The sequence below is a fragment of the Benincasa hispida genome, chromosome 9, assembly GCF_009727055.1.
Source record: "Benincasa hispida cultivar B227 chromosome 9, ASM972705v1, whole genome shotgun sequence".
In the NCBI taxonomy this organism is placed as follows: Eukaryota; Viridiplantae; Streptophyta; class Magnoliopsida; order Cucurbitales; family Cucurbitaceae; genus Benincasa; species Benincasa hispida.
Genome location: NC_052357.1, coordinates 12570847 through 12642935, shown reverse-complemented (window position 1 = coordinate 12642935; position 72089 = coordinate 12570847). Strand labels below are relative to the sequence as shown.

At 34.3% G+C, this 72089-nt stretch overlaps 1 protein-coding gene and 1 pseudogene across 5 annotated transcripts; one reads left to right on the top strand and one right to left on the bottom strand.

Moving 5' to 3' along the window:
* The first annotated feature begins 10783 nt into the window (after window positions 1-10783).
* LOC120087176 lies at window positions 10784-12847 on the top strand (annotated as a pseudogene).
* A 7587-nt stretch (window positions 12848-20434) lies between these two features.
* Window positions 20435-41875, bottom strand: LOC120085921 (callose synthase 1-like). Of its 5 annotated transcripts, none has more exons than XM_039042233.1 (43): window positions 41721-41874; window positions 40909-41118; window positions 40608-40708; window positions 40186-40304; window positions 40005-40098; window positions 39488-39598; window positions 39262-39378; window positions 38826-38918; window positions 38652-38743; window positions 38310-38436; window positions 37530-37667; window positions 37351-37427; window positions 37173-37266; window positions 36445-36567; window positions 36236-36353; window positions 34613-34947; window positions 34465-34517; window positions 34318-34378; window positions 33013-33094; window positions 32864-32913; window positions 32680-32766; window positions 32071-32208; window positions 31885-31979; window positions 31708-31792; window positions 31463-31629; window positions 31250-31373; window positions 31073-31170; window positions 30881-30998; window positions 30527-30678; window positions 30131-30240; window positions 29932-30057; window positions 29760-29828; window positions 26353-26515; window positions 26122-26281; window positions 25288-25407; window positions 25092-25210; window positions 24895-24978; window positions 23286-23398; window positions 22952-23181; window positions 22076-22870; window positions 21921-21971; window positions 21100-21285; window positions 20743-20997 (listed from the first exon to the last, which is right to left on the bottom strand). In XM_039042233.1, exons 2-43 carry the CDS (start codon window positions 41090-41092, stop codon window positions 20743-20745), a joined length of 5814 nt encoding a protein of 1937 aa, XP_038898161.1. In that variant the 5' UTR covers window positions 41093-41118; window positions 41721-41874. The 5 variants fall into 5 exon arrangements, with proteins under 5 accessions (XP_038898163.1, XP_038898161.1, XP_038898162.1 ...); XM_039042234.1 differs by lacking the exon at window positions 41721-41874 and adding an exon at window positions 41483-41714; XM_039042235.1 differs by lacking the exon at window positions 41721-41874 and having other exon boundaries at window positions 20435-20997; window positions 40909-41092.
* Window positions 41876-72089: the final 30214 nt, after the last annotated feature.

Genomic DNA, 72089 nt, shown 5'->3' with positions numbered 1-72089 from the left:
TCCATTGTGGAATCCACAATACATCCTTGCTTAATGTTGCGCCATACTATATAGTTCCTCTATTCATAGTGAACATTGATCCTGATTTGGATTTCCTAGAATCCTTATCAGTCTAAAAATCAGAGTCAATGTATCCTGTAAGGATCAAATCCTTAGTATCATACACAAGTATATAGTTTCTCGTTCTCCTAAGATACATGAGAATAACTTTAACTGTTGTCTAGTGATCAAATCCTGGACTGCATAGATATATGTTGACCACTCCCACTGCATGGTAGATGTCGGGCCTAGTACACAACATGACATACATAAAGCTACCTACCGTAAATGCATAAGGAATCTGTCTCATTTTCTTAACTTTTTGAGGTATCTTAGGACACTGTTCCTTAGACAATATAATTCTGTGCCTAAAAGGTGGTACACCTTTCTTGGAATTCTACATTGAATATTTAACAAGCATTTTGTCTATATACAGTACTTGAGACAAGGCTAGAGATTTGTTCTTACGATCCCTAATGATTTGGATCCCTAGAAAAAATTGTGTTTCAAAATATTTCATTTGGAATTGAGCAGCCAACTATTCGTTAATTTTGGTAAGAAAACCTACATTATTCCCAATGAGTAGGATATCATCCATATATAACACCAAGAATACTACTGAACCATTAATGATCTTCTTGTAAATACAAGGTTCATCGACATTCTGATTGAAGCCATAGGTTTTGACTGCAACGTCAAACCTTATATTTCAAGATTGAGATGCTTGTTTCACTTTATAGATGGACTGATTTAGCTTGCAAACCTTTTGCTTTTGGCCTTGTTCATTGAATCCTTCTGGCTGACACATGTAGATTATCTCCTCAAGATTACTATCCAAAAAGGAAGTTTTGACATCCATTGGCTATATTTCATAGTCATGATATGTGGCAATGGACAAGAGAATTTGGATAAATTTTATCATAGTAACATGCGAGACGGTTTCTTCATAGTCCACCCCCTTAATCTGGGTATAACTTTTTGCTACTAATCTAGCCTTAAAGGTTTGCACCTTTCCATCTACACCTCTTTTCCTCTTATAGATCCATTTACAACCTACAGGTTTTACCCTATTAGGTTGATCTACAAGCTCCCAGGCAGAATTGGAGTACATAGACTCCATTTCTTGATTCATGACTTTAATCCATTCATCCTTGTCCAAATCAATCATTTCATGTTTGTAGGTCAACAGATTCTCAATGTTATCATCTTGTATGATACTCTAAGTTTCAGTTAAACCCAAATAGAAAATGGGTTGGATTCTAATCTTCCACTACGTCAATGCTCCCCCAACTATTGAGTAGGATGTGCTTGACTCGATGAAGGAACATCAACAACTCTTCTTGAAGTGTTTCATTCTCCTGCAACTCTTGTTAAAGTGTTTCCTTCTTCAACACTTTTGTTGAAATTTCAGTAGTTTTTTTGTGAGTTCATGTAATATGATTTTACTTCTTGATTTATGACTTCTAATGTGGTATTCCTCCAAGAAAGTTGCATTTGTCGATACAAACACTTTATTCTATTTTGGATCGTAAAAGAGGTCACCTTTCATTTCTATGAAGTAGCCTACAAAGAGGCACAATTTGAACGTTGTTCCAACTTCTTCGGATTTACCACAAACACAAGTGCTAGACATCTCCAAATTCCAATATGCTGTAAACTACTTTTACGACCTCTTCATAATTAAAAAGGTGTTTTAGATACACTCTTTGATGAAACTTGGTTCAAAAGGTATCTTGCAGTCTCCACTGCATAACTCCAGAACGAGATTGGTAGAGAAGCATAACTCATCATGGACCGAACCATGTCTAACTGGTTATGTTTCTCCTTTCTGATACATCGTTTTGTTGAGGTGTATGACAGTAAGAATTGAGATGTGATTCTATGTTCTATCATATACTTCTAGAATCCTATATCCATGTGTTGGGGTTGATGCCCTAAATCTCGTAGGATTCTGTAGTTTATAATTGTAATGTACAAACATCTTATTTAATAAAATATATGATGTTTTATTTCAATTTTTAGTTGCATTAACTACGAACCAATAAACTAACATCCAAGTTTATCTTGTAGGTTAAATATATATGTAGAGACGTATGGGTGGATCATGTTTAAGTGATAACTTAAATGGTCTATAGTAGATGGATACCTTATCTTGGTGACACTATGAGTATGACCTACTTTGTAGATGTTACAATTGTTGTAAAATGCTACAAATAATCTGATCCTGATCATTCACGTGGAGACATGTGAGCAGGGATATTCTATACAAAGGAGTTTGTATGAGACCAGACCACGAAATGTTTAGTCTCATTATATAATGTTGTTCATAATAGAGACTTACATTTCACCAAGATGACCATAAGTAACATGAACTGAATCCTAAGTGAGTTGTGAACTCTTGCTTATGAAGGTAGTCCTTTGATTTGTATGAGTGAGAATAGCCAGATTGCCAACTCAACATGCCTACCATTTTGAAGATGCGTCTAATTGGGGAGCTGTGAACACAACTACACAAGAAGGAATTCACTCCTTCCCTAACGTTGGGGTAAGTAAATCAATTTCTCCTTTAAGGGCTGATTTCGAGGCCTGAGCAATGTGGCGCCACACTCTCTCCTGGCCCGAGAAGGGTTTAGTCATAGTTGGACTATGATTTATTGTTCATTAGAGGGATTAATAGTACTTAAGGAGTTAGATGTAACTATAAGGGCAAAAGCATAATTTTGGCCTAGCTGTACTTACGAGCATTTTGTGAAGGGTCATCGTACTGCTGATTGGTATCCAGTGGATACAAAAATATATCTGTAGTGCAAAGAGTGCAGCTGATGGTCTTTAGTGGAGTGTCCGTCAGTCAACGGATGGTGAATATTTTAATCAAAAGAGTTTAATTAATTATTCATGTACTGTTGGAGCTTCAAGTTATAGGTCCATGAGGTCCCTTCGGTAGCTCAATGGGAATTAATAAGAATAAGTTTTTTTAATTAATTTGAATTGTTCAAATTAGTTGAGGGAATGAATTATATGTGATATAATTAAGTTAATATAATTATATGAGTTATAATTACTATAATGTATTTGATATATTATAATATTAAGTATTAAATTAAATTAATTAATTGTTTTTTATAATTATTTTTTTGGTGTGAGTTGTAACTCCCTTCCTTATTTCTTTCCATCACGTTAGTGAAACTGCAATTGGGAGTTGATCTTCTTCCTTCATCATCCAGAGAAAAACACATAGGGGTTTTGGGTGTTGTCTCCTCTCATGTTCTCTCAAATTTTCTAGATTCCCTCACTAAAATAGCCAGAGCCCACAAAATTTTGTGTTCTCATCCCAGAGAATATCGTGGTAGGGATTGTGGTGGTGCCCAATTGGAGTTCGAAGAATCAATTAAGAACCGATCTTCAAAGGTAAGGGTTTAGAACCCAATTTTCTTTTTCTGTTTTTCGTTTTCAAGTATGCTGCAATTTCTAAATTAAATCCATAATTATTTTATGTTCTTTTCTGTAAATTTTGAGTTCTTTGAATTTAGAAAATTGGGACGATCCCCACTTCCGCTCAAGGACCCTTCATAGGGCTCTTTCACCATGTACTCTCCATTTCGATTTGATCGAAGTATTTTTATCCTTTAACCTAATAAATTTTCAACTTCAGCCTTATATTCCTTGAACTTTTCAATTGTATCAGATTTATGTTGCATTAGGTAACCATACAAATATCTAGAATAATCCTCAATAAAAGTGATGAAGTATTCAAAACCTCCCTTTGCTTTAACATTCATTGGACCACAAAGATCTAAATGTATAAGCTCCAAGGGTTCTTTGGCTTTATAACCTTTCCTAGTAAAATATCGTTTTGTCATTTTTTTTCTTTTAGACAAGATTCACATACTGGTAAAGAACTTTCTTCAAACTCGTTTAAAAGTCCATTCTTAACCAATCTCTCAATCCTATTGAAATTAATATGACCTAGTCTTAGATGCCAAAGATGAGCGTTTTCTTTTGGAGAAACTTTTCTTCTTTTGCTTTGTGTAGTTGCAGTGTTGAACATTTCAACATTATAAAGCATTTTAGATACTAACGACTTTAGTACATATAAGTTATTTTCATTTGTTGTGGAACATATATCAACACCATTTTTTGAGATAAAGCTTTATCACAAATAAACGATATATTATAATACTGCTCCAACAAACATGAAATTGAAATTAAGTTCCTTTAGAAATTAGGAACAAAGTAAACATTGTCTAACAATATGAACTTAGAGTCAAAAAATAACCTAATGCTCCCTACTGCAACTGTCGAGACGACCTCGCCTGTTCCTACTCGAAGAATCATCTCCCCAGCCTCAAGCTGTTTCCAAGAACTATTTTCTTGTGAAGAGGTATAAATATGATTAATGGCTCCTGAATCAAGTATCCAGGCATTATTATCATGCTCCACTAAACACCTTTCTAGAACAAATAAATCATATTTACCTTCCTTTTCCTTCTTCTTTTCAGCCAAGTAAGTTGGGTAGTTTTGTTTCCAGTGCCCATCTTGATTGCAATGGAAACAAGTTTCCTTTGCAGCTTTGACCTTCTTACCCTTCTGGGTAGTAGCAAGTGGATTAGCTTTGTTCTTTCCCTTACCATCTTTTTACTTCTTCCACTTATTAGGGTTTGAGAAAGAAGGCACAGACTTAGTCCCAGAGGTTGAACCCTTATGAAATTTTTTTGCGGAACGGCGACGTTTGCCTCCCCAATTTGTCCTTTGACTTTCTTCAAAGACTCATAACTCTACAGTTTATTTAGAAATGTGGTAAGATTGTATTCAATCTTGTTCATAACCGCGTTGCTGGGAACTGGAGGTAACTCTTTGGAAGAATTTTCAGAATAAAGCTAATTTGGTTGGCCTCATCTATGACAACCTCATTCATCTCGGCCACGTTGAAGTTAACCATCATATTAAGGACATGCTCCCTAATGGATAATTCCTTGTTGGTGTAGACGTTAAAGTTGTTCTTTAGAGCATCATGCCTAAGATTTGTGGTTGGTTGGCCAAAAATCCTACGCAGTGACTCTATGATCTCTCGAGCAAAGACCACGGGCTTGTGCTTTTTGGCCAAAACTGAAGGTTATGGAAGAAACATTAGCAAGGTTAACAGTGGATCGGATAGGCCAAATGAAGAAAGGGTTCATGAACAGTCGGACGAAACTTGAGGTAATTTTTATAACATTATTATGACGTTCTAGATTAGACTAAGTGTTGTAGTGACATTACTATCCTACAGTAATTATTTATGTTAGTTTGTGATGAATTATGATTAATGGGAATGGAAATTGAGTAGTAGGTGGTTGTTACTAGTTTTCTGAAATGGTTCTCGTGTTCATTTTCTTTCTTTATTTTTTTGAAGTCTGTGATATATTACTTCAGATATCCTAACCAAAATTCCAATTCTTTTGGTTAGTTTGTGGAAAAAAGTGAATATGAAAAAAAAAATTGTGGTATATACCAAATAAAGCATGTGATGGTTTATAAGTTACTTAGGATTGATCATTTGACACTTTATTTTAAAAAAGATGTATGTTGTTCTCTTTGAAGCTTAGTATTTTGTAAGCTTATTTGAAAAGCATATGACAAATCTCTTTTAAAGTCCCATTATATAAGATACAATAATGTTTAACTTTTATATTTTCTATATAGGATTTCCAAACTACTTCTAAAATAATGTTTTTGTTAAAGACATACACATTTGCTGTGCTTTTGCATATTCATAAGTTTTGACAAGTTATTCAAGGTTTGATAGGTTAGTTGTTTACTTCTATTTTTATTTTGGAAAATTGATGGATGTTCACTTTGACAAATGGTATTTAGAATCTAGACTTATTATTATTATTTTTTTTTTTGTAAAGATATGACAGATTAATTAAATATCTTTGATTTTATATTGTTTTGTATTGAAGTGTTGATATTAGGTTTGCTTAAATTATACTTTAGGCTTTTTTTAAAAAAATAACAAATAACTTTTAGCAACATTTATGTGATGTCAAAAATAGAAACAATTTAGTAACTTGGCAAATGTTCAATTTCTGTGTGTTGGATATTTAATGACAACACAAATGCCAGTTAAGGATTAGAATTTGTTATTCTAATGACATTTTTTGTGACGAAAGATACGTCACTAAAGCTCCTAATTAATGACAAGCAAATAGCCGTCATTGAATAATATAAACTTTAGTTGCGCATCGATACGCCAGTAAACATTATTTTCAGTGACGCGTTTACATTATTAAAAACGAAATTTTAGTGACGTGTTGTCATGCCATTAAAAGCTAAGAAGATGCAGAATTATAGAGTTCTGAGCGACAAAATAATCACACCACTAAAATCTACCATGACATTTTTTCTGTGTCGCTGAAAGTTTAATTTCTTATAGCGAATCAATTTTTATAAGGAGAGATCTTTCATAGAAAAAGTATATATTTACCCTTCATGCAATAAACATATGTTTAAAAAGGGAAGTTGAATGCTAAAATCGGCACTATCCAAAAACCATTCATTCCCAAATCGTAGAAAATGCACAAAATCCGGAAAATGCAAAACATTATGCAGAAAATGTAGAGAATAACAAACATCTAAGACCATCTAAAGAAATTCACATAAATGTAGTGAAAACGATCTAAAATGCATTAAGTTAAAAATATTATGAATATTATAATAGAAAATAGATGCTTATTGCTTAGTATCCCAAAGGTCATGTGTCACCATTTATGTTGTTCATATGTCAGATAGTTATTCATGCTTAGTATTAAGGTAAGTCCACATTCTACTTACCACTTTGTCTATAAAGAGTGACATTTGGTGGATTTTAAGAACACGCCTACATTGGTGAGAATTCAATTCTACCAATTTCCATATTATCCAATTTCATGATTTTGGTTATTTTATGTTTTAGTTATTTTATTTTATAATTTTATTTATTTATTATTATTATATAAAAATATTATTATATTANTGGTTATTTTATGTTTTAGTTATTTTATTTTATAATTTTATTTATTTATTATTATTATATAAAAATATTATTATATTATATTTTTCATATCCGTATTCCTGTTGTGCTCTGAAATTTTCATAACACGTTATCAGTACAAGCTCCTAAAGGTATGTCGATTTTTTCCTCTTCGTTATAATTGATAAATTTAATATTATTTTGCATATTCAATATCCATTAAATTTCTAACATAAGTATAATATTTTATGATAGTGTTGCCATGACAAATCTCACAAAATTAGAATTTTTCGCTCTTGATATTAATGACAATAATTATTTGTCATGGGTATTTGATGCCGAAATCCACCTGGATGCTATGAATCTTGGGGAGACTACTAAAGAAGGAAATATGACATCCAATCAGGACAAAACAAAAGCTATAATTTTCCTTTGTCATCATATCCATGAGGGATTAAAAATAAAGTATCTTATAATAAAAGATCCCCGTATCTTATGAAAAAAATTAAAAGAGAGGTATGATAATCAAAAAACAATTAGTCTTCCTAAACCTCGTTATGATTGAATGCACTTGAGGCTACAAGATTTTAAATCAGTAAGTGATTACAACTCTGCATTAGTTAAAATCAGTTCAAAATTACTGATGCTGATATGTTAGAGAAGACATTTTTTTACATTTCATGTCTCGAATGTGCTCCTACAACAGCAATATCGAGAGAAAGGTTTTAAACAATATTCTGAATTAATTTCATGTCTTCTCGTGGCCGAGCAAAATAACGAGTTATTGATGAAAAATCATGAAGCGAATGCTGTGAATTTTAATAATAATCTTGGTCGAGGTCGTGACCGTGGCAGATGAAGAAATAATTATTATTTTTGTGGTGGTCGTTCTAGTCATTTAAATTTCAAAACAACCACACAAAATGATGATCACAAAGGAAAAGCTCCATCAGAAAAAGTTCAAAGAGTGTTAAAAATAAATGCTTCCAATGCGGAATGACTGAGCATTGGTCACGTACCTATCGTACGTCAAAACACTTAGTTGACCTCTATCAAGCCTCCCTGAAAGAAAAAGAGAAAAATGTGGAAGCAAATTTTGTATACCAGGATAATGACATATTTGACCCACCCTATATGAAAAATTTGAATGTGACGGACTTCTTTGAATCTCGTGAAGAGAAGATTGGCACAGTTGGTGGCACATCAAGTGTTTCTTTTGACTTTGAGAATATCTAGACTTAATGTTGTTTTCTTTTATCAATCTTCATGTTTTTTTTTAGTATCTTTTGGATATTTTAAGTTTTATTTTTCTTATTGTAATTATTTTCTTTCAATGAAGAAACATGGATCATTTTCATATTTTGGGTGTTTCAAAAATGAGCAAAGAAGATTTATGTCTGGCAAACAGTGCAACTATACGTACAATATTTACAAATAAAAAAATACTTTTCCAAATTGACAATACTAAAAGTAAAAGTAAATACAATATCAGGTTCTGCAAACTGATCGAAGGTTTTGGAAAAGCAAATATTATTTTGCCCAGAGGAACAAAATTTACAATTGACAATGTATTGTTCTCCAGTCAATCAAAGAGAAATCTTCTAAGTTTTAAAGATATACGTGACAATGGCTATCATATTGAGATGGATAGTAAGAATAATGTGGAATATCTATATATCATATCCATTATCTCAAATGAAAAATTATATTAGAAGAGTTGCCTGCTTTATCTTCTGGATTGTATTATACTCATATACGCATAATTGAAACATATGCAACAATGAACCTGAAGTTCATGAATCCAGACATATTTACAATTTGGCATGACCGATTGGGTCATCCTAGGATCTATAATGATATGGAAAATTATTGAAAATTCAAATGGACACCCATTGAAGAACTAGAAGATTCTTCAATCTAATGAATTATCATGTGATGCTTGCTCTCAAGGAAAATTGATAATTAGACCATCATCATCTAAAGTGGGGACTAAATCACCCACATTTTTAGAACGAATTCATGGTGATATATGTAGACCCGTTAACCCACCAAGTGAACCATTTAGATATTTTATGGTATTAATAGATGCATCCAACAGATGGTCACACATATGCTTATTATCCAGTCAAAATCTTGCATTTGCAAGATTACTTGCTCAAATAATTAAGTTAAGAGCACAATTTTCTGATTATACAATTAAAATTATTCGTCTTGATAATGCTGGTGAATTTACATCCCAAGCTTTTGATAATTATTGTATGTCAATTGGAACAAGTGTTGAATATCCTGTGGCTCATGTTCATATACAAAATGGTTTAGCATAATCATTTATAAAACGTTTACAATTAATTGCAAGACCATTACTTATGAGAGCTATGCTTCCTTCATCTGTATGGGGACATGCTATTTTGCGTGTAGCGTCACTTGTATGCATTAGGCCAGTAGCTTATCATAAGTACTCGCCATTACAATTAGCTTATGGTCATGAGCTAAATATTTCCTATCTGAGAATTTTTGGATGTGTAGTATATGTTCCAATTGCTCCACCACAACACACTAAGATGGATCCTCAAAGGAGGTTAGGAATATATGTTGAATATGATTCTCCATCAATTATTAAATATCTTGAGCCCCTGATAGGTAATGTATTTACTACACGATTTGCTGATTGTCATTTTAATGAGACAAAATTTCCAACATTAGGGGAGGAATTAAGAAGTTGGAAAAAGAAATTACATGAAATGCATCGTTATTGTCTCATTTAGATCCCTGTACAGATCAATGTGAACTTGAAGTTAAGAAAATAATTCATTTGTAAAATTTAGAAAATCAATTACCAGATGCATTTATAGATGCAAAGAAAGTAACTAAGTCATATATATCAGCTACAAATGTTCTATAAAAAATTGATATCCCAACACAACAAGTTGTCACTAATGAGTTTGGAACATGCCAGAAGCGTGGTAGACTAGAGGGTTCCAAAGATAAAAATCCTCGAAAACGAAGATAATTAATAGTGAAAAAGACTTGGTTGAGGATGTACACTACAAGAAATCTGGGCTTTGATGTCGGTTAGGAAAAACTAAAATGGATGTACAATGTCGGTTTCTTAAAAAAAAAAAACACGGATCTTTAATGTCGGTTTTAAACCGACATTGTAGGTTTACCTATAATGTCAGTTTAAAACCGACATTGTAGGTCTACCTATAATGTCAGTTTAAAATCGACATTGTAGGTCAATTTTTTTTTGTTTCCCTCTCTCCCATTTTCATTTCCCGCCTTTCCCAATTATCAATAATAAAATAAAAAAATTAATATATATATATTGTGTAAAAGAAAAAAAAAAATGACCCTCGAATTAAATCCCCAATCTTCTTCTTCTTCTCCGATCCATCCAAGCCCTTCCCACGTTGCCTTCCTCAACTGCACATTCCCTGGCCAAGACCCTTTCTCTGATCGCCTCACCGTCCATCGCCTAGCATTGCCAGTGAGCCTTTTCTCTCTTTCTCTCCCATGTCGAACTCTCCCTTTAACCCACGAAAAAGTAGATCCACCGCCTGAAGTTCTGATCTTTCTTTCTCTCTCTCTCACTTTTACCAATCTGCAAGCCATACGTCAGATCTAGCCGTTGTGTAGCTCATATTCATAGATTGAGTTTGTCCATGCCTAAAGTTCATGTTCATTAACCAATCTTGTTCTGACGGAAAAATCAGAGAGTAAATTTTTCCGGAGGAAGAAAGGAGAGAGATCGAAATGGCGTCCTTTTTGCAGTCCTTCATTGACCCAAAGAAGAAGATTGGGGATTCATAACCAGATTGACCCAACGCCTCCGTAATTATGGTAATTGAAACCCTAATCGTTTCTTTTTCTATGGAGATGATTTCAAATTTTGTTCCGTGGAGATTGATTTTGGGTTGTGTTACTATTTTAGGTCTTCGATTCGATCTGTTAGGTCTTCGAGTCGATTCGATCTGTATGAAGGAGGCTTTGAATCGACTCCCCAGAGAGGTTGTTGATGCAGGCAATCAGCATTTGAAGCGGGCCATGGACCTTTCCATGAAGCATCAGTACCTTCCTGATGATCTTCAAGTTTTTTCCTACTATAGATGTTTATCTCTTCCTTAGATCGATTTGAGCCTCGCCGAAAAAACAGAAATGTGTTATATGTTTATCATAACCGAATAATCTTTAGTTTTATTTCTATATTCAACATGCTCTTAATATAATTGTTAAGTGTGCAATATTCTCGAAATCTAGTATTTTTTTATGGTTAAATTTCTATAATTTTTCATGGTCACAGGGAACTAACTCTTGATTGTATTGGGTTTTGTTGTTTTTTCCCAACTAAGTACAGAATGTTGAATTCTAAATAGTAGTTAGATGGTTATTAGTTTGAATTATTTCATTCTTTTGGTAGGCCATGCAAACACCATTCAGGAGCTATCTCCAGGATATGCTGGCACTTGTAAGTCTTTCCATTATTTCATATCTCTTGCTTTATTATTTAAAGTGAAAAAAAATTGTGGTAAAAAAAGGTGAAAAATGCCTAGTCGTATTCATGGAAATGAGGCAGCTGCTCTATATAGTAGTGTCAGTCATTGTTCTTAGAGTTTTGGATCTTATGACCTGTATTTGGGAGTTATTGATTTTGATATTATTTACCATCTGTTAGCCTAGATGGTATCTTGATATGTACTTGCATTACAGTTGAATTGTTTATCTAGTGTAGTTCTAATTTTATTGAATTCCCCTTCAAGGTTTCTCATTCCGTCTTCTGTTGTCTTTTTCATGATTTCAGGTTTCATAATCTAGATAGATATCAGCTTTTGGGTAATATATGTATGAATTCTGGATGAATTCTTGATTTTGATATTATTTACCATCTGTTAGCCTATTATTTACCATTTATTTGCTATGTACTACAGACAAATGCTAATGGTCTGTTATAAATAGTTATTGATTTTGATATTATTTACCATCGGTTAGCCTAGATGTTTTCTTTTAAAACAAATAAATGACTTGTGTAGGCCTTTGTTTGTGTTTGAATTCTTGATTTGTTCTGATTGTAACATTATACGAGTTTATACGAGTGATTTTCATGCACTACTACCCGATCTTTGCTGTTAATCCTAATTCTTATATTATTTTCAAAAACATTATACGAGTGAAATTTCTTTATCACATGCAAATAAAGTAAAATGTATGGCAGTAAATTTTTTTTTTTTTTTTTTTTGTGGATTCTTTGATTTTTATTTACTGGCTAGTATGGAAGGAAGGCTGGATAAAAATAAGATAGAGCATGGTTGATGATTTGATGACCAGTGCAAATTAACCTGCTCAATTGTTCTACTCATTGTGTCAAATTGTTTAATATTAATGTCTCAGTTTAGGTGAATAAAATTTGTGTTAATTTAAACTGTGTAGTAGCAGGAAGTAGGGTCGCAAGATGCTGCACATGCGTGCTACAACTCCTTTGATTTCTTGGAATACTACTTAGTGAATAGTTGTGGGGATTGTGTGTGGCACATCCTACCATTGCTTTCTACTTGATGTCGACCTATCTTATTTCGCCAAATTTCATCTGATGTCTTGCTAGACTGTTGGTACATAGCTTCTTTAGCATTTTCCCTTTGAACTTTAGGGTAAATGACTTCATTTAGTAATTAAAAAATCTCATTTAGTATTGATCTTTGTTGATATTTATCTTTATTAAACTGGAGAACGTTGAATGAATGAAGCTAAAGGTAATTTTTTTCCCACTTTGGGTATGTTTTGCAGGTAAAGAAGGAGAGAGTGGAACGTGAGGCATTGGGATAAATTCAAAAAATGCTTCTAGTTATATTGAAGAAGGAGCAAGCCATGCCATTGTTACTTTAATAAGTTCTTTCCTTTTATCTATTTACGATGATATTGCTTAATGTATTGCCTGAAATGGAAGTAGTGTAACATGAATCTGAAATTCTGGAACACTGAACCTTGTTGAGCTATTGTAGTACTTGAATATAGAAGATAATAAAGATTTCATTTAGTCTTAAGTAAACTATTTTCGAACTGCCCACAAAGGCTTTAAATGTTGTATGTTTCTTGGTTTTGTCGCAATATGTGTTCAACAATGGACAAATGGATCTTACAAGGGTTAAAGATCTTGTTCGCATTGTTGGGAGATAGAGGCTTGTGTTGTATCTTAGTTGTAGAAAAAAGGTACTTCTTTTTGTGTTATTGTTACTGAGTTTAGAAGCTGTCATGATTGATTAATATCCTAAGTTATGGTTAACCCTTTAGATGTAAAAAGTCACCCAAAGTCATCTGCATTGAAACGAACAAAACATCTTGTAGCTTGGGGCTTCACTAAAATTTGTCTATGCTCATGCATTGATTAACATTTAGTTTCGATTTAGGAAGGTAAAATGCAATTGTGACAGATAGATGGCAGAAGTTCAGTGATGTATTTCTGTGTTGTATTTGTTTTTAGTTACATACAATTTGAATCTAATTCATCTTTGGAATCTTGTTTAGATAATCTAAGATGGACCCTCGATAGCATCTTTTGGTTGGAGATGTTTTTTGTGGTTTCATTTGATTGAAGTCTTGTATCCATTGGTGTGCTTTTTAGATGCTTGAAGTTATGGTGTTGCTTTAGGGGGCTTTTTACTTTTTAGTTATATGGATAATGTAAAACTTTTAGTTGAATATGCTAGCCTCGTATGTAAATTATTTATTTTTTATATAGTACTAGCTTTAATTTAATAAATGAACGTAAACTTATGTTGAATTTATCTTTTTTTTTTTTCCTTTTTGTAGTTCAATACAAAAGATGCATATACACAAGAAGAGATTGACGTAATTCGGACCCAATGGACAAGTTTTGTTGGCCGATTTTTGTAAGGATGTAATTCTTGTTTAAAATCGACATTAAAGGGCTTTAATAACACTATCTTTAATGTCGGTTGCCAACTGACATTAAAGCCCTTTAATGTCGGTTTAAAATTGACATTAAAGCCCAAATTTCTTCTAATGGTAAATACCCATAAAGAATCCTCGACATGACTAGTGAAGAAGGTGAAATACCTAAATATAATAATGAGATTTCAATGAACTATGTCATGACAGGAAAAAGATGGAATCGAACTAATGAAATTATTGACAATATTTTTTCGTATAATGTTGCTCTCGATATTATATCTAAAAATGAGGATTCTGATCCAAAATCTATTAAAAATGTCGACATAGAAAATATTGGCTTCAGTGGAAAGAAGCAATCAAAGCAGAATTAAACTCACTTTCAAAACGTCAGGTTTTTGGATCTGTCCAAACACCAGAAGGTGTTAAACCTATGGGATACAAATGTATATTTGTGAGGAAAAGAAAAGAAAATAATGAGGTCACAAGATATAAAGAAAAACTAGTTGCATAAGGTTTTTCACAAAGACCTGGTATTGATTTTGAGGAGACGTATTCTCTGGTGGTGGATGCAATTACATTAAGATATTTAATTGGCTTTACTGTGTATAAAAGTCTGGATATGCATCTTATGGATGTAGTCACAATAATTTATATGGATCTCTTGATAATGATATTTATATGAGAATCCCAGAAGGATTTAAGGTACCTGAAACATAAACATCAAATTCCCGAGAATGGTTTTCAATAAAGTTACAGAGATCACTATATGGATTGAAACAATCAGGATGAATGTGGTACAATCTTCTGAGTGGATATTTATTGAAAAAAGGATATCAAAATAATCCAATATGTTAGTGTGTTTTCATAAAGAAATCACAATCAGGGTTTGCTATTATAACTGTATATGTTGATGACTTGAATATAATTGGAACTCCTGAAGAGCTTTCAAAGGTAATAGAATATCTTAAGAAAGAATTTGAGATGAAAGATCTCGGAAAAACAAAATTTTGCCTTGGCTTACAAATTGAGCATTTAGCAGATGAAATATTTATCCATCAATTAACTTATACAGGAAAAATTTTGAAAATATTTTATATGGACAAAACACATCCATTAAATATTCCAATGGAATTCTGTTCAATGGATATAAAGAAAGATATATTTCGACCTCGAGAAGATAATGAAGAACTTTTTGGTCCTGAAGAACCATATCTTAGTACAACTGGTACACTTATGTATCTTGCTAATAATACAAGACCAGAAATTGCATTTTCAGTAAATTTATTAGGTAGATATAGTTCTTCTCCTACAAAAAGACATTGGAACAGAATTAACCATATACTCCGTTAACTCCAAGGAACAATCGATATGTGTTTGTTTTATTCAAATAAATCAAATTGTGATCTAGTTAGTTATGCAGATTCTGGATATTTATCTGATCCACACAAAACTAGATCTCAAACAGATTATATCTATTCACATGGGGAGGAATTGCTATATCATGACGATCGGTGAAACAGACTATAATGGCCACTTCCTCAAATCATATTGAAATTCTTGCAATTCACGAGGCTAGTCGAGAATGTGTATGGCTAAGGTCAATGACTCACAGCCCAAATCAAATGAGGATATATTAAAGGAAATAGAATAAAGCATATTTCACCGAAGCTTTTCTGAAGAAAATGACGACATCCCTGTACAACAAAATTGTTTGAAGGATAACCTGGCAAACTTGTTTACAAAGGCATTACCAACTGCAACTTTTGAAACATTGGTGCACAATATTGGATTGTGGCGACTTAGAGATCTTAAATAATGTTTTCATGAAAGGGAGTAAATATATTGTATTTTTAGGAGTATGTATTATATGAAATATGTATTATTTTTTTCTTCACTAGGATTTTTTCCATTGGGTTTTTCAGAGGCGTATTTCATATATATATATGGGCAAGGAGTATTATGAATATTATAATAGAAAATAGATGCTCATTGTTCGGTGTCCATGTAAGATCACATCCTACTTGCCACTTTGCCTATAAATATGACATTTGGTAGATCTTAAGCACACCTACATTGGTGAGAATTCCACTTCCACCGACTTCCATATTATCCAATTTCATGATTTTGGTTATTTTATGTTTTAGTTATTTTATTTTATAATTTTAGTTATTTATTTATTTATTATTATATAAATATTATTATATTATATTTTTCATATCTGTATTCTCATTGTACTCCTCAATTTTCATAACAAAAAATGATTTTATGTAAAAACAAATACAGTAAATATGATTTTAAGAGGAACATGTATACAACAAAAAAAGCAAATGAAATAAGGAAACTTTCAGTTCAGAGATAATATATGCAAAAGTTTAAAAAAAATTAAACAACATTCAATACACATTAGTTGAATAGAATAACTTCCACATATGCCATTAATATTGTGAAAATTTGAAGAAAAAAAATTGACAAACGAAAGACAAAACTCCATGCATGCTAAGATGTATTTTGTGAATTTTTTTTTTTTAAAAAAAAAAAGAAGAAAGAAAAATAAGACAAATCAAACAATTTTCCATACATGGTGGCGATGGAAAATTTTCATGCTATTGTAAATATTCCCATCTAAAATTAAAATCTGAAATGCAGATAATGAATTTGAATTTTACCAACAAAAATTAAAGGAAAAAACAATTTTCTTTCTCATGACTACCAAATTTAAAGCTTCAAATTTAATAATAGAAAACAAGAATAATTAGTATTTTGGTAAGCTAAAATTAGGAAAAAGATGAAAATCCATGAATAAAAAATAAAGTTATTTGAGACAATTTTTTGAAAATATAGCATAAAGTTTAAGTCTAATAGCACAATTTCTCTTAAAACAATAAAAAAATCCAAAAGCCAATTCCAAAAATTTGAATATCCACAAAATCAATCATAAAAATGAAGCACAAACTTAACACAAAAATGTCTCAACAAAATATTTGTTAAAGATTTTTGTAACAAAATTTAGGAGTTATATAGTAGCGAATGAAGTTTTGAAATTGACACATTAGTCCTCGTCACAACTTTCTTCACAAGAAGAATCACTTGAATATTCGCTTTCCTCAGAACATGAATCAAAAAGAACCAGCCAAGAATCGATTTCTTCGTAATTTTCTCCATTTGAATTCTCACTGTCGCTCCATGAATCACACTCAAAGGAACCCGAATCACACTCTCTGAACCTTCCACCTTCTTCCTTTTCCGTTTCCAAAATCATTGACGCCATTGCTACCGAGATCCGGTCTCCGGCCACGCGTTTTTGGCCGGGAACTTTGGCCTGTTCTGTAAAATCAGATTTCGAAGGATGCTGCTCTGTTTTCAGTTGCGGATTCTTCTCTGTGATTGTTGCGATCAAAGTTTGGAATCGATCTAAGACGCCTGTCTGATGATTCTTCGTCGCATCGAGTTGATCGCTACAAGAGTTTGAGTTTGATCCGGATTCCAATTTGATGAAATCAAGATGATCAGGTGCGTCTTCTTTCATTTTGTAGATCACAATTTCGATTCGATTAAGTGCAAAAACTGTTTCGATCGAGTTGTGAATGAAAGAACCGAGTGAGAGTAAAATCAGAAGGAATCAAGAATGTGATGTGAGGCAGAATGAGAAGAGAAAAAGAAAGAGGTGAAATTTTGTAATTTTAAGATTTTTTTTTTCTTTATTTTTAATGAGATACAATCGTTTTAGGCCTAATTTAAAGACGGTGAGAGTGAATCCTGTTTACATTTATTTATTGAAATTAATGTATAATATATATATTTTTGGAGAAGATTTTTTTTTTTTTTTTTGAATGAGACTAGAAAAGGAAATTGATTTTTTTTAAAATAATTTTTTTAATAAATAATGACAAAAATAGGGCTAGGGAAATATTTTCAAAAATAGGTGTTTTGGAAAAGTATTGACAGATTTAGGGTAGTGAAATCGTGTATCCGGTACACGATTTCCATGTGGCAGACTCATGTACCGGGTACACGAGTCCATTTAATCCAGTCAACTGACCACGTTAACTAACTGGTTGACCGGTCAAGCGAGCTCGTGTACTGGTACACGAGTTCGCTTATGAGTTTTACCATTGATAATTCTTTTGAATTTAAGGTTTGCATAATGAGTTTATCAATGGTAAAACTCATAAGCATTACACGAGGTTAGAACATTATATGGTTCAAGGTTTTACCATTGATAAAAGAACGGTCAACACCATATAATGTTCTAAGCTCAATTAAGCTCAATCTTTTGTTTAATGTATAAAAATTAGATTCAACATCAGAATTTTATCAGCATAATTGAGCTTAGAACATTATATGGTTCAAGGTTCAAAGTTCAAAGATTGAGAGAACGAGATGTAAAGAGAGAGCGAGATTGTAAAAGAGAGCGAGATGTTTAGAGAGAGCGAGATTGTGAGCGAGAGCAAGATTAAGAGCGAGATTGAGTCTACCACATGGATTAAACGGTCAACCAGTCAGCTGACGTGGTCTGCCACATGGAAATTGTGTACCGGGTACATGATTTCACTACCCTAAATCTATCAATACTTTTTAAAAACACTTATTTTTTAAAACATTTCCCCCCAATCCTATTTTTGTCATTATTTATTAAAAAAAATATTATTTAAAAAAAATTTGAAAAAATTTAAAAGTTTGTTTGCAGGATAAATAAAGGTCTAAAGAAAAAAAAAAGTGTTTCTTAAGAAATTATTTTTATTTAGTCTCTTTTAATAAAAATGAATTAAAATGAACTTTAAAATGGTTTCAAAAGCAATTTTAAAGGTTGCCAAATACTTCACTTTTTTCCCCCTAAAATGACTTAATTTTATTTTAAAAATTAAAAATCTGAAGAGTTAATCCAAATATACCCAAAATTGTCCACTTATATTTAAGGCATTTTTTTTTAATAACAACCTCAAGACTTTTATTCTTTTTTAAAAAAAACATTAAGACTTTAACTTGAAAGAAGATTATATTGGAGAATCGTGGAAATTATTTTCCTTTAATTTTTATTTTTTAAATAAATATAGTAAATATGTAAACAATCAATTGCTGAAGGTAGAGATGTCCACGAAGTAGGACAGGGCCAAGATGTCATTCCCTATCCCCGTCCTCGCTCCCCATTTTCACGGGATCGAGCAGAGATTCCTGGTGGGGAATTCCCGGGGNGTTTTCTTTTCTCATCCCCCGTCCCCGTTTAACTCACAGAAAATTTTCTTTTCCCACTCCCTCCCCCATTCCCTGCCTAATCGGGAAATTTTTGCCCCTTTCGAGACGATCCCGTGAGAAAATTGGACATCTCTAGTTGAATGTGTGCTTATTATTACTTATTTTATTTTATTTTATTTTTTGAAAAAATTACTTAGATTATTGTTTATTGAGAATAGGTACACAAGGGAATTAAGCCATTTTTATAGAATACAAAAATCAAATAGTTATCCAATAAGGTCTTAACATTTCGTTTTTTGGTTTTTTTATATCCGCAATAATTTTTTTTTCCTAATTTCTTTAGGATGATTTTCATTTTTATTATAGAAAATATTTGAATTCTTAATCAAATTTCAAAAATAAAATTTAATTTTTTAAGAATAATTTTTTTAATTTTTTTTTAGTTTTGAAAATATTTATAGAAAGTTTATAAAAAAACACTAAAATAAATCCATTGCTAAAACTCGTGTTTATATGATTAATTTTTAAAAGAATCAAGAATTAAAAATCAAAGGATTATTATCCAACCCCTTTCCTATTAAATATTTAGGCTATTTTAACGGACGCATGTGCTTATCATGAAAAATTTCTCATATGCATTTCGACTTGTCCAATTATAATTTGTCATTTTTTTCCTTCTTTTTCAATGAATATTACTTATTACATTTTCTGTATGATTAGAATAAGATATATATATATATTAAAAAAAAAGATATACCTCGAGATACACATAAATATTGCACTTAAATATATAATGACAATAAACTATTAATTTTATATCTATGTGATGATTAATTTTTAATGTATATTTTCAAGGCGAATTATGCCTACAATTACAAACGACATTAAAAATAATATATATATATATATAAAAGGCCAAAGTAAAGCTACGTTGCGAATTCTATGTGGATGGATTTGTTTTAAAAAGAAAACGAAGAATATGAAATGTAACTAACCAAGTTTCAATATTTTCCTGATGAACACCTTTCATATTTAATGGCTACCGAACCAAAAATGGAATAATACTATCAACTTTGAAAATAGGTTTAATTCTCCAACTCCACAAATTATAAAAAAAAAAAGAATAAAAATTTCACATATTGCCGATAAAGATTAAAAGTTATATTCTCTTGAAAGTGGAAAAAAAAAAAAGTAATTATTTTTTTAACTGTATTTCATTTTTCATTTGATTGTCAACTTAGCTAATTTGGCAAACTTGTCGATTAGGAGGTTAGAAGTTGAGTGGAAGGCTGCTTAAAAAAAATGAAAGGAAAAGAAAAAAAGAGGCTGCTGTCATAATCTTCACCCTTATAATTTACAACCAATTCAAATAAAATATCTGTATAATGTATTCACACAGTATACAATGAATCTACAAATATGATCAGATGGTAAATGGCAATTTGAACAAATTTCCACCATCTTCAGTATAATAATTATCTCAATGAGAGAAAGCAACCCATAAATATAGAGAGCAGAGGAAATAACAGCATTTACAGTAATAAAAAGCTTGGAGATATCTACAGTTCAGAATCGTGGCAATCTTATCTTTGCATTGTTTGTGAATCTGAGTATATTTACTCCTTGTCTGTGGATGAACTCTTTTCCTTTTTTCTAGGCCCGCCAAGAATACGAGAAATTTGCAAACCTCTGCTGAATGCTTGGTTGAACAGCATTCGTGTTTGGAACTCGGAAACGAATGGAAACCAAGCCAGGAATGCTACAGGTGTGAACAGAAGCAATCCCATGACAATTTCATAACTCCGCGCCAAGGCACGAACCGATCCCCATAATGCAGTATGATGAATTAAGGGCTTACAAGCTTGTGCAATCTGAACCATGAAGATGAAGACAATTAATAAAGTAGTGAGCAGAAAGGAATGTAAAACTAATGTCAAAGTATATCTAGGATGGAGATGTTCAAGTATACTGACCAAGAGCAGGCCCCATCCTGTTGGCAAGAAGGCAAGAAGGCAAAGTATGATGTCCCTGATTGTCATATGAGGGATTGCAACTAAAGTAATGAAACCAGCCACACAGATAATGAAAATAAAACCCTCGGCCAGCCTAAATAACAACTGAAAGCTTGCACTGAATTTACGTCGTCCAACGGATACCGCCTACAAAGTTTGAATGGTATTAGGGTAATCGCATCAATGACTGGAAAGTAGTGGTTCCATATTATTCATTTCAGATAAAGAGAGCTAATGAAGAACTAGTAATGAAACTTCTGAAGTTTATAAAGCTCATTGTGTAGGAATAGCTTCTGGGCCTCTATATCTGCTTCAATTATTTAGCAACAAAATAATCATTCGAAAGTTACATATTTCTAACTTCTGGTTATAAAATGGAAAATAGCAAACTATTTTGTCCCACTCCCATCGATCTTCTTTTTGGAGAAAGTTTCCATCTTCAGGCTCAACCCTCGGAGAAAAGGGCCTAAGCGCAACAACGGATAAGTCCCAATCTGGCTTTCTGAAGGCAAATATGAATTATCACAAGAAAAAGAAAAAAGGAAACAAAGAAGGTGAATTATCACTAGAGGCAGAGGAGTATTTATGGATCCCTATATAGGATACATTTACGTTTCTATTATCTAGAATAATGTAAATGGCCCTAGTTATAAAAGTCACCCCACTTGGAGGTCCAACTATTTCTTGAGCAGTAAACAAGATGAATCCAAATAAGGTTCCTAAACACAGTTTATGGTTTGACCCAAACAAGGGAGGAGGATCCAGAAGAATATTTTTCTTACCTTCATCAGGAGCAATATTGAAATGATCACAACCCAAGAAAGGCCATAAACCTGAAATTTTAAGAGATAATTAAGTAGAATAAATATGCTTATATGCTTAGTAAAAACATCCTTAAACCAAGGAATTGTTAAGAATGCAGGAACAATCTTCGTACCAGAAAGCTTTGGGAGTCGATTATTTTCAAGTGATATACTAGTCCATACTGAAAGATGAAAAATCGTAGTGACAGTAATATCTCAGCAAAGATGCCACGCTTTCCAGAGTATTTTAGATGATCATGCTCCTTCTCCCACCAAGACTCCCAACTTTTATCAGGAGATACTCCGATTCCTCCACGATTGACAATCCATTTTTTCCAATCTGTCCAGTCATCGACTATCTTTTGCCACTCAAAGCCTGATGGATTGAAGAGGAAAGGAGCAAAAAGCCACGTTCCTACCATAAACCATATTGATATGGTGATCAAGACATGAGCAACCACACCTCTATATGAAACGCCAAGTATGTGGTAAACCAGAAGAAGAATCATCAATTCAATTCCTTTGACAAAATGACTGCGAGAATACATCCTGTAATTGTCAGCAAATTTGGCATGGAACACCACAAAACCCCGACCGGTACCTCTGTACTCTGCACCTCCATGAAGCAATGTCCTTCCATAATAATGTGTCTTGGTTCCCAAAGAGAATGTGAAAAACACAGGTGCAAGCTGCAGCTGCATTAGTATGAAATCACTTAAAGCTGCCCGAAAACCCCTTTCCAGTCCAATTTCAACCATCATAGGCAATGCCATCAGAAGTCCAATTTGCACAGCGGACTGTGAAATAAGAGCTGTTTGGAGGGACTTGTTGTCTTTAATGGCGGGATGAGTACTCAAAGCTTTTTCAAGGCCACTGAGAACAAGGTAAAGGCGGCCATATAGAAAGACATAGACTGTGAGCACTGTCAGCTGTCAATGAAAAATTAGGTTTATCTCGTGAATGAAGCAAAATGAATATAGATGAGTTAAAGACAGACTTCTCATACTTACCAAAGTACTGAAATAGAAACCAACGGTGGTGAAATAACAAGACAGCATGCGAAAGAAATCAAATCGGTGACCTAGCCTATACATGTCACGGCTTAATGTCTGTTCGCCATTGCCATTGGCTATCTTAGCCTCAAACATGGAGATCTGGTTAAGGCCAACATCCCGCCCTTTACCAACTTGTATGTATTCATGATGAGTAACATTACCTTCACGCAAGGTGGAGTTGAAACCTGCAATTCAAAATCACATACATGAATAGAATATATGATTAAACCAGATTACTTGTTTGAAACTTTGAATACAAAACAAAGGGCTTTTATGATTATGAACATGCCTGCAAATATGTCCTCACTCAGGTTGATGACTTTGGAAGCTTTACTAACACCCCCTCTGGTAAGGTGGAACAATCTATCAAAAACATCTGGATGGCCATAATGGAATCGAACTCTGAATGTGAAGCCAAAGGTATAAGACAAATTAATTTGCGATGAGTAAGATTGAGCATTAAGAAACCCAAAATATATGACAATAATTAATATAATTTAGATAAAATTTTAATAAAATGAAGTTCAGACCTTAATATTATGTTCTAATTATCACAGATGTTACAACAACGAATCCTACTCCTTGTTTTGCTGGTGATGGAGTCTAAACTTTCTCAGAGAACTATTAAAGAAAGTGGTTTTTTCGATCTCCAAAGAATATCAAGTTCTAATACAAATGCCTCAAATCCCCCGTTTATAGGGGAATGAAAGAACTAACTAAGAACTATTTAATACAAAATAATAACAATAATAACAATAATAATAGTAAACTATAAGGGAGTTACCAAACCTATTACATCATTTCCTACACTAATTCCCTCCTTAGAGATAACTGGTACTCGTCCTTCAGTATAAACACATGAGAATTTAAAGGCGCAAAATCCAGAATCAAAGCCACTTCTTTTGATAGTTTAGAGTCATTGAGTTGACCATTTGAAGCTTATAGCCTTCCTTTGTTATCTCCAATGAATTTTTCCTTTGTCACCCAAATTTGAAGGATCTTTTGTCTCTATAATTGCGAGAGATATCATGCTTCATATCAAACCTATTATTCAATCAATTGTTGAATTAACACACTCCAGTTCTTCCTCTGAATCTCTTTTTATTCATGTCCTCAAGAAAATTGATGCTTAGTTTTCAAAGAATTTACGAATACACATCGAGTTCTACCAAAGTTCCCACTCTCCATACCAATTTGATTTTGTTATAATCTGATTACTTGATTGATATTAATTATCTTTTGCCAGCTTTCATTTTTATCTTTAAAAGAGGGTACCCTATCAAGCTTTTTCTTGAAATATCTTGTGTGTTGTTGAATATCAAGCACAACATTATGAAGCTCTCCCTTGTGATTTGCGTCAAGAGTTATCTAATCTCTGCTGACGGTAGCCATTGCTGGCATAGGCAAGAATGCCAGTTGAATACCAAATGTCGAATCAAAGGTTGTGCAGCATATTATGTGAGGTCTATTCTTAAATTTTGTTGTGTATGATGAGTATATTGATTATTTATATTTGTAATGTTTCTTTTTGTACTGGTTGATGGTCTTTCATGGTCATTGTGGTTGGTTAGATAGTGCAAATCATCTAGATTTAGGGTGCTTTTCCTTTCAATGTGGGCAGTAACGGCTGTCATCCCAAAAAAGTAATCCGAACTCCAAAAATCTAAATCTCACTAAGAAAAAGTCCTAGCTGCCCTGAAAACCCTTAGTTGCTAGTGCTTCAGAGTATATAATCTGATCGAAACACAGAGAGCATTTGTAATCTATCTCCTTATAACTCCAGGACAAAGTTGTACAGCCTAACGAGTATTTCAAATAAAATAGATCTGGTCGTGGACGTTTACAATTATTACCATGTTGTAATACAAAGAAGTGAGAAAACAGTGTAGAAATCTTACTTCAAAGGGTTTGCCAACAATCTCTGCCCGATAGTTACAAAACTGTTCTCTTGATTTGACATAAACCAAGCAAGAGATGAAACACTGCAAAATTGATCAGACTAAGCAGTGAAAAACTGAATTGAAGTGATGAAGTTACATATTCAGATCGAAGTAAATTTTGAATTCAATTTCCAGCAAACAAAACTGATAGATACCTGCCAGTGAATATATGCTCTCTAAGTCCAAGAATCGTAGGATATCTGACACCATCATGCATTGTAAGAAACTCTTCGAGCAAGTTTCTCATTTTGAAGGCCTCTTCCATGTAATTATCCTATTAATAGGTAGTTCACATTCTGATTATTAGCAAACATACTAGTTTCCTAAGCATTGTATTGGAATATGTGGTACCTGGTTCATGTCAATAGTTTGTAAGCACTCCCCACGAGTGAAAATAATTGCATGGTTTTGATTTTCTGGCTTCCCTTCACCCAATATTGCTGGCCCAGGAAGTTTTACCCGATATATGGTCTATATTAAGGGAAATTAAACACTCGCATCAGCAGTGTATGGGGGATGTGGATGATAAGTAGATAACTATAGAGGAAAGCATCTTTGTAAAGATATAATTTGATAAAAACACACGATAAAAACTACAGGAATAGGGGACACATTGCCACTGTATGATTTCTTTTTATAAGAAACTAAAATTTCAGTATAAAGCAGAGTGCAAAAGCAAAGCCATGAAGTCACAAAAATTCCTTTAATTGGTGTTAGTTATAGTGAGAATAATAAAAACTGAATTGGCATCGATAAGAAATAACCATAATCACAAAAAAATTAGAGTAAAAGAAAAGCCTTGGATTTTAAGGATTCTCATATCTCATACTCCTCTCTGCTTATTCCAGGAAGTCCTGAGATATTTCTACAGCACCACCTCCCCAAAGTGAAGCCTTTTGCCACCTAATCCACAATACTCTAGCCTATTTGTCTAAGCAGGTGGCCATAAATGAGACTAACCAAACGGTTTAGATTCTAGAACCACTAGGATATATCTAATTGCAATGAACGATCTGTTCCAGTAATTTTTTTTTATATGAGAAGCCAAGCTTTCATGAAGAATTAATGAAAGAATATAAAAGGGAAATCTCATGTTCAACAATAGGAATCGTCTCACATTCTATTCAATAGTTGTACATGTACTTGTTAGACCAATCTGTATTCAACGATAGTCTGGATTTATACCTGGTCTAAACTCTGAACTGGCTCACTCGAATCTTTTGATTTTGTGGGCATAGCAGCCCTTGCTAGAACTGAGTAGTAAGACTTCTGATTAGTCTTCCGGGATTTATCTTTACTTGGTTCTTCAAGTTCTTCAATATATGCAACACGAAGAGATGGGTACCTACACAATGAGAAATTATAACATGAATATAGGAATAGCATCAACGAGGAAAATTGTTATCAGAAACATACTTAGTCATAAGCCTCAGAATGTCTTTAGCAGGAGCAGCACCAGAACGTTTGTGAATACCATATTGCTGGCAGGAGACAACATATGAGAATTTCATGTCAACTGCTGCTTGACATTGCGCCCACAAAGGGCTATCCACAGCGTCCTTGTAGCCTTTCAACAATTCTGGGTAAAAACATTAAACTTATAAAACTTGTTCCTAATATTTATACTATTTATAAATGGAACAATATGAGACAAGCTTTTAGTACACATTTGCCTCTTTCTTGCAGATTAAAGATATTAACAATTTTGTAATCTTCTACCCCCAATTTCAATTAATTCCTCGAACCAATTTACATAAAATTTTATAGTGGATTTATTAATAACAGATAAAGCAACTGGTAATATTGAGAGTCTACTAATCCAACATAGCCAAAAATGAGGTGAGAAGATGCAACTCTACAGTTTCAAAGGTTTGAGTTTTTACACAAGAACACACTGCCCTCCCTCTGCTACATAGCTAACTAACTCTCCCCATGCACACACACACGTCCTCACACATATTTCTTCTAGTACATATATATCTGATACTGTTAGTAACTCAAAACTGCAAATTAGTTTTTGAGTTGGTCTAGTCAATTCCTAGTTTCTAGGAAATAGTTGAAGTTATTTTTAGTTGTAGTCAAGTCTAAGTTCCTATTCTTGTAGAGTTAGTGGGATTAGTTGCTAACATTGTAGAACCTATTTTAGACTTAAGATATGTATTTGTATGGAGTTTTCTAGAATGAAATATACACACTTCCCATTTTTCTCATTTCCCTCTCATTAGTTAGAACAACAGTGGTATCAGAGCCCTCAATTCTTAAGGGATTTGTGAGTGAGAATCAGTGAAATATCTCCTAGATAAAGTGAGTGATACACCTGTGAGAGTTGTTAGAGATGGAATTAGGATCAGTCTTTCTTCATTGGCTCCACATGTGTTTGATGGTGAAAACTACCAGGCATGGGCTATCAGAATGCAAGCCTACATGGAGGGTTGTGATTATTGGGAAACAATTGAGCAAGACTATGAGATTGCTCCACTTCCTGATAACCTAACAATACATCAGATCAAGACTCACAAGGAGAGGGTCACCAAGAAGGCAAAAGCTCGAGCTTGCCTATATGCAATTGTGTCTCCCGCCATATTCAACAGAATTATGGCCTTGAAGTCGGCAAAGGAGATCTGGAGTTCCTAAAAAATGAGTATGAAGGTGATGAGAGGATTAAAGGCATGAAAGTGTTGAACTTGGTACGAGAATTCGAGAGAATGCAAATGAAGGATTTTTAGTCCATTAAAGAGTACTACGATAAGTTGATTGGGATTGCTAACAAGGCAAGAGTATTAGAAACCAATTTATCTGACAATAGATTGGTTCAGAAAATTCTAGTTTCAGTACCTGAGAGATATGAAGCAACCATTGCTTCCTTAGAAAATACTAAAGACCAAGATATGATAGCCTAGATCCTCCCTCTTCTAGCCCCCTCGGTGTGGCTACCTCTCAAACCTCAAGGTGATAGAAGTGGTTAGTGCTTTGCAAGCACAAGAGTAGAGGAGGTTGATGAGACAAGAAGGAAGCATTGAGGGGGCATTGAAAGCTAGAGTGCAGTAGGGAGAAGGTGGAAGAGAGAAGAAGGGGAAAGGGAAGAAGGGAAGTGGCAACAGTAGCTCGGAGTCTGCTGCAAAGGATGCTGGTAGTACATGCAAGCACTGTGGGAAGCAAAATCATCCACATTTCAGATGCTGGAGAAGGCCAGATGTGAAGTGTAAAAGATGTAATTTATTGGGGCACATTGAACAATTCTGTAAGGAAGCAAAAACTCAACAGCAAGGAGGAGTACATGTTGTAGTACAGCAAGAAGAAGATCAACTCTTTGTGGCTACTTGTTTCTCATCAGTCACTCAATGTGATGGTTGGTTGGTTGATAGTGGGTGTACCAATAACATGACAAGTGACAAAGAGTTGTTCAAGGACCTTGACAAGCCATTCAAGTCAAGGGTGAAGATAGGAAACGGTGAGTATCTAGAAGTAAAGGGGAAAGGCACAGTGTCAATAGAGAATTGTGTTGGAACCAAGTTGATTACTTAAGTGTTGTTTGTCCCTGAAATTGATCAAAACTTGTTAAGCGTTGGTCAATTAGTAGAGAAGGGATTCAAAGTGTTGTTTGAAGAAGGAAAGTGCCCCATTTCTGATTCCAACGGGAATGAGTTGTTCAAAATAAAGATGCAGTACAAAAGCTTCTCGTTGGATCCACTCGAGAAGAAGCAAATAGCTTTCAAGTGTCAAGTAAATAACACTAAGTTATGGCACAAGAAGTTGGGCCATTTTCATCAGAAAGGATTGCAGTATCAGCAGAAGAATGAGATGGCAGTAGGAGTACCAGTTCTGGAGGAGCTGGTGGAGAAGCCTGCAGACAGGAAAGTGATTGGAGTCAATTGGATTTTTAAATCCAAATTGAACCCAGATGGCTCTGTGAACAAACTCAAGGCCAGGTTAGTGGTAAAAGGGTATGCGCAAGTCTGGAGAATTGATTTTTCTGAGACATTTGCACCAGTTGCAAGAATGGACACAATCAGGTTGTTACTGGCTGTGTCAGCCCAACATGGATGGAAGGTGTATCGGCTAGTTGTGAAGTCAACATTCCAAAATGGAGTATTAGAAGAAGAGATCTATGTTAAGCAACCAGACGGATTCATCATACCAGGACAAGAGTAGAAGGTTTATTTGTTGAAGAAGGCTCTCTATGGGTTGAAGCAAGCTCCTAGGACATGGTACGGCAAGATGGATGATCACTTGCTGAACCTGGGTTTTGTGTGAGTCGATTTCAAGCTCTTAGGAGCAAGTTAGGTGTTTGCAATATTTGAGTTAGGAAGAGAATGTTAGTAACTCAAAACTGCAAATTAGTTTTTGAGTTGGTCTAGAGTCAATTCCTAGTTTCTAGGAAATAGTTGAAGTTATTTTTAGTTGTAGTCAAGTCTAAGTTCCTATTCTTGTGGAGTTAGTGGGATTAGTTGCTAACATTGTGGAACCTATTTTTAGACTTAAGATATGTATTTATCTAAAGTTTTCTAAAATGAAATATACACACTTATCATTTTTCTCATTTCCCTCTCATTAGTTAAGAACAACCGATACGAGTCTATTTATCCTATTATAACCACAATTGAAGAATTTATGATCTGTCTACTCTTGTGATTGCTAGATCTGGAAAAAGAAAATTATTCCCCTGCAATAAGCTTGCGATTGGAATTAAAAGGGTCAGAAACAAAAAGGTCTTTCTTGAAAATTCATACTTACAGGAGAAAAGCAATCAGCATCGGATAGTTAATGGACTAGTGTACATTAGTGGTTAGAAAAGAAACAGCAAACAAACTTTCTGTAAATACCTTGATGCTCTGCAGTATCAAGGAATGCTTGAAGTTCCAAAGCTTTGCGGTAATACATCATGCCACGTACTATTATTTGCATTTGTTAGAGAAAATGGTCAAGATGCAACAGTGATAAATAACAGAGCAGACATGGGTGGGTGGTGGGGTGGGGGGTGTTGCTTTACTTTACCCGTCTTCGTCAATGTTTGACCTCTGTATGATGCCCAAAGACGGAGCTGCTCTTCAAGCTCTTCATTGTTTTTCAACTCTTCTTCACTTCCACACTGGACTCTTTCAAGAAAGTTTGTCCATTGCTCTATTGGAATTATAAGCCTTAAAAAATGGAACTTCACAATATATAAAAATCAAAGAGAAGGGCAAGAAAAAACCTGGAAAAATTTTCTGCAAGTAGAAAAGAATAGACACTCCATCTTCATTTGGCTTCTCCAGAAGATTCATAGAGAAGAGAACATCTTCAGAGTAGTACGGTGTAAGGATTCTAGGCCAAGAAAAAGGAAAGTCCATTAGTACAGAAGCTTTAAATAAAAATTTATCAGATATATTACCATCAGCAACTTCCTTCAACTGTAGCAGAAACAAAAAGAGAATATTGCAAGGATGACAGGTGTATCATATTATCATCAAATGTGAAAAATGCTAATAACAAGAGAAGTTGAACACAACTAAGGGCACCCTTCAGAGTAACGATTAATAGTAGTATGAAAAAAGTTTAACGTACGTTGCCAATATCTTCGTTATTGAAAGTTACTAAATTAAGACATTACGAGAATGACAGCATATTTTGAACTTTTGGAGCAGGGGGCATCTCCATGAACAATGAATTGGAGAAGAAGGAAATACGCCTCCTGGCTTCTAAATCAGATGGCACGTCCATAGCTGATTCCTTAACGGTAAGCAATAAATGGAGTCTTCTAATCTGCAAATGTTTATAGGTTAACACAAGGGAGAGTTCTATGGATATTTCAACAGAAAGAAGAATGAAAACTTAGAAGTAACTGGAAAAAAGATTATATCAACAGCCATGTGCCAGGTCTCCTGACATTTTAAAATGAAATCTGTATGTGATTGGTTCATCATCTCAACATTTAGCATCAATGTCCATATCTGATGGAATTTACCTTTTCTTTCCAAGCTTCAGTTTCAGGAATTGGAAAGTTGAGTTTATCGAAAAGCCGGTCAAGTGCTCTTGGTTTCCCATCTTTTCCAAAAGATCCACCATGACTTGACTCAACCAAGCTACAGATAGGGGGGAAAAGAATAAATAGAAACAACAATGGAATAGCAAAAGGCAATTCTAGCACAAGACATACCTGGAAATCTCCTCGTCGATTATGTCTCTTGTTACAACCTCTAGCATATCCAGCAAGACTATTACAACCTGATCCTTATCCTCCTCTTTATTCGCTAACTACAACAATGAGATATATTAAGAACTAATAACAAGTGAATTAAATAAAAATATAAATGTTATGTAGTAATAGAATTACCATATATTCAATCAGCCGAACAAATTGCTCATAGAGACTAGGGAGAGCTCTCATATCTAGTTCAGTTATCAGATTTTCTTCTTTAATATGATCATCAATTATGGTGAAGATCTCCTTTATTACTCTGGAAACAACAAACAAACAGAAAGTTAGAGAAACATAAAAAACTGACAAAATTACGTACTTTCTTAAGATTAATGAGAATAAACCTACAATTTCTCATGTTCTCCAAGAACCAAGAAATTAATTATGTTTTTAAAGGAAGCATAGCACTCTCGAACAGCACAGAGCATATATTTGTCTGTACTTAGTCTCTTCTTAAGCTCCCCCTCCCGGTCTCTTCCATTGCTATCTTTGGCCATATCCAATGCTATTGGTATCTACATAACAAGGACAAGATAAAAGTATAACAGATTAAGCAGAACTCGTATAAAAAATAAAGTGCAAAGATATAATACCTTGCTAGCAAGCAAAAACGGAGGCCACTGGATAAGGGATAATTCAGGGTCAATCCAGTTGGGTACAAGCAATAAGTCCATTTCCCTGGAACAAAATGGGAAAAGTTAAAAACTTGAGATTGTTGTAACGGAAATTTGGAGTGTCAAGATGCACAAACATTGAAATACTTATTTCACCTGTTATTTATTAGATCCTCCTCCCTGAAACTAATGATTATTTCGTTCCACATTTGAGCAAACTTCGCAGCCTGATCATCTCTATCCGGTGTTATCTATTTTATAATTTCCACAGTAAGTTCGAATAATCCTTTCATAATATATTGTTTTTATATTACATATCTTGTACAAGTAGTAGTACTAAACCTCATCAAATTTACGACCAAAATTGGCCATCAACCCCTTCTTTCTAGTATGATCCTTCTTTTCCACCGGAATCAAGCAGGCATTAAAAGCACCAGGAAGTGATAGAAACCGAGACCTCAACATTCCCAATGTCCGTATCTAATTACAAGATCAATATTGAGCACAGTTCCAAGATTCAAAAGCTTACATAAATAGGTTAAAAGTATATGAAAAGCCACTAGAAACTCATTGGAGAATTGTTCATAGAAGCCTGGTTGCTAAATATCATTAATCAATGAAATTTATGACTTCACTGCTAGAATATAATCTGCCGCCGTAGAAAATTAGTATATGAAAAAAAAAAATTGGCTGTCAAGTGGAGGGAGACTTACACTTTGTAATGAGGTTTTACTAGAGTATCCCAATTTATGTAGTCTCTTTTCGCTTTGTTGATGAAATGAAATCAATATGGAAAATTCATTTGCATAAAAACAGGTGAAAATTGTTTTGAAGATATGCAACAGTGTATGTTTGATGAACAGAATTTTTCCAAACAGACGGGTGACTAGGAGTGACATGTTATTGTGAGACGTTTTAGGAATAGGAAAAAAGGAATGAAGTTCCACTAACCTCTCCAAGGCGACGAAATGCACCATAAATTCCACCAAATATTGTGGAGAAAATGGCATACCAAATCTGCACATCCATGAAGTAAACCTACAGAAAGTAGCTTATGTAAACTAGTCAGCAAAAAGAGAACTGTGCTTTTTATAGAGGATTAGCAGACATAATTTCTGAATGCACAATCACGTACAAGAACAATGGGAGCCCAGATTGAGATCACGACACCAATGTTATTCTCAGCTGCAACAATATTTTTTTATAGAAAAATTTTAAAATAATGAAAAATTATTTCATGGCAACAAATCAATGGTTGTCCCTCATGTTACCATATGCTCTAACCTCTAGGAAAGAATTCATGCCATCTATACTTTCCAATATGAACTCGCATAATGGTTTTCGTTGGACCCACAAGTGGCTTAATCTGCAAAAGCAACAGTAGAAATGGATGCAATGCATTAAGAAAATTTCCAAACCCCCGAACAGATCAGTACATTTTGACAAACATTTATTAGTACTAGTGTATGCAACATTGTATTATTAGATTTCTAAATCAGTAACTATCAAGGTACTCATATAAATTGTCAATAGGTGTCACTCTCCCTATATTTCATTCATTAATCCATTTCCCATTGACTGAACATAAGAAGAAAACAGTGGTGTACAGTGTACACACAGCAACCTAAAGAGACATAAACAACAAAAACTGTCATAATTGTATAAATTATTTCTAAATGTCACTGACAACGGAAATGTTGATAACTAATAAAGAACCACTCTGAATTGACTGTTGCATTGAGGCCTGTGAAAATGACTTTGAAGAAATAGGTTCAAACCCTACAGCGGCCACCTGCCTAGGATGTTAAATTCCTACTGGTTTTCTTACTAATAAATGCCAACTTAATACTCTTGCTTTTGTTTCTCCTTTATAAAGCTCGATGACATTTGATTTTTCACAATGAGAAGTGCTCGCTTTCTACAAATTAAAACTACGACAGCCCCAAACTGAAACAAAAATTCTCTCAAAACATTGACCCTGCTTCCATAGATTGTACCGGTTACGTGTTTGATTGAACAAATGTAATTTTCAGAACCATCTCAATGTCTTCCACTGAGGCAGAGAAGAAACTTTATCTCCACCATCCACAGCAGTTGAATTGTACTGGCTATGGCAGCTGCCTTGTGATCTAAACATCTTTTTGCAGGATCCTCCTTATCCATAATATTTCTGGTTTTTTCTTAAGCCAGTAATCCAATATTTCATGTGAATGTAAAGAACATCAAGACTGATTTTTTATTTTTTATTTTTTTGGTGTGTGTATGCGTGCATATGTGCAAAATGATGGATTTATAAAGTGTCTTTCTGTTCAATTTGTCTCTTCAAAAGATCAAATTGCAGAATTTTTACCAAGCTTCGCCAGCATCTCAGTTCCAGCTTTATGAGGAAACTTTATGTCCTCTGTTTCTGCATGTGAGTGTATTGTTACTATGGGTGAGGTCCGGTTAAGCCATTATGGTTAGTGTTGAGGCCTGTTAAGGTAACTACGCTGACCAAATAAATTATGATAAACGAATTTGTATAAATATCAGTACATGGGGCTCTTTCAAATCCTTGATTATGGGGAAAAGTTAGAAGCGAAGAAGTACCTCTAGATAGTAGCTGAATATTAACTTTGACATAATTAACAGAACCCAGAAGAAAGTGTACCTGAAAATCAGATAGAAACTTAAGATTAAGAGAAGTTCATGACGATTTAAGCTTGCCTACTCAACACTCAAGATCAAACTTCTTACTGCAAGAGTGACAATGAGCTTTCATGCATTCCCCTTCCTACATAGAGCCGAGGCTGGATTGGATTCAAACATTTGATTAATAATCAGGAAGACAAGAATCAAACTCTATGAAGTGTCCATATGAAGTTTGAAGCATTGATCTCATTACCTGAGACCACCACATCATGAGCATCACAGCCTTATTATTTGAACGTTCCAGGAAACGCCGAATTGTTGGAAAAATGAACAACAGCCCAGAAAGCATGTTTGGAGATAAGTAAATAACAATAGCCACAATGAAGAAGGAAGGCGAGCTTAAACTATTCCCAAACCAACTTTTAAGTGTCTGAGTGAAGCCAGAGGGATTCTTCCAACTCAAGGCATATGCTACAGATAATACTATAACCCATGCCACAGCCGATACAAATTTAAGTACGTATCTTAACTTGACATAGAAGGACATGCTCTTCCTTGCTTTCCAGCTAAGGATAAAATCAATAATAGCTGAAAATGAAACAAATAAATAAATAAACATCTGATTTTTATTCTGCTCAAATTGTTGTTATTGTCATTCATTTTCTTTTTTAGATAAGAAACAATTTCAATGATTAAATGAAATATCCATAGATATTCAAGGGTAGATGAGGAACCCATTCTAAGAGAATACAAAAGGAACCCAATTAAAGGGTATACAAAAGGTGTTTCCAATTTGCAATAAGGAAAGAAAAACTATGACCATGTATAGCTGGTATATCTTTGCACCAAAAAAAGGCATTATGAATGATAGTGTCGATAATATCCTTATTCAACTTGTTCTTATCCCAGAAGATTCTAACATTTCTTTCATCTCATATCTTCCACAAATAATGCATAACCACAGATGTTATTGTCATTCACTTAAGTATCAAGTGTAACATAAAATAGAGAGGGAAAAAAATTCTATGTTTTTAGAGACTACTGATAGTTTGGATAATTAATTGTTGTTACTTTAGTTGATCTGTTAGATTTTAGTTTTATCATTAACAGTTGTTTTAAGCTTAACCGGCTGTGCGGTTGAATTTAAGAGAGGTTGGTTATTCAATAAGATTTGACTGGTTATTCTGATCTAATGTAGCAGAGGTGGCCACTAATGATCTAAAACGAATATCCATGTGACTTTCTTTTTCTGAGAACCAAGCTTTCATCCAGAAAAATGAAAGAATACAAAATGGTATTGAAAAGAACAACATCCTGAACAGAGAAGCCATATTGGCATAACTCAACTAACTACGCAAAAAGCAGGTCCAATCTAGGATGATAAGGCCCAAGGGGCTAGTTCTTTGAATCCAAGACTTTCATAAAATGGACATCTAGATTACCATATTTGTTTTGAGGTAATGTAAGGATGTTCAAGCATTTGGAGATATTGGGGCATCTCAAGAGTTTCAAATGCCCTCCTGAAACATAAGTTTTCAAGATTCCCATATTGAGAGCATCCACCTTTTACATTTTTTATAGTTATGTATCTTATCAAAAGAGGAAAATAAAGAAGAAAAAAGTGTATCCCAAAAGCATATAAACAAATTCTCCAATGTTCTATCTTTGTTGTACTATTTTCTTCAAATTTATGTCAACATATTAGAATGAAAAATCGTAGAATGGTAGTAGAAAAAACAGAAGAACAGCTTTAGAGAATTGAAACCAAAAAACTAAACAGAAATTAGGAAATATAAGTGAAGTACAGGTCGAGCACATTTTTTTACATGAATAATCAAACGAGACGGATTAGCAGAAATGAACCAGTTTTCAGTACCCTGTGCAAGTTTCAAGATTGCTGCTGTTATAAAGATACTCAGTACTTTCTTAAAGACATCGGCCTTGAATACTGCACCCAAATCCCCTGAACCATTCCAAGCAATGATTACCATTGCCTACGAAGAACATATTTCAATAATATTACCAATTTATGGGGGGAAAAAGAAAGAAAGAAAGAAAGAAAAGTCATCGTGTCAAGTAACTTACCTGAAAACACAATATAAAAAAACTCCACATCCTGTCAAAACTTCTGAATATGTGCCAAAATGAACGTATTTCCACGAAATTAACTTTCCCCATCCATCGATTTCTGGCATTTAGTTTTTTTCCCTGGAAATGATACATTTTTGCATCATGAGTACACTATTCCAGCAAAGAAGTCTAAAGATTAGAAACTGTGGGGGGAGGAGATCAAACGTTTAGAAAGCCCTCTAATAATTTTGTCTCAACTAATGTACCATGGAGTGATTTAATAAGAATTTGCTTAGGATCAGGATTTATCTTATGGCTAGATGAATTAAGCTGCCTCCTTTCTTAAAAGGAATATGTCCCTCTAATGAATAATGATTGCAAGTCTTGTCCATTGTTCATGTTCCTTTCTCAATCTGAGGACATCTGGCATTATATTTTGTTTGTATTGTAACTACATTGATGTCGTCCAAGTTCACTTCCCCAGACCATAAGAAGAGGCGACTCCAATCAAATCAGAGATGCAAGTTCTCGTCTAGACGATGACTATTTTGAAAGACATCTAAACCATTGAAAGAGAATGCGAGAATGCTAGGCAGAGAGAAGAAAATTTATTAAAAATTAAATACAGTAATATCTTGAAATGAACTGATCAATAAATTCCCAAAGAAACGGAGATAACGTGTTGAAGGAATCTACAAGAAGAACATGGACAAATAAATATCAGAATTTGAAATATTGCATACATCATCTTTGTCACTTCTAACAGGTTCTGAAGGATGCTGAAAGAAATTAGCATCAGATCTCATAGGCCAACCAAGGCGGAAGCAATCAATAGACCTACAAAGTTGCACCACCGAAATCCTTCATATTTTGAAAACTCAATATGAAATAGAAATGGGGAACTGATGACAAAAGGCTTACCAGAAATATTCATTCAAATCGTCATAATTTCTCCACTGTGAATGCTTTGATTTACCGTCTTTGCTTTTTCTTGCTTCCTATAAATGCAAATAATAAATGAAGGAGATACTCAGCTATCAATCTGCAGAAGGAGCTGGAAACCAACCCATTTCAATGATCAAGGAGATTATATGCAATACCTTAGATATTATGTCGTATATTGGAGTAACAACTTTCTTTAAGAAAGCCTCTTCTTCGCCACCATAAGCTGGTTTGATGTGCTCTCCAGTCGTTGGGCTCACACTTCCAGCCAACATGCCATACAGTTCAAATGCCATCTAAAAAGTTTTAACGTTAAAAGGTGAATCCATAGAGTCAAGTCAACTAACAGACAGGAAGCAACATTTTTCTTTTGTAAATTGCGTAAGTTAAACTTCTGATTCCAGCTATCTTACACCACTTCTGGACATTCTTCCAAATGTTCCAAGTACATATTGATTTTTTTTTAATTTCACTTCATGATGAAAAAGAACAATAAGGTTTTTTAAAAAAAAAATGAAAAATATAATATATTCTTTTTTTATGACCCTCACAAGATATTGAAGATCCGGCCTCACCAAAGCCTGAAAACTGTCATTTATTGAAGATAAATTATCCTATCCTATTGAGTTTGAAGATAAATTATCCTATTCTATTGAGAAGAGATTGGGTTTACTATAACTTATCCTAATATTGAGGGTTCCTGTTAGCATCAACTGATTTACTCAATAGAACAAGTCACCAGTTAGTATACACTAAAAGAAGTACGTCCATATAATAAGGAACAATTCTAAAAAATCACCTTCCAACAATAGGTAGAAGATGCACAAGTTCAAGAATATGATAATGTCAAATACTATGCTTGATCTTAGCGAAAAGGCAAAGAAAGGCATATAGGTTAAAAAATATTGTACTAGAATGTTAAAGATGTTAATACATACATGATGATATATATAGCACAGGCACTCGGGCATGAATCTCAAATTTGCAGCTTCTCCCCATATAAGAAGATACAAACCCATGTACAGTAACTCCCTCTGCTGAACTTCTTGTTGGATTTTTGGCAACCTGCCAAATATGAAAATCATACTGGTTATAAAGCGTGAATAAGATAGCACTAGTTTAAAAGTTTTATGGACTGTGAATTGTATATATTCTTGCTCTGTGGCAATTACTAACCAAATTCCCCAACAAAAGGCAGAAGCTTTATTGTGCTGATATTCCTACAACTAACTAGACCGTTGAATTCTAACAATTCAAGAAGCACAAAAACAGAGTCTTACCAAAGGCTGCTTTTGCGGTCCAGATACCTGCACCATTTTTTGTAATTCTTGAAAAGCTTCTTCATGACTTCTGTAAGAACACGGTCATCCAACTAAAATGTAAAAGGGTTGGCAGAAATTAGCGACTATGAAGAGGAAGGAATATGATCAGAAGAAAGTTGAGCAGAATAAAACCTTGGGTCGTTGATCAGGCTTTGATAACTGCCGCATCTGAACATTTGCAATCAATAAAATCAGATGTTCCCTTTGATTTGCCACGTTGCCCTCCTGCAATTAGTAACTAGTGAGTGAAATATGAATCCCTCTGCTTAAGAATAATATATTTATGATGTAGGTCCATTACTGGAATCTTTTGAATAGTTCTAGTTCTTATAGAATTCTTGATTAAGTTCTGGTTTACCGTTTGTTGTCTTGAAAGTAGTCAGGAGGTTGTTTTAGTTGGTTGATGGCTGTTTGGAAGGCTGTTTGTTAATTATTTCAGACGTTTAAGGCTTCTGCTGTAACAAACTAGAATAAATACTAGTTGTTTTCACTTTCAAATCATCATAAAAGATCAAGAAATTCTTTCTCCTATTTGTTCCACACAAGCCTAACAATCTTCATTGATTACCTGGAAACCAAACATGGCCTGAAGCCAATCAAGGATATCTTCATCTACTTTCTTCTTGTGATTCTTTGGCCATGGCAAACCCCTGGTGTTACGAAGGGCAGAGACGGTAGCTTGAATCTGTAAAAGCAAATAAGTTCTAATATAAATCGAGCATTCAAGCTCATGAAGATGCAGATGCAAACTAGAACAAGAAAATGAAAAAGATGACATGATGACATGATGACACCTCCGGAATTCTCATGATTATCTGATTTTGACTATCAGGATCAAGAGGAAGTATGTTAAATGGTCGATACATCTGCTGTTTCTCCTCAACCTTGTTGTGAGCCTCCAAAATCTGTAGACATAAATCAGAAAAAATATTAACAATAATTATGTGTTGTAAATCAACCTAAAAGCTTAAATTGATGGGTTATGGTAAATTTAATATTATATAACACTCCTCACTTGAGGCTTGAAAATTTGTTTAAGGCCCGACAAATGAAATTCAATATTACTTGGGGAGGACTTGACTTTACAATAGTTCGAATTCAGAATCTTCCGCTCTAATACCATGTTAAATCACCAACCAATACAAAACCTTAAGTTGATGGGTTATGAAAAATTTAACTTTATATCAACACTCTAACACACTTGACACTTGACATTGACAGATTAATTCAAGATATTACTGCAACAAATCAAATAAAAGGTGAACAGAAAAATATCTTGCAAAGTTTACATTATAATATTATCAGTTTTACCTCATCAGCTACATCTACAGCCTCTGTTTGATTCACAGCCTTCAGAACTTCAAAAAGGATTGCGGCAGTTTTATAAACTTTTGTCAGTTGGGCACTGGTCAGGAAGAGAACATCAGCTCAAATAATGCAGAGCAACAAATTCAAACAACCAAACGAACTACATTATTTTCTTTAAAACTACCGATCAGCTTTGCCAGGCTCATTCAAGGCCTGTATATATTTTGTGTAGTAATGTCGATAAAAGCTTTGCATTTCACGAGCATCACTCTTTTGCTTTTCAGCTAATGTTGTTACATTTTCCTGAAAAGCAGCACTACCAGTCAGCAACATAGACTGAAAGGAAGTTAAGTCCAAATTGGTATCTTCATCGCAAGATGCATATAATTACAATGCATTACTTTTCTTTTTCCTTAGTATGAAAATATGATTACAGTACATAACTAAGGAAACATCAAAGCAAACCCAAGCAGTCCATTACCTCCTAAATGATTTTGTGTAGTCACACTATGTTGCAAACAAGTATGCGTGTGGATATACATAAAGGGAAACTACAAGCAAAAAGTGGAACGTAGAGATATAGAACAGACAGAAGGACTCAAATACCCGCTCTAAACGCTGAAGAAGTGCAGTTTTAAATTGCCGAACTCCACGTCCACTTGAAGTGGGATCTAATCTGTGAGCCTTTTCAAATGCATAAAATCGACCTGACCCAGAAAATGCAATGGTTTCCTGAAGTTAACATCACTTTTCTTCTCGAAGTAATTCTTCAAGAATATAATTGCTCAGCAATTGAATCAAAACCAATCAGCCTTACGAGTAAGAGGTCACAATTGAAGTTAAAAAAAGAAGGTGGTAAGTACTTTAAACGAATTCCAAGTTTTCAGGCAAAGTTATTGCAACTTACATAGATAAGCAACCCGAGGGTTGCTTGCCTCTACTTCATTAGCAACACGAAGAATTGGCGCGATCTCATCAAGTGAAGAAGGAACCACCTCACTGTCCATCATCGACTCAGCTAAATTCCCAAGTGTTTGGGCTCGCATGATCTTCTTACCCGGTTGTTGATCCGAACCCCTTCGTTGAGCCATGTTTAATCAGTACTAAACACCAAAGCCTAAAATCACAAATCCACCATGAATTTAGAAGATTCCCACTTCAAAGTTCGCGAGAGGAGCAACAGTGGATTAACAAAAAGAGAACCAATTGAAAACACAACACTTCTGCTGAGTAGACGAGGAAGCAATTATCAAGAACATAACCCCACCCCCACCAACCAGTAGATTAATCAAGAGATTGAAACTTGATTAGCAAGCAACGAAGTGAGAAGAAACAAAAGTACAAGAAATTCCACTTCCAAAATTCATTTCAGTAATCGAACTCGAAAGTACACCCACCAATCCAAGATTCACTACCAAATACCAAAATACAATCAGTAAGTAACAACAACACAAAACAGTCCAAATCCCATCCAGCCATACCCGAACTCGTTCAGCTAAGTAGCAGAAAAATTGAATCAAATCACCAAAAGAGGTAATTGGGATTGCCAAAAAACAAACGAAAAGTTGAGATAAAGACTGAAAGAAGTGGGCCGTGTAGTGATGGAAGAAGTAAAGCAAAAAGAAGGTAGCTACAAAGTATAGACAGTAAAGAACAGTGGCAAAAGTTAAAGGAAAGTTCACAAATAGTTTCAGAAAGAAAAAGAGATTGAAATTTTACAAATGGTTAGAGTGAGAGAGAAGCTTGAGAGGAAGCGGAAACACAGCGGCAAGGCAAGAAGCCGGAGGAAGGAGACGACTGCGGATGTGGACGAATCAATGAAGAAATGGCCTGATTTTTCAGTTCTAGTCGTTTACCCAATCACAACACGCCACGTAATTTATCAAACTTTCTCATTCCTGCGATGCCCAAAATTAGCCCATGAAAAAAAATATATTATTTGGTCTCATAGTTTTCATTTACTTTTAAAAGATGTTACTCAATTACTTTTTAGGTTTAAAGATGTTACTCAATTTGAATTTAATTTAATTCTTAAATTTTAAAATATTTTCTTTAATTTTGAGTTTAGTTTTTACTTTGTCTTTAAATTTTAATATTTATACTTTTATCCAAATAATTTTTTATTACTCACTTTCGTATTTGATATTATCTTTTAGTTCTTTTTCTTCTTGGGAAATGGGAGATTTAAATCTTACACTCCCAAAAGAAGGTTTAGCATAATTTAATTTAATTTAATTAATTGAAAATAATTATGATGTAAATTCTTCTAATTAATTTTAATAGTAATGAAAATGAGTGGAAATTAATTAATTATAAATCGTATGGTAGAAGGGGGGAAGTTGACTTGTCGATGTAGTTTGGTTTATTTGGAATTGACTGCATATGATAACTACTCTCATGCACAGACTTTCACGTAAATGGGACCTACATTTAAAAAACCCAATCCATTACCATATATAAGGGAATAAAATATAATTCCTAATAATAAAATCCTTTTTGTTCAAAATTTTCCGATAGACTTCTAATTTATTGCGCAATTTCAAAAACCATCGTATTAGTTAGAGTCTAACCAAAAATCAAAAAACCAATTCAAATCCATCCAATGGTTTGATTTGGTTTTTAGTATATAATTACATATTTTAGTTTGTATTTAGTGAAAATCAAAAAGTATTGATTCGAATCGATTTTTATTAGAAAAATCAATTAAATTCAAATCGATCCAATGGTATATATATCTTTAAAAATAAATTATCTTTTACTTTAATTATTATAGCGTATGTATATTTATTGTCTATAAAAAAACAAATTATTATGGAGCTTGTATGTTTTTTATTTTGAAAAATACCAAGAAAAAATGTTAAATTTCCATTTATGAAAAAATAAATAGACTCAATTTTAATTTTAAATTAACAAAATCGACCAATTCAAAACAAACTTGTAATAAAAATAAAAATTGGAAGAGAGAAATAAAATGCCAAAAAAAGAGAATCAAATCGATAATAAACTGATCCAAATAAAACCAATCCAATTGTTTTGTTATTTATTGGACATTGGTTTTGATTTCTTATTTGTAAAATTGATTGGTTTAGTTTGGTTCTTGATTGACCTCAAAATCGACTATCACCCTTAGTAAATTTTAAAAATTAGACTCTCAAATTTATACTGACGTTGAAGTTCAATATTTAAACTTACAAAAATTATAGAATTTTGACTCGACTCTTGTAACTTATGTAATTTTTATAATTTCTACCATTTTATAAGTTTAAAGGTATAATTTTAATATTTTATAAATTTGAAAACTTGATTTTTTACGATTTTTTCTATATTTTATAGGTAGTTTTTACAATTTATCCTAATTTATTATATATCGTGTGAATGAATTTTGAGAATACATAAAGACTTTTAACAAACTCACACTGTTTTTTTTTCGTTGGCTTGTTATTTAACGTTTTATTTAAACAAAAAGTATAGGTAAAGGGTCCAAATTTAAATATTGCAACATGTAATATATGATTTATCTTGAAAATTCTTACAAAGTTTTAAAAAATATATATGTACATACTATTACTCATATAAATATTGTGGTTGTTATTAAAGTGAGGATATCAATGGCAAAATGTATCATTGCTCATAAAAAAATAAAAAAAATAAAAAAAAAAATCAATTTACACTTCTAAACTTTGAAAAAAATTAAAAATTTTATCTATGGAAATCCTAAACTTTAGAAATTATATCAATTTAAGCTTCAAACTAATAATTGTCTCAATATAAATCCTAAACTTTCATAAGTGTACATTCAAATAAAACATAATGGAGAATTTAACTTGATATAATTATGAAAATTCATGGTTTAAATTGATACGATTATTAGTTTGAGATTTAAAATGATACAACCTAAATTTTAAGGTTCAAATTGATACCATTATTAATTTAGAGTTTAAATTAACATAACATTGAAAAAGTTGATAGTTATAAGTTAATATTAAAAAAAAAAAAACAAAACAAAACAAAACAAAACAAAAACAATGTAGGGATGAAATTGTGAAATGACTTTTTCAGTATTGTATTTTAATTAGTTCTTAAACCTTTTTTAAGAATAAATTAATAGGCGAGGAACCAATTAAACTCCTTGATACTTTCTAAAATTGTGTGGCCTACTTAAAATACATTAGACTTGTAGCTTATTCAATTAAGTTTGTCTAATAAAGAATATAAAATAAGCATTCTATATAAATAAAAACAAAATGAAACTTTAATCATAAATTCACTTGATTTAATTAAGTTTTAAATTCAATCAAGAATCAAATCAAACCGATTGATTTTTATAAAGAAAGATTCAAATCGATATTCAATAAAGAACCAAACCTATAGATTAATTTTTATTTAATTAGGTTTATAATTGGTTTGGTTATTAATTTGTGGCATTTTTTCTTCCAGTTTTTTATTTCTATTTTGTTTTGAGTTGGTTATTTTTTATATTTTCAAATTAAAATTGGGTATATTTCTTTTTTTATAAATTGAAATTGGTCGATTTTATTTTTTTTCTTGACGCTATTTTAAATAATAAATTTATATGTTCCATAATAGTTGGTATTTATTTTTAAACAACAAATATACATGCACCATAATAATTAAAATACTAAAAGATCTTAAAGTGTATTTTTAGGGGTATATATATACATTTTGTTTGGTTTGGTTTTGATTTATTTTTTCAATTAAAAACATATCCGGACCAATACTTTTTGGGTTTTTACAAATTTAAATCAAAATGTAATTTTATACTAAAAAACCAAACTAATGGATCAGCTTGGATTGATTTTTCGGTTTTATTGCACTCCTAATTGGGTCAAATTTTGATTTTTTTTTTATTTTTTGATTTTTGAAAATAAAGTCTATCTCCTCTTAATTTCTTATCCTGATTTTTATATTTCTTAAATAAAATAGTTGAATCCTTTAATTAAATTTCGAAAAACAAAAATAAGTTTTTAGTTTATAAAATCTATTTTATAATTTTAAAAATTTGGCTATATTTCTTAAAATATAAAATAATTATGAAATAGAACCCCTCCTTAAAAACAATGGGTGGGGGAGCTAATTAATAAACAATCAACCAAAAAGAAAATGAGATATGGACTATCAATCAAGACATGTAATTTACTACTAAATTTTTATGCTCATGAATGACTACCATTTTTTCTGTAGTTATTTATTATTACAATTGGATTAAAAGATCATTTTACTCTGTACATTTAAAATTTTGTTGTATTTTAATTTTCATACTTTTAAATGTCCAATTTTAAAATTCGCTTTCAATAAATCTCACAATCCCTCTAAATTTAATTTTATCGAAATGAGTTAAATAATAACAATAATTTTTATATGAAAAAATAAAAATATATAAATATCTTCTCATAAATATGTTGAAAGATAATAAAAAATTAGGAACAATAATAATAATAATAAATTAGAAAATATGAATGAAACTTAAAATGTATTAAAAATATAAAGGACTAGAATTAAACTGCGGGACAAAAATCAATATAATATTTTAACTTTAATTTTAAAACTTATAGCTCATTAGGAAAGTCAATGCAAGAAAGACTTACGGTATTAAGTCATTTTTTAATTTTATTCGGACACGTAAGTTTTTGAATATTACCATTTTTCTGCCTAACTTGAACACTTTGTTATAAATTATTGAAATATTTATGATCGTGCAAAAGCCAAAGGCAGAGTAAAGCAAACTTTATAAAACAAAAAAAAAAATCCCACTTTCCAATTTATTATTGTTGTTGTTTCTTGAGTGATTGATTGTTTTTTTTAATTATCATTACTAATGGTTTGTTTGAAAGGTACTTTTTAATATGCTGGATTTATGTGACATGAAATATATCTTGAATTTGATCATATCCTGTCAATTTCACAATAAAAGAAAAGACGTCTCCATTAGTAAATCTTAGTCGAGAAGAATCAACGCATGCCATTTTCAAATTTGGTCAAGGTACAAAATGTAAATAAATGACATTATGGATGGCCTAGTGTTATTGATGTATAATTTCATTTTTATTTATTGTACGAGACGAATGACTAAATCATTACTCTAAGAAATGTAATATTATATTGTTGATGGTTGCTCAAGATAAGACCTAAAGTCGATAGGTTCAAGTCCAAAAAATATCGAGAGGAGGCATAAAAGAACGTGAGTCCCAAAAAGGAAAAGTCAACGTCACCCAACCAAGCCGATAAAATATATACCAATCGAGAAATAACCGAGTTGTGCGTTATTTTGGACCTTGCAACCTTGAGCGTCGAAAATAACTTTGGCATCGCTAGCACTACACTTAACCACAAGCAATTGTCAAAATATAAATAGCTCAATTCTACAATTCTAAAGGGAAAGAGTAAGTAATCTCCAAAAAAAAAAAGTTGTGACCTTACTTTTTATGTATTTAGTTGAACTACACCTTCCTTATACTAACTTATGCATCAAAGTATTTAGTTGATATGCTCGAGACAAGAAGCATGTAACAACAAGAAGCACATATGAGATTTGAGCGCCAACATATTGGACCTACAAAAAATACAAGGTAAGAAAGTAAAGTTTGAGGAGTAAAGTTGTCTCTTCACAAATGGACGCAAGACCATAGAAAACATGCTAAGGAGAGACAATTAAAGGGACAATTGGGCCATCTGGCACAAAAATCCCGGTTCGACCAACCTATTTCAAGTGGTTCCCCTACACAAGTTGGATCCAAACTTTTGAAATCCTATTGATAAAGGGATTGAAATGATAACTCCAAATTAGGTAAATAGGTCTTCCTCCAAAAAAAAAAAAATTGTTATGACCATTCACTAAAAATTGTACTCCATTAAGTAATTACAATTTTCTTGCCCAAATTTGCCATCAACCTATACATTTATCCTATTAATATGATTTTTGTCTCATATTAGCTTTTTTTTGTTCTATTAAACTAAAATTTCTCTTGCTAAATTTAAGGGTTGGGAATATTTAATCTTTAGTTTTTCATCAACTATGATACCGTTAGCAAAATAATGATGTATTGTGTTTCATTAAATTAATATTGATTTAACTTTTTGTTCTTCCCTTTCTTGAAGAAGTGATCAGCCATTTTTATGATGCAACATAACAAGTTTATAGTTTGTGTGGTCGAAGTACTTGGATAGTTTATTCCTTTAGTTTTTTGCTTTGGTGTTGGAGGACAATCATCAAAACAATTTGCAACCCTCACTTCGTTTCTCTATTGGAGATGAGTATTGTTTGTTTGATTTGGTCCTTTGTTAAAAAGGGTCATATCCTCCCGTAGTTTAGTATGGTGATCATTTTAGTGAAGGGATTAGAATTCCCACCGCGAAAGTGTACAAACGTCTTTATATCTTAGTATTTAATTTAGAACTCTTTAAAATAGAGAATAACGGAAACAGATAAACATCACAAAACTAAGCATATTTTTCTACAGAAATTAGAGAGAAAAGGAGAAAGATAATTAATCCTTGAAGAACCTTTCTTCACAAATTCCTCTCTGGTTGTCACGATCTTTTCTCCTTTGTCCGAACATCTCAAGCACGAACGCAACAATACCATGCTTCTTGGACACCACCACAAGAAGTCTTCCTTGTTATCCTCAAGGAGAGAATTAAAGGCAGAATGTATGGGATTACCTATGATTTTTGGCAGGGAGGAAGAGAGAGATCTTAAGAGATGTTATAGAGGGAGAGATCAAAATGTTGAGACTATCTTCAGCAAAAATTTCACGTACTATATTAAAAAATCCTCTGTGTTGGTTATCTGTATGTGAGAGGGGGGAGGAGTTGGATAACTCCTCCACCAATACGATGGAATAACTCCCCTTAATTTAATTTACATTAAAATTTAATTTTAATGTAATTAAATTAAAGAACTTTAAATTAACACAAACTTTATATTATATCATATATAATATAAATGCCACATGTTTGAATCATATTCAAACTATACTCTCTTACGTAACCTATAGTTTTAATATGAATCAAATTCACATTAATTTTAGCTTATAGTTTTCATATGAATCTCATTCATATAATTAATATTTGAATCATATTCAAATAATGATCTCTCTCATCAAACTATATAATTTTAATATGACATATTCATATTAATTTTAACATATAGTTTTTATATGAATTTCATTCATATAATAAATACTTGAATAATATTCAAATATTTATCTCATTAAACTTTATAATATAATGTATTTATATACATTATATTAATTTTATTTCATACAATTAATTTCCTTTAATTAATTTGAATAACTTAAATTAATCCAAAGTAATTGATTCTCATTAATCCTTATTGAGCTAACATGTGACCTTATGGACCTACAGATTAGAAGCTCCAATGGTACGAGATTAATTAATTAAACACTTTAATTAAATTAATCTTTATTCATTAACTGTCAGTCACCTCATTCAAGATTGATAGTTGCACTATTCGTACTGTAGATATATTTCCGTGTACATTGAATATAACTAATCAACAGCGCATTGACCTTTCACAATTGCTCATAAGTATAGTTGGGTCAAAATTACCATTTTACCTCTATAGTTACATCTAACTCCTTAAGTACCACCGATCCCTAATGAATAATTAGTCATAGTCCCACTATAACTAGACCCTTCTATGGCCAATGAGAGGGTAATGACCTTCATTGTTCAAGACCCGAAATCAGTTCTTAAGGGAGCAATTCATCTACTTACCCTAACAACGAGAATGAGTGAATTCCATCTTGTGTAGTTGAGTTTCCAACTCCCCACTCAGATGAATTTCCAAAATGGCAAGTATATTAAGTCAATGAATCTAGCCACTCTCACCCATGCATATCATAGGACCGCCCTCATAGGCAAAAGTTCACAACACACTCAAGATTAAGGTCAAGTCACCCATGGTCATTCTAGTGAAATGTAAGTCTCTTCAAGTAATGACATTCTAAAGAGAGACTAATGATTTTGTAGTCTGGTCTTATACAAACTTTTTGTATATGATACCTCCACTCACATATCTCCACATGAATGATCAAGATTAGATCATTTACAACACTTTACAACAATTGTAACACTACAAAGCGGGTCATATCCGTAATGTCACAAGGATAAGACACATAACTTTATTCATATACTACAAACCACTTAGGTATTACTTAAACATGATCCACCTGTATATCACCACATACATGTTTAATCTACATAAAATAACCTAGGAATCTTAGTTTATTGGATTGAGTTAATGCACATATAAAATGACGTTTATTTTATTAATAACAATTAATTTATACAAGTTTACAAACCACAAGAATATAAGATATTTAGGACACCAATCCCAACAATCTCCCACTTGTCCTAAAGCTAGTGAAATATAGTGTACAATATAAGTAGAGGTATACAATGTTGGGATTGGTGTCTTAATACTCCCCAAGTCTCGTAGTTTGTAATTTATACACATTGTTATGAATAAAATAAGAGTTATTTTATCTGGCATTTACTCATATCTAATAAACAAAGCTCCATGGTTATTATATGAAAACTTAGGCATGTATATGAGATATACAAGTGGATCATGTCTTAAGTGATATCCTAAATAGGTCTGTAGTATAAGGATTAAAGAGGGATACATGATCCTTGTGACACTATGAATACGACCCGCTTTGTAAAAGTTTGCAAGTGTTGTGAACTACTACAGATGGTAGATCCTGACCATTCATGTAGAGATATGCGAGCGGGGGTGTCCTATATAAAGAGTTTGTATAAGACTGAACCACGAGATGATTCTTCTCTGTATATAACGTCGTTGATATTGGAGACTTACATCTCACCTAAACGACCATAGGTGACATGATCTCAATCCTGAGTGTTTTGGAAACTTTTGCCTTTGAGGGCGGTTCTTTGATTAGTATGGGTGAGAGTGGCCAGATTGCCAACTCAACATGCCTACCTTTTGGGGGATTTTTCTGATTTGGGAGTTGGAAACTCAGTTACACAAGATGGAATTCACTCCTTCCCCGAAGCAGGGGTAAGTAGATAGATTGTTCCCTTACAACTTCTCTTTGAAAGAGAGGACTCGGTCGTAGTAGGACTATGACTTATGTTCATTAGAGGGATCAGTGGTACTTAAGCAGTTAGATGTAACTACAGGGGCATAACGGTTATTGGCCCAGCTGTACTTACGAGCGATCTTTGAAGGGTTATCGCACTGCTGATTAGTTGATATGGACACATAATATATCTATAGTAAGGAGAGTTCAGCTGTCGGTCTTTAGTGGAGTGTCTGGTAGTTAACAGATGGTGGATCCCGTTACTAAAGATTTTAGTCAGTTATTCACATACTGTTAGAGCTTCGAGCTATAGGTCCATAAGGTCTCCTTGATGGCTCAATGGATTCAAGTTGAGAATCAGTTATTGGTGTTGATTTGAAATGTTCAAATTGGTAAGAGGTAATTCGATTATATATGATATGATCGGTGTGATGTATGAGATAGATCAAGTGGAGGATTAATGTAAATGAGATTTACATTAAATACCATGAAATAGAAAAAGAGCTATGTTTTATATGTTTCATGAGATAAAATATTAAAACTATAGGTTATAAATATAATATGGTAAGTTGGTTATCATATATATTTATAATAATATTAATTATTAGATAATTGTCTCTTTTTCTTTAATAACCAATTGAGTGGGAGGTTATTGGTGGTTTCATGGTAACCGTGAGATAACAGGAAAAATGTTTTCCTAAATTTAGTAGATTTTGAGAAAGTTGCTATTCTCAGCAAGTTACTCACGGTTGGTTGTCAAGTGAATGAGATTTACTAAACGATAGCTGAAGAGAGACTAAACGATCATGGAGTGACACTACACGATAGTTCACTCAGCTGGCCTTTAGCTAAACAATCGTGCAACTTTTGCTAAACGATCGCGGAGCTTCTTCTAAACGATTAGGCATCGTCTATGCGATAGACTTGTCATCTCCCACTTGCTCAATCGTTTACACGATTATTCCTCCGGTCTCTCTCTCTAACCAAGTCCACATAGAGCCCACACTTCTGGATTCTCACACCGAGAATACCAAGGCAGCCATTGTGGTGGTGTCATACTCAACTCGACATAGCTTGAGGTTTTTTGTGGTCGTTCGCTATGTTCATGATCTAGAGATGATTGTGTTTGTGGTCACTGTGATCGTGCTGTGTTGCGGTTGTAGAGTTCAAGCGTTCTTGAGGTGCAATCTTGCTGATTGTACGAGCGTTCGTGATCAAAGGTGTTTGAAGATTAGTCTTCAAAGGTATGTTATTTTCCCTTTGATCTTATGTAAAGCATGTTGTAATTTCATATTGTGCATAGCCTGTAAGTTTCCGTCTGTAATTGTTGTTGTTCAAATACGATTGAAATTTGGAACGATCATTCCGCTGCTCATGAAAATTCTCATGTCTGATTTCCTTCACACAATACAGTAAACTAGGACATACATTATACCAGTAACATTTCTCACTTGCCCTAGACAATGTGTCACATATCCCGTAGACTTAGACTATCTAGATGACCCTTAAATGCTTTAGCCATGAGAGCCTTCGTAAACAGAACAACAATGTTGTGCTCTAAAGCTATCTTCATAACTACCATGTCACCTCATTGCATAATCTCCCAGATCAAGTGATATTTTCCCTCAATGTGTTTTCCTCTTTTATGACTCCTAGGTTCCTTTGAATTTGCCACAACACTGCTATTATCACAATAAAGTGTGATGGGAAATGAGATAGTTAGAACGACTTCTAAATCAGTAAGAAATTTCTTCAGCCAAATAACTTCCTTAGCAGTTCACAAGCAGCTACATCTTCAGCTTCCATTGGGGAGTCCGTGATGCATCCTTGTTTGATGCTTCGCCAGACTATAGTTCCTCCGTTAAGAGTGAACATTGATCCTAATGTAGAATTCCTACAGATCAGTCTAAAAATCAGAGTTCTTGTATCCTGTAAGGATTAGCTTCCATTGGGGAGTCCGTTATCCGTAGATACTCGAGGATTGTTTTGACTGTTGTCCAGTGATTTAATCTTGGATTGTACTGATATCTACTGAGAATACCTACTGCTTAGCAAATGTCAGGTCTAATACATAAATTGCATACATAAGGCTGCCAACAGTCGATGCATGCTTGAAAGCTGCCAACCTCTTGAGGAGTCTTAGGATACTATTCCTTAGACAAGACAATTCCATGCTTGAAAGGCAATAAACCCTTCTTGGAATTGTGTATCGAATATCTGACAAGTCTTGTCAATATACGATGCTTGAGATAAGGCTAGCATTTTGTTCTTATGATCTTTTTTTATCTGGATTCCTAGAACAAACTACGCCTCACCCAAATCTTTCATTTGAAACTAGGCGGCTAGCCATTTCTTTACATCTGTCAATAATCCTATATCATTTCCAATGAGTAAAATATCATCCAACACAAGGAAAGTTATGAATTGCTGATGATTTTCTTATAAACAAAAAATTCATCAACATTCTGATCAAAACCATAAGATTTGATCGCAGTATCAAATCTTATATTCCAAGATCAAGAAACTTGTTTCAATCCATATATGGATCAATTAAGCCTGCAAACCTTTTGCTCTTGACCTTGTTCAATAAATCCCTCAACCCCTTACCATAAACTCCAAGTTTTATCTCAGAAGTCGAACCACTTTGATAAACTTCACTAGAGTTGGCAACATTTGCCTCCCCTATTAATCCCTTGACATTCAATATGGACTAGAGTTCATTTAGAGAGTTGACATTACTGGTTTTGTCAAAATCAACTTCATCCTGCTTTAATTGTAAGAACTCTCAATTGAACAATTATTGCAATGATTGCGTGATTTGAAGTGCAGTGACCATGCTCCCATATTTTTTGGCTAAGACGTCGGGAATGCTCGCCAAAATGTAAACTCGAGCCTTAGTATTGGACTTTGTCCAACTTTCAGATGCATCACGAACCTTTTGTGTGCATTAGGGTTTGGGACTGGAGGACATTCCTCAATCAAGACAAAATTTAGGTCGTCAACCATGAAAATAGTTTCAAACATATTTTTTTTCATGTTTTATAATTAGCTTTGGTCAAATTTATAGAGGTTAACGTTGAAAGAACTGAACTTGACATATTGTCGAAATAAAACAAATTGATCTACATTAGATTTTAGCATCTTATAAATCGAATCAAGTTTAGCAAAATTTTAATGAATCTCATTTTACATCTAATTTTACAATGATGCTTTGGTGAGTTAGGATAAAAGTCACCGAAAGGTGGTCTGTCACTGATAACTTGTAGAAATACAAGTTATTGTCCTCTTAAATTGGAATAATTAGGGTTAAATGATGAGAAATGTAATCATTATTAAAAGTATGTGAAATTACATATATATACAATCAATACATACAAAATTATTCCTTTGAATTAAATTCCACCACTAACATCTTGAAATGCAGGAATTAAAGGAAAATTCACCAAGTATTGCAAAAAAGCAAACGCATGGCTCATGCGACAAACACACTCCAACGAGGGATAAATACATTTCGCTCGTGCATTAACTGTCAAATCACAAGTTGCAAGTATGACGGATGTGAAGAGCGGCATCTGAACCAAAGCAGAGGAGGCTAAAGCAAGATATGGAATTTAATGTTGTCATGTCACAAGTTGCCAGCCAAGTGCCTATATAAGGAGAAGTTGCTGACAAACAAAGCGGTTAAACACCTTCATTTTTTTACACACTTAGAGATTTTATACATACTTAGTCCCTCAGCTTTCTGCAAGAAAGAAGGAGACTGATGATCACCATTGCCACCATTGATCAAAGTAGGGTCGCTAGAGATAGCTCAAGAGAGACGACATCTAGCACATCTCCACCTCAATCACTAACAACAAGCACCAAAACAAACCAAATGGAACAAGATATTGAGCCCTATGGCTCGACTCTTCCTCATTACCCACATTTATCTTTTTCCATTATTAACTTGATTCAAGTAGAATTTTGTAAAGAAAACTTCATCTATTGATTCAATCATGATTTCATCTATCTTTTCATCTTTTTTCATGCTTTCATCAATCATGAGTAACTAAATCCATCATGGGTTGGGGTGAAACAAAGGCTAATATCCTAAGTGCATGTGTATGAGGTTTAGCTTGCTTAATTAGTGTTTAGTTTTTGTTGCTTGAATCTAACCGATCACCTAATTTAAGTAGAAATAATTAACTGCTTGAGAAAGTAAGTGACTGTGGAAATCATTAAATAAGGGTAACGGGTAACTCTAGAGATAAAGTTAACCATGTTGTCCATTTGGAAATGTTACTAGTATGCATGCGTCTTAGAGATAAGACATATGTGGCTACAACATCGAGAGATGCTGAAAATAAATTAAGTAATAAAAAAACATGAATGCATCATACATGAATAAGGGTTAGTTGATAATCATCCCAACCTTGTTCTAATCCACTACTTTTACAAGGGCTTGTTAGTTGAAGTTAAGGAATCAACGCTCATTATTACAATGCATGCATTATTCCATCAATGCATTCATCATTCCAGTCTTTTATTTCTCATAAGTCTGAGTTAGTGTAGTTACACCTCATCTTCTTTTAATTAGAATACAATTGCGAGAAGTTCATTTGGCCATCTCACATTAGTTACTACTAAATCTCTTGCGTTCGACCCTGGACTTACTAAGAAATTTGCATTGGATTTATACTTGGGTCCATGATGCATGGAAATTGGAAGTCAATTTTACTCGACAACCAAAATCCCGTGGACGGGTATACGATGCATGTTCTTAAGATATGTGTTGTTAGTCATGCATCGATGGTCATGTGTTGGAATGAAAATGCGCCAACAGACGTATGCGATGACCATACGTCCTGTCATAAGTTTTCTTGCGCTCACACCAAGTATAACGCAAACGCAAGTTTCTCGGGTAATTCGAGGTCGAACACAAGGACTTGTAGCTATATATATGCGGTGATGTGCATGCGGCGGTTTGAATAAAAGAACAGAGGGGATATTGCTAAGTTAATCCTACTCCTACTCCTATCAACAGACAATGCAATGAGAATATGCATGAAAGGTAGAGATGCGACAAACCTTGACATGAAATAAATGAATGGGAAAATAGATAAAATGCAAAGATGTTTTCATTGCAAAACTTAAGAGTGATTGCAAGGGCAACCCTAGTCAACGCAAGCCATGCGATCATGCAACCCATATACAATAGTACACCACCTCTCGGTGCGAATGCTACGACTTCTCATGCTAGAACGCATGCAATATATGTGCTAAGTCTACAGGGCCTACACATAAGCCTCTATTCCTATTTATGCGATGACAAAATGACATCCACACAAATATGCGACCACATAATATCATTCCTATTCCTAGGGTGCATGTGATGCAGTGTTGACAAACAGAGCTTATCTCTAAGATCCCCATTCTTACCTATGCATTCCAATCCGCTCTCTCGAGTCTTAGATTTGGGTTTTAGACTACTCTCTCAAGTATGCCTAAATGATGAATGATGTGCTCATAGGACAAGGTAACCACATGAACTTGGTTGACGCAAGGTTGTTACTATCCCTAGTGAACAATGCATACATTGCTTAATGCGACCAACCACTTACCCTCCCAGGTAGTTTGTTGTTGCTGACTTTACTCATAGACAAACATTGCATTAGCCTATAGACAGGCATTGCCGCAGCTTCACACTAAGCAAATAAGGTTACTCACACACTCACACAACGCATACCTCTCGGTAGGTTGCTACATGCTTCATATCCTTAATCCACATGACTAAGTATGCAATACCTAAGCAATCTCACCAAGTATTGCAATGAAAGTAAAGATGCTAAGCAAGAATATGGAGATGGAGTCGAAAGAACAGAGAAATGCATTGAAAACACATTGTATTAATTTCTTAATTCAAAATGTCATACAATACAATATAGGAAAAGAAAGGAAAAAGAAATGACCGGTTGGAAGCAAAACTTTGCTTCCAGCGGATGTGCGTCAAGGCTGTCGGTGGTGCCATGGATGAGCGGAGGAATGACTCTCTCGAGATCTAGCTCCGGTCAAAGGCTCTAGTCATCACTCGGAATGGACGAAGGAGGTGAAGAACTCTCAAGCGTCTTCTCACGCATTTTGTCTGGATCACGGGGAAAATCCCCGGTTGAGGGATAATCTCCGAATGATTTGGAATTTTGCTCATCGACTTCTATTTATAAAGTTTGGATCGCCGTCAGCATTAATTAGACTGCTCTGAGTCTGACGTTCGGTGCGTCAGTCCTTTCTGAACCTCTGCCACCAACGACACGGTAGGTGAAATGTCAGCATCAGCTTTGGATTTTCTCGAGGTAGATGCGTCGATGCGTTCATTCCACCTACCTTGCGTTGATCCCATTAGAATTGCATTGTCGCCATAGTCGCAATCATTCAATGGCCGCATTCGCTTAACACCGCAACTCTACATGAATGACCGCAATCACTTGACGAGCGCAACTCCCATGCGATGAAACGCATACGATTGATTACTGAAATATCTATACGTTGATCGACACGTTCGACTTTCCGATGGAGTGTTTCTTTGCATGCAATCGTCTATGCGATGGTCCGGTTTCTGTGTTCGTGTTCATTTCCTGCATTAGCTACAAAAATAGAACATTGAACACATAATTAACACAAAGTAATGGGTTAGTTGAGATTTTGACATGCTGATCGGCGCAAAACTCATATTCTCGTGAATTCCTATCATGATCGACGCAATTTCTGCCTAACAACCTTTATAATTCTAAGTAAAAGGGTCTAAGATGACATACATTTCTGTATGTTATCACACCCCTAAACTTAAAATCATGCTTGTCCTCAAGCATGCGTTATACTCAAAGAATTCTAACTCATCTTCATGCTTTCCTTTGCAATGATCAGCTTCTCAGAATATAATTCACACACGCCTTTGACCATCACCGCAATGCTCTCCTCCACTTTGGCTCATTCTTCAAAAAGATCTTGTCTAAGTTTAGATCCGGCAGGCCTTTGCCAAAATTTTTTATTCATTCACCGCAATTTGTGTTTAACTTTGAGAAATGCGTTCATTCAAAAATACTTTAAAACTTTGTATGACTTATTTAGATGCGGCGTTGAACCTGGTTACGCCCTTCGTTTTGGCTTACCCCCACATGTGTCATGCAGGCATCCAACTTCGGTTGCATTCCATATTCAACTCAACTCTTGTCTCGTTGTTTTGGCTTGCAGCCAGAACAGAGGAGTTGCGCTAATGCGTTGATCCTGGCGACTTGCCTTCGTTTTGGCTTGCCCCCACGTGTGTCATGCGAACATCCAACTTCGAGCAAATGTCTTTCACAACTTAACTCTTATCAACATGGGTTTTCCCATTGCGTTGACAGTGGAGTTATTATTCCCAAAATCTCACTTCAACTTTTTTTTTTCTTCAAATGATCGCAATATAATGAATGCAATTCTCTGAGACTGCTGCCACCCACAAACTTAGAGGTTGGCAGCGTTCTCACCACAAAGCTAAAAACAAAATTACAAGAATGCGATAATAAATGTTTGAACATAGGTTTGCGCAAAATAAAACTTAAAGACTTTTAAATTTTGAAGAAGCTAATAAAAGTAAAGAATGTCTTGCGTTGATTAGTTAGAAAATGCAGTGAATTATACGTACCATCATAGAAACATCGCAAAACAACGCAATCGGGAAAAAGAAAATTTTAAAAGGATAAGGCATACAAGATAACAAGAAAAGACCTTAGGCAGAACAATACATGCCCTCATGTGTTGGAATCCACGTGATTGAAGCCTTGCGTTGAAGGGTGAAAGGAATTCTTCCATTGAACTACCGAGGCGACTTATTGTTGCACCTACAGAAGCAAACGTACCAAAACTAAGGAAGCAACCATATATTCAAAATAACAATAAAAATAAAATAAACTTAACCTATACTGAGAAAGTAATGTAAAGATAGAGTAGAAGACGTCCCTGGAAAAATAAAAGTGTTGTCACCACAAGGAGTCTTCCATGCAGGAGATGGTTCTCAACTGCTTGGGTCAAGTTGCCTTGACCATTGGAACTTCCGGCAATTGTTGGGCGCATGCGGCCGTCATATGCTTAGAACTGCCTTCGGCTTTTTTGCGACTGATTGCCCTTCTACCTTGGGGTAAACATTGGCTTTCAGCGCATTGCTTACACTTCAATATTGTTTGCAACCTGGTCGCACAAGCTACAATACACCCAAGATAAAAAGTTTGCTTGCAGAGACACAAAACTTAACAAGCATTTCGTTGCCAAGTCCCTAGCAACGACGTCAAAAACTTCATGCACGAAAATTGGAAGTCAATTTTACTCGACAACCAAAATGCCATGGATGCGGTATGCGATGCATGTTCTTAAGATATGCGTTGTTAGTCATGCATCGATGGTCATGCGTTGGAATGAAAATGCGCCAACAAACGTATGCGATGACCATGCGTTCTATCATAAGTTTTCTTGCGCTCACGCCAAATATAACGCGAACGCAAGTTTCTCGGGTAATCCGAGGTCGAACACAGGGACTTGTAGCTATATGTATGCGGTGGTTTGAATAAAAGAATAGAGGGGATATTGCTAAGTTAATCCTACTCCTACTCCTATCTAACAAACAATGCAATGAGAATATGCATGAAAGGTAGAGATGCGACAAACCTTGACATGAAATAAATGAATAGGAAAATAGATAAAATGCAAAGATGTTTTCATTGCAAAACTTAAGAGTGATCGCAAGGGCAACCCTAGTCAACGCAAGCCATGCGATCATGCAATTACATACAATAGTACACCATCTCTCGATGCGAATGCTACAGCTTCTAATGCTAAAACACATGCAATATATGTGCTAAGTCTACAGGGCCAACACATAAGCCTCTATTCATATTTATGCGATGACAAAATGACATCCACACAAATATGCGACCATATAATATCATTCATATTCCTAGGGTGCATGCGATGTAGTGTTGACAAACAGAGCTTATCTCTAAGATCCCCATTCTTGCCTATGTGTTCCAATCCGCTCTCTCGAGTCTTAGATTTGGGTTTTAGACTACTCTCTCAAGTATGCCTAAATGATGAATGATGCGCTCATAGGACAAGGTAACCACATGAACTTGGTTGACGCAAGGTTGTTACTATCCCTAGTGAACAACGCATACAGTGCTTAATGCGACCAACCACTTACCCTTCCGGGCAGTTGGTTGTTGCTGACTTTACTCATAGACAAGCATTGCATTAGCCTATAGACAGGCGTTGCCGCAGCTTCACACTAAGAAAATAAGGTTACTCACACACTCACGCAACGCATACCTCTCGGTAGGTTACTACATACTTCATATCCTTAATCCACATGACTAAGTATGCAATACGTAAGCAATCTGACTAAGTATTGCAATGAAAGTAAAGATGCTAAGCAAGAATATGGAGATGAAGTCGAAAGAACAGAGAAATGCATTGAAAACACATTGTATTAATTTCTTAATTCAAAATGTCATACAATACAATATAGGAAAAGAAAGGAAAAAGAAATGACCGGTTGGAGCGGATGTGCATCAAGGCTATCGGTGGTGTCATGGATGGGTAGAGGAATTGACTCTCTCGAAATCTAGCTCCAGTCGAAGGCTTCAGTCGTCACTCGGAATGAATGAAGGAGGTGAAGAACTCTCAAGCGTCTTCTCACGCATTTTGTCTGGATCACGGGGAAAATCCCCGGTTGAGGGATAATCTCCTGATGATTTAGAATTTTGCTCATCGACTTTTATTTATAGAGTTTGGATCGCCGTCAACATTATGGATTACTTTGAGTCTGGCGTTCGGCACGTCAGTCCTTTCTGAACATCTGCCACCAACGGCGCGGTAGGTGAAATGTCAGCATCAGCTTTGGATTTTCTCAAGGTAGATGCGTTGATGCATTCATTCCACCTACCTTGCGTTGATCCCATTAGAATTCATTATCACGTAGCCGCAATCATTCAATGGCCGCATTCGTTTAACACTGCAACTCTACATGATGACCGCAATCACTTAACGAGCGCAACTCCCATGCGATGGACGCATGCGGCTGATTATCGCAACATTCATGTGTTGATCGACGCATTCGGCTTTGTGATGGAGTGTTTCTTCACATGCGGTCGTCTATGCGATGGTCTGGTTTCCGCGTTTGCGTTCATTTCCTGCATTGGCTACAAAAATAGAACATTGAACGCATAATTAATGCAAAGTAATGGGTTAGCTGAGATTCGACATGCTGATCGTCGCAAACTCATATTCTCGTGAATTCCTATCATGATCGACGCAATTTCTGCCTAACAACCTTCATAATTCTAAGTAAAAGGCCTAAGATGACATGCATTTCTGCATGTCATCAGTCCATCACATGAAAACTTATACTCAACCAAGATAAATTGGTGCACGAACATTAAGTGGAAACTGATTTTCCTTTACAAGTTCTTGGTGTCGTTATCGGGTATTTAGGCAACGTAATTAATCTTGATTTGGTTTATTGAATTTTTCTTGCATGACTTTCAATCATCTGAGTATTATGAGTTGAGCCTAAGCTTGTAAATGTTTTATGAGCATAGAAGACACTTATGAGCCCAAATACGACATGGAGATTGAAAGGACCTTTTGTCAAAGAATTAAAGTTAACAAAGATAGAGGCAAAGGCGAAGACGAATGGCTGACAATCAGAACAACCAAAACTTGGCTCAACAGTTGGAAAATGTTGTCAATAATCCCATTCTAAGGGAGAATAATAGCATATGACCAATACGTGAATATGTTTCACCAATTTTATATGACTTTGTGTCTAGGATCATATATCTAACTCCCGATGGGACTAGATTTGAAATGAAATCTTTAATGTTACAAACGTTGCAAACTGTAGGGCAGTTTGGTGGAACTCGTAGAGAAGACCCCCACCACACTTAAAACACTTATTCTCATTTTATGATTCCTGGAATCACACCTGAAGCAATAAGACTATCTCTGTTTCCTTATTCTCTAAGGGATGATACTAAGCAATAGATGAGCTCTTTTGAACTCGGCAAGGTGACTACCTGGGAGAAGTTAATAGAAAAATTTATGCAAAAGTATTTGCCTCCAACTGTCAATATAAGGAGACGAAGAAAAATCATGAACTTTGAACAAGGAGATTTTGAAACTTTAAGTGATGTGTGAGAGAGGTCTAAAGGGTTAGTAAAAAATTGTCCAAACCATGGGCTACCTCTCACAGTTCAAATAGAGACATTCTACATTGGCCTGAATAAACCTTCCCAAATGGCAGCAGATTCAGCTGCCACAGGAGGCATCATGATGAGGTCTTAATTCTAGATCGCATAGCCAAACACAACATGGAATAGGCAGATGAGTCGCAATCGAAAGATAAAGTCAAAAGCCAGGAATGATAAACAATGACATAACAACCAACCTAGCAAGGCAATTGACCACCATGGCAAACATGCTAAATAATTTAACCACGAAAACGTAGCTCAAACGTAGAATGTTCATCAAATCGATGTGTAAGGGCAACCCATGATTAGTTATGTAGGTTGCAAAGAGCCACATTCCTTTTATGTCTGTCCACAAAATCCACAAACAGTTTGCTTTGTGAAAAGTAACTCATTCTCTAACACATACAACCTAAGATGGAGAAACCATCTTAACTTCTCTTGGGGAGGTCAACAACAAAACCAAGATCAGTCTAGTATGTCGCAACAGCACAGGCAGGGTCACCCACCTAGATTATAGCATGTACAACAACAATAACAACTTCAACCATCTCACAATAAAGGTACCAACATGTCGAGTTCCTCATCTCCGCGTGAAGTTTTGTTGAAAGAATACATCGTTCAGAACAACGTAATGTTGAAAAGTCAGGCGTCGTCAATTAGAAATTTGGAGATGCAAGTAGGGCATATTGCTAACAAGCTGAAGAACAGGCTACATGTCACCCTGCCAAGTAATACTGAGGCCCCAAGACACAACAACAATGACAAAGAGCAGTGTCAAGCTGTGACACTGCAAAGCGAGAGACCTCTAGTTGATGAGAAGAGAAAACCCAGAGAAGATTGCCTTCAATCACACATGAACAACCATCTCTGATGACCAACACATCTAAACAAACTGGAGAAGGGAAAGTACCTAACTCTACAAACCATTCTCCAATGAGCACCTCCAACGCAAAGGGAACACTTGACATGTGTCCAACTACATCGTTCCCTCGATGCTTGCATAAGAAAAATGATGAAAAGCGATTCAAGTGTTTCCTGCACATTCTCAAACAGTTACACATCAATATTCCACTAGTTGAGGCATTGAAACAGATGCCAAGTTATGTTAAGTTTCTGAAAGATATTCTATCAAAGTAAAGAAGGATTAATGAGTTTAAAATCATGGCATAAACCTAGGAATACAATGTGTTGTTTAAGAGAAATCTTCTAGAAAAATTAGCAGATCCTGGCAGTTTTACCATCTCTTGTTCAATTAAGGGAATTGATGTAGGGCATGCACTTTGTGACATAGGCACTAGCATTGATAAAGTAAACATGCAAAACATGGAATCTAACAAAATTATTAAGCACTCTAATTACATTAATTTAAATAACAAGCATGCAAACTCATAGTTTCAAAATAATAGGGTTTCAGTTTTTCTACCTTTGTAGATTTTCACTTAATCCTTGCAAGCTATATGAAATTGACCTTCAATCTCTTCAGTAGACCACTAGAGTGTCTTCTCTACTAATCACAGTCTTGGATTGAGTGGTGGAACTCTTAACTGAAAGGGAATTTAAAGTGGTTTGGAAAGTGGTTTGGTGGAACTCTTCAGCAGAATTTTTCTTCAAAATCAGTTGCATTCCCTTAATTCTGATCAAGTCAGAAGTATTTATTCAACTTAAACATGCAAGCACTTAATTAATGAGCCAATTGCACATCAAAAGGCACTAACAAAGTGGGCTAGGTGTTAGTTTATGGAAAAATCCACTCAAAACTAAAAATTTGGGACAAATCCACTATTTAATCAAAATTTCAAATTTCATTTAATTAAATTAAACACAAATTCAATTTCTGGAATTGAATTTACAATTTGAAATTAATTTAATTTAAATAATTAATTAAACAAATTAAATTAATAAAACACCTAGTTCAAATATGAATCTCTATTCATGTCATCAATATTTAAATCATTATTTAAATATATTGAACTCTCCAAATACGTTTAATTTCAATAAATTTAAACGTTAATTACATGAATATAATTATCCAAACCCTAAATTTAATTTGAACATTTCAAATTCACTCAATATAATCCAAGATTTAATCTTTTACGAGCTAGTAGAGAGGCCTTATGGACCTAAAAATCACGAGTTCCAATAGAAGATTAATTGGCTAAACTCTTTAAGCTGAATTAATCAATCGTTAACTACCGAGACATACAACTATAACTCAGTACTTGCACTCTCCTCACTGTAGATATATTTATATCCATTTGATTTAACCATAATCAGTAAGTCGATCCTTCATAGATCTTTCATATTTACAACTAGGTCAAAATTACTGTTCTACCCATGTAAATACATCCTGCTCCTTAAGTCTCCATTGATCCTCTATTAAACAATTGGTTTATAGTCCAACTAATAAACCACATCCCTCTCTGTCATGAGAGAGTGGGGCTTCTTTGTTCAAGTCTAGGAACCAGTACATAAGGGAACAACTTATCTGCTAACCCTAAGACGGGTAGGAGTGAATTTCTTCTTGCAGGACTATGTCTCCAGTTATCTATACGGTTTGATCCCCAAAATGGGAGGCTTATTGAGTGGTGATGTTGAACCACGCTCACCTATGCAGATCAAAGGATAATCCCAAATAAACATGAGTTCATAGTTAGCTCAAGATTAATTCGGGTTACCTTAGTTCATTGATTTGAAATAGTCAGTTTTAACAGTAAACGGTTATTATAAAAAAAGTGACTACTTCGTGGTCTGGTCTTATGCAAACGTCTTTTGCATAGGATGTCTCCACTCGCATGTCTCCACATGAACGATTTTGGGATCACATCGTTTGTATCAATATACAAAGTGGATTGCATCCATAATGTCCCCAAGATGAGGTGCCCAACCTTATCCATATACTTATGGACCTTTTTAGGTATATACTAAAACTTGATCCTCTTTCATGTCTACATAAAGTTTAAGTATTCATACTATAGTTGTGGGTTTGTTTATTAGATTTTATAACAGAAGGCAATTTCAATAACAACTTTATTGAATGAAGTCTCAATAATACTTTTATTGCAAAATAGAATATATTTAAAAATTATGAACTGCGAGTTAGGACATTCCCAACAAACTTCCACTTGGACCAAAACTCCAATGAGTTACAAATATTTACAAATATACAATGTTGAGAAAGAGAGAGAGAAAATACAATAAACTAGAACGTCTAAATTCCCTTGACATTCTCCCACTTGCCCTAGATTTATGAAGCTCATAGTCCAAGTCCGACCAGGTGACCCTCAAACACTTTAGTCATGAGGGCCTTCATAAATGGATTAACAAGATTATCTTCAGAGGCTATTTTCATGACTATCACGTCTCCTCGGTTTACTATCTCTCTGATGAGATGGTACTTTTGCTCGATGTGTTTTCTGGTTTATGGCTTCTAGGTTCCTTTGAGTTGGCAACTGCTCCACTGTTATCACAATACAGGGTGATCGGTAGATGCATATCTGGAACCACTTTTAAATCAGTCAGGAATTTTCTGAGCCATACTACTTCTTTAGTTTCTTCACATGCAGCTATGTATTCAGCTTCCATAGTAGAGTCAGCAATGCAACTCTACTTGATGCTCCTCCACACGATAGCTCCTCCATTTAGAGTAAATACTGGTCCCATAGTAGATTTTGTAGAATCTACATCGACCTGAAAATAAGAATCAATGTATCCCGTAAGGATCAAATCCTTAGGACCAGACACGAGCATATACTCCATCGTTCTCTGAAGATACTTGAGGTTGTTCTTAACAGTAGTCCAATGGCTGTTTCTAGGGTTGGACTGAAACCTGTTGACTATTTTGACTCCAAAGCATATGTCTGGACATGTACACAACATAGCATACATCAAGCTCCCGACTGCTGATGCATAAGTAATTCTTTTCATTCCCTCAACTTTTTGAGGTGTCTTAGGACACCGTTCCTTAGACAAATGAATTTCGTATCTAAAAGGCAGCATATCCTTTTTGAAAATTTTCATATCATATCTTGACAACATTTTGTCAATATAAGATGTTTGAGATAGTGCTAGCGTTCTATTATTGCGATTTCAAACAATTTGTATTCCAAGTGAAGGAAATCTAAACATCGAGATCCAGTGAGCGGAAGAAGATCATTCCAAATCCCATTGAGAAAGAACACAAACAATTACAGTCTAAACAAAAACGATTATGCATATACTATAAATTACAACATACTTCTTATAAATGATGAAAAAGGGATAGAGTATGCAAACCTTTGAAGAACTATTTGTTCAAGTATCCTTCGATCAATCTCTAACGCATCCACAAAAGTACTCGAATGCAACGATCAGTACAGCCAACAACACGAATCAAAGAATCCTCAATCACTATCGAGACCAACTCAATCCTCTAACCTTGAACGGAACTAGAACACCACCACAAGAGTTATCTTGGTATTCTTGGGGTGAAAATTCAAGAGTTGTGGGCTCTGTGTGACTTTGGATAAAGGAAAGGAGGAGGTAGACGATCGAGTAGACGATTGAGTAAGTGGGAGATTTATGAAGTCTATCGTATAGAATAGATACTCGATCGTTTAGTAAAAAGAAGCCTATTGTATGACTTTGCTACTCGATCATGTAGCAACGAGTAACAAGTAACTATCGTATAGTAAACTCGGAACTCGATCGTTTAGTCTCTATATGCTATTGTTTAGTAAAACGCTTTAGCTTTTCTGTGAGATCAATCTGAATGAATTATCCATCTGATTTTTTTTGGAAAACCATTTTTCTTTTATCACATAGTTACCATAACCGTTTTAAAAACCTCCCACTCAATTCGATTTTTAAAGAAAAAGGAAAATTATCATACAATTAATATATTATAAATAAATATGATAACCAACTTATCATATTATATTTATAACCTATAGTTTTAATATTTCATCATATGAAACATATAAACCATAGTTCTTTTTTATATTATGGTATTTAATATAAATCATATTTATATTAATTCCTCCAATTAATGTATCTAATACGTCACATCAATTATATCACATATAATTGAATTAATTTAATTATATCATATATAATTAAATTTTATCTTGTTAATTTGAACACTTCAAATTAACCCAAAATCTTATTCTCAACTTGAACCCATTGAGCTACCAAGGGGATCTTATGAACCTGTAGTTTGAAGCTTCAATAGTATGTGAATAATTGACTAAACTCTTTAATCACGAGATCCATCATCCGTTAACTGTTGGCCACTCCATTAAAGACCGACAGTTGAACTCTTCGCACTATAAATATATTTCTGTGTCCATTGGATATAACCAGTCAACAGTGCGATGACCCTTCACAAATCGCTCGTAAGTACAGCTTGACTAATTTACCATTTTGCTCCTGTAGTTATATATAACTTCTTAGGTACCACTGATTCCTTTAACGAACAATAAGTCATAGTCCTATTATGACTAAGTCCTCTCTTCCAAAGAGAGGGTGTGGCCACTATGTTCAAGACCTGGAATCAGCTATTAAGGGAGCAATTTATCTACTTACCCCTACTTCGGGGAAGGAGTGAATTCCGTCTTGTGTAGATGAGTTCCCAACTCCCCTATCAGAAAAATCCCCAAAATGATAGCCTTGTTGAGTTGGTAATTTGGTCACTCTCACCCATACAAATCAAAGGAACACCCTCATGAGCAGGAGTTCCCAACTCACTTAGGATTAAGGTCATGTCACTTATGGTCATCTTAGTGAAATGTAAGTCTCAATTATCAACGACGTTATATAAAGAGACTAATCATCTTGTGGTTTGGTCTTATACAAACTCTTTATATAGGATACCCCGCTCGCATGTCTCCACATAAATGGTCAGGATCAGATCATTTGTAGTACTTTACAACAATTGTAACATCTACAAAGCGGGTCATAACCGTTATGTCACCAGGATAAGGTATCCCTCTTTTATTCTTATACTACAGACCATTTAGGTTATTACTTAAGGCATGATCCACTTTTATGTCTCCACATACATGCTTAAGTTACATAAAATAACCACGGATCTTAGTTTACTAGATTGAGCAAATGTGATAACTTGTAGAAATACAATTTATTTATACTGTTTTATTTAGATATTGCAGCCAAAAAGAAGAAAAGTTGCATCGATAGTATGGAAATTGGCTATGAAATGCGAGAATTATAAATTGTTGTCAATACACCCACTGATGCTATTGCGATGGTAGAAAAGAATGTTTCAAGTCTGTTTTGCAGGAAATCAAGTCAACGCATGTGTTCATGGCTCAAAGATAAACTGAACAACGCATCTACGTCGCATTGCGCCAGTCAATCAATAATGAAGAGATGATCAACGCAATGACGGCGCATGCGACAATCGATCAAGAGCTTTGCGATCAACGCAACTTCAACCGCATGTGGTAATAAAAAAAAACACCGCATGCGGGCAAACGATCAAAGATGTAAAGAGCAACGCAATTGCGGAGGATTCTGACACGTGTACAGTTGACTGTTGTGCATTACTGACGGGATTGATTACGTAACAGAAGGAATATTCACTCCACCATTTCAGGAACCACCTTAACAATAAAGTGGGGACCACAATGTAAAGAGTCAAAGCTTCGCTTATAAATAGCTACCACAATTCCATTGAAGAGATATACTGGATACGAGAGAATTGATACTTGTATATACTTGATAAGGGAGACTTGAATACTGATTGGAGAGAGAGACTGGTTGAGCGATTAATCAGAGTAGATCCAGGAAGAATCAAGAGACAAGGCCGAGAGGTGAGTCTTTGAGCAAAGAATCCTTTCAATCCCCGCCGTTGAAGCTCTATACAAAGGTCACTTCTACCAGACGAGCAAGCCTGAGAGGGAAGCTCTTCTCTTCATCCATTCCTATGCCGGCAAGCAAAACCTCCATCCAGATTTGTTTCAAGATGTTACACTCCTCTGTATTTGTTTCTATTCTGTTTTCATCACTTGTACTCATCTTCTTTACTCTATCATTCACACCATGTATCAGATGCTTGATCTTAGTATTAATTGTTATGATCATTTCCATCATCATCTCTCTGTCTATTTCCGTTCATCTATGATTCACTTTCTCCATGATGTTTTCTTAATTCCCAGGGTAATTAATAAGAATTAAGTAAGTAAATTAATATGTGTTAGGGAATTAATTTTGTTTGCTAAAGCATGCTAGACGACGTCTTTACCTGTGAGAACAGAAGTGAATATGTCATTCCGCCTATCGAGAGAGGTTTGGAAGAATGTGTTAACTAAAGCAAAAAGTACTTCCAGAGATGGAAGCAACCTTGCATTCATCACGTTCATCCTTGTTTCACCATAGAGATATGGGAACGCGGCCGATCACCGAGAGCTGTACATCCAGGGAAAGCGGAACCTTAGTTACATCTTTAACGCAATTAACAAACTTGCGATGTTCTTACTAATTATTCTTTCTATTTTTGATTCATACATAAAGACTTGCCATCACATGCCACGATCCTTTGTATAACTTCACAGTCAGTCTCGAACTCAGTATCATGTATCATGAATCTTGTATCTTGTATCATAATAGTTTAGGACTTTACTTTTATCGCATATTTATTTTATCAACACAATTTATTTTTATCGCAATTTAAATTCATGTACAAACCAAATCTTTTATTAATTGTAAAACCGGTTGCATATATCACGAAAGTAACACATTAAAGAAAACAATCCCTATGTTAGACCTCAGATTACTCTGAGAAACTTGCGTTGGAATTATACTTGGTTTCAGCGCAAGGAAACTTGTGACAACGCATTATTCCATAGCATACTACAAGCATATAGTTGACAACGTATATATTTAGAAGTAGTAATGCATAACACAGCATACACTCCATTTCCATCTTTATGTCATCAAGTTTATGGCAACATGAGCTTGTTGTTCAATCATCCATATTCATATTTGTTCGCATGCTGTAAGTAATAAGAAATACAATATTTTCCAGTGTTACAAGTTTTATGGCATCGTTGTCGGGGACTGGTAATGGTTAGTGTTGAGTACGTTTGTGATATTTTGCAGGATAGATCTCTTTGTACTGACTATTTATCGCGAAGAGCAGTTTGACGGTTTATGAGTACTGGAGTGATCCAAAAATTCTAAGCTGACCTAGAGATCAGGTGTATTTTTCGTGAAAGAGCACATCAGGACCGAATTAAGCGGAAAGAAAACATGGCTAATCATAACGAGGCACCCGAAGGAAATCAAAAGGAAAATTGGCCAGCGCAAGACCTTGTATTTCTTGCTGCCGACTGCAACATCCTAATGAGGAACTATGCGGTGCCGAATTTTTATAACTTTTCGCCTGAAATTTCAAAACCTATGTTGAGAAGAATACAAGCTTTGAGATGAGGCCGATTATTTTGCAAATGATCCAAAATGCGGGGCAATTTAGAGGTTTACAAGAAGAAGACCCGCATGCTCATTTGACGAGCTTTGTAGACATGTGCAGTCCATTCTCTATACCTGGTGTGACTCTAGAAAAACTTAGATTTTATCTCTTCCCGTGTACACTGCAAGATGAAGCAAAGAGATGGGCTCAGTCACTGAAGCCAGATGAAATCAATGCATGGGATTAGTTGGTTGAAAGGTTCATGAATAAATTCTTCCCTCTAGCAGTCAACGCAAGGAGACGGAGGGATGTGTTGAATTTCAAACAGAAGGATTATGAAATTTTCCTTTTAGAGGTAGAAGTGACTTAGTATCGTAGGGAGAACACTCCGATCCTAGTTAGCAAATACGACGAGTAGTGGGGTCCTGAGCTAAGCCTTGGCTAAACCTTGGAAATCTTAGTGCCATAATGCCTTTCAAATCCTCCTAGCCATTATCCGACTGCAATAATTCTTGCTAAGAAGAACGCCCATGTTGTGGCAATTCCTGAGGGGGGGATAAATCAAGATAATTTTGAATCAGTGCTCTCGATTTTTTTTCATCCTTTTCTAAGTTTCACTCGGCTCCTTTATGGAAGATGGATAAATTCCTAAATATAAGATGTAAACAAAAAAAAAAATGCCACCCATAACATCTATGTCAGCCTTTCCGTCTGAATGCATTCAAAAGGACCTGCTTTATAGATGATCCCTATACAAGAGAAGATTATAACAATCTTTCCAGGTATTTATTTTGTTCCCTATTTCTATTTAAAATAATCCTTAGGAAAAGTATTTTGTTTCCGCCGAGCTAAAAAACGATGTCGACGTCTCTAGTAAACCAAAGACATTGTTTAATAGCTATTTTGTTTTGCTTCAATCTCCCTTATACAAAGAAAAAATTGAAGATTTAGTTACGATTAGAAAAAATTCCACCATTATCCATGGATCCCTTATTCCTTCAATTGGAAGTATTGATCCAATTCAAGAAAATTATGTTTCATAATTTCATGATCCAATTCAAGAAAATTATGTTTCGTAATTTCATGATCCAATTCAAGAAAATTATATTTCGTAATTTCATGATCCAATTTTTTCAATTTCGATCTGATTTTTGGATACAAATCACGAGAAATATTTTTCCTCGAATCTTTCATCGAGAGGTAAAGGATTAAATCCTTTTAAGAAATAAAGTTTTTGATCGGAATATTAATCAAACCGAAGGATCCCTTAACTATTAAGGGAATTGAATCATTATGGTGGCAAGGAAAAGGGAATGGAAAGGTTGCTCAATCAGGAATTCCCTGACTCTTGATCTAGCTTCTTCCCTGCAACTTAGAGTACTTATTTATTATCGTATTATAAGAAAAGTGCTTTCAAAAAAGAACAAAAGGCCTTGGACACGTAATGGATCTTGAAGGACTATTTTTGTTGGTTGGTTAATTGGTCACATTTTCTTCATGAAATGGGTTGGATTGATATTAGTCTGGATACAACAAAATAATTCTATTAGATCTAATGTACTTATTAGATCTAATAAGTAGCTTGTGTCAGAATTGAGAAATTCTATGGCTCGAATCTTTAGTAGTATTCCCTCGGCTCAGGATTAGAAAGGCACTCCAATTCGATTCAAAGTTTTTTAAGAAATCGATCTCTAAAAAGACAAGAGTTAGACAAATCTCGAGATCAACAAAGGAAGCTTGCTTAATCGTCCACTTAAAATCCTCAGACATGACAATCGATCTATGGAGTAATTACTTAGAAGTACATTTTGTGCAACAACCCTTCCTACTCCCAGTTATTCAATCATTTGATAACCAGAGTCATTCTTTGATAAATGATCACTATGAGTAAGACTCAATAGAATTTGATCAATCCTTTTTTCTGTCGTTAAGGTGGCAAGAAGCATAGTAATTACAGACTCATTTCATGTTGTAACACCATTAGTACGTACAGGAGTTCAACGATGAAGATAGACAAAAAATTGATTTTTTTTTTTGTTCATTAAGATAATTCCAAGGATTATCGAATTCATCATAAGAAAGTTTTTCTATTGTGAACAAAGATATCTGTTGCTTTCATTTCTTTATTGAGATTGAAATCAAGTTCTTTAAAAAGGGGGTTGGAAGAGAAATCCGATCTCCACTCTCTCAAAGAAATATGAAGCTATAAATAGGATATAGAAACCTCACATATACATGCGCACAAGTTTTTTGAATCGTTCGGACTTGGTAAAGGTTGTCGCAGCACCTATAGTAGGACAGAAGACTTATTGTGATAAGCGGACTCCCATTCATTAGA

Excerpts from the sequence above, each read along its gene's own strand:
- LOC120085921 (XM_039042233.1), bottom strand. The coding sequence starts at position 41,092 with ATGGCTCAACGAAGGGGTTCGGATCAACAACCGGGTAAGAAGATCATG. Across the intron at positions 38,437-38,651 it reads GACCGCAAAAGCAGCCTTTG|GTTGCCAAAAATCCAACAAG; the intron begins GTAAGACTCTGT and ends CATATTTGGCAG. Across the intron at positions 34,948-36,235 it reads AATCTTGAAACTTGCACAGG|CTATTATTGATTTTATCCTT; the intron begins GTACTGAAAACT and ends TTTCATTTTCAG.